The sequence below is a fragment of the Pristis pectinata genome, chromosome 12 (assembly GCF_009764475.1).
Source record: "Pristis pectinata isolate sPriPec2 chromosome 12, sPriPec2.1.pri, whole genome shotgun sequence".
NCBI classification, from domain to species: Eukaryota; Metazoa; Chordata; class Chondrichthyes; order Rhinopristiformes; family Pristidae; genus Pristis; species Pristis pectinata.
In genome coordinates, this window is record NC_067416.1 from 44,041,061 (window position 1) to 44,113,149 (window position 72,089).

At 44.2% G+C, this 72,089-nt stretch overlaps 2 protein-coding genes across 4 annotated transcripts; one reads left to right on the plus strand and one right to left on the minus strand.

Moving 5' to 3' along the window:
• Nucleotides 1-19,430: 19,430 nt before the first annotated feature.
• Nucleotides 19,431-25,818, minus strand: LOC127576530 (zinc finger protein 229-like). Its single transcript, XM_052027030.1, has 2 exons — nucleotides 25,682-25,818; nucleotides 19,431-20,416 (listed from the first exon to the last, which is right to left on the minus strand). Exon 2 carries the CDS (start codon nucleotides 20,324-20,326, stop codon nucleotides 19,541-19,543), a length of 786 nt encoding a protein of 261 aa, XP_051882990.1. The 5' UTR covers nucleotides 20,327-20,416; nucleotides 25,682-25,818; the 3' UTR covers nucleotides 19,431-19,540.
• Nucleotides 25,802-50,981, plus strand: LOC127576531 (gastrula zinc finger protein XlCGF71.1-like). Of its 3 annotated transcripts, none has more exons than XR_007957246.1 (3): nucleotides 25,802-25,875; nucleotides 27,165-27,353; nucleotides 48,490-50,981. XR_007957246.1 is itself a non-coding variant. In XM_052027031.1 (2 exons), exon 2 carries the CDS (start codon nucleotides 48,825-48,827, stop codon nucleotides 49,497-49,499), a length of 675 nt encoding a protein of 224 aa, XP_051882991.1. In that variant the 5' UTR covers nucleotides 25,804-25,875; nucleotides 48,490-48,824; the 3' UTR covers nucleotides 49,500-50,981. The 3 variants fall into 3 exon arrangements, 1 of the variants encoding a protein (XP_051882991.1); XR_007957247.1 differs by having other exon boundaries at nucleotides 27,165-27,251; XM_052027031.1 differs by lacking the exon at nucleotides 27,165-27,353 and having other exon boundaries at nucleotides 25,804-25,875.
• Nucleotides 50,982-72,089: the final 21,108 nt, after the last annotated feature.

Here is a 72,089-nt window from a genome sequence, read left to right on the forward strand (position 1 = left end):
GAAAATCTCTTTGGATTTTAGAACACAGAACATAGAACAGTACAGCACAGGAACAGACCCTTCAGCCCACGATGTTGTGCTGAACTAATTAAATTACTAATGAGATGCCTAAACTGAACTCTGAAGCCTTCCTCCTATTCAATGTCCATATCGCTCCATTTCCTGCACATTCATGTGAATCTGAGAGCGTCTTGAATGCCTCTATTGTATTTGCCTCCACCACCACAGCGCATTCCAGTGTAAAAAACCTGCACAACACCACTGGTCACAGAGCTCCAGCCAGAATCAGTCCAATAGACCACTACTCTCTGCCTTCTATGGGCAATGCAATTCTGAATCCAACTGGCCCATGGATCCCATTCATCTTAATCTTCTGGATGAGCTTCCTATGAGGGACCTTGTTAAATGCCTTAATAAAATCAATGTAGACAACATCTACAGCTCTACCTTCACTAATTACCTTCATCTCCTCCTCAAAAAATTCAATCACGTTAGTGAGACACAAGTTTCCCCACACATAGCCATGCTGACTGTCCCTAATTAGGGCATAGCTTTCAAAATGCTCATAAATCCTATCTCTAATAATCGTATCCAATAGCTTCCCTTCCACTGACATGAGACTTGCCAGTTTATAGTTTCCAGGATTATCCCTATTTCCCTTTTTGAATAATGGAATGACATTATCTACTCACCAGTCCTCTGGGACCTTGCCTATAGCTAGAGAAGATATGGAGATCTTGGTCGAGGCCCCAGCAATCTCATCTCTTGCCTCTCTCAATAACCTCAATAACCTCCAAGTACATGTTCCGTCCTTTATCCTTATGGTCCTACCCGTTTCCTAGTTCTCTTCTTGCTCTCGATGTATGTATAGAATGCCTTGGGATTCTCTTTAATCCTAATTGCCAAGGACTTTTCATGGCCCCTCCTGGTTCTCCTAATTCCCTTCATGGGTTCTGTTCTGGCTTCTTTATATTCCTCAAGGGCTCTGTTTGATTTTGGCTTACTCAAACTTACATTTGCTGCCTTTTTCTTCTTGACTAAATTTACCACTTCTCTCATCATCCAAGGTTCCCTTACCTTGCCATCCTTGTCCTTCCTTATCACTGGAACATACCTGTCCTGAACTCCGTGCATTTGTTCTTCAACACTCTCCACTTGTCAGTTGTCAACTTGCCCAGAAACAGCTCATCGCAATTAACTCAATAGTCTCATAATTTGCCCTGCTCCAATTTAATACTCTCCCGCAAGGTCCATACTTATCCTTATCTATAGCTATCTTAAAACTTAAGGAGTTGTGGTCACTGTCCCCTAAGTGTTCTCCCACTGAAAGTTCAGTCACCTGGCCAGGCTCGTTACCCAACACCAGATCCAGTAAGGCCCCTCCTCTAATTGGACAATCTACGTATTGATTTAAGAAACCCTCCTGGAAGCACCTAACAAATTCTACCCTGTCTAAACCTCTTGCACAAAGAGGTTCCAGTCTATGCACCCACTACAACAACACTATTGTTTTTACGCCTTTCCCTAATCTGCCCGCATATCTGTTTCTCAATGTCCCGGTGCCTACTGGGGGGTCTGTCATATAATCCCATCAGAGTGATTGCACCCTCCTTATTTTTGAGTTCTACCCATATGGATTTAGTGGATGAGCCCTCCATTATATCCCCTCTGAGTGCAGATGTGATATTGTCCCTGATTAACTGCGCAACTCCCCACCCGCCCCCCCCCCAGCTCCACCCGTTTACCTCCTTATCTATTTTTTCTGAAACATCAAAACCCTGGAACATTAAGCCGTCCCTGTCCTCCTCTCAACCAAGTCTTCGTTGTAGCCACAACATCACAGTTCCATTTTCCTTAATCTTCTCTGTCAAAGTTCTCCATGCCACCTTTTTGCCCTCCTAATTTCCTTCTTGAGTACACTTCTGCATCCCTTATACTCATCCAGGGACTCAATTGATCCCATCTTCCTTTACCTGAGCTATACCTCCTTTCTCTGGCCAGGCCCTCAATGTCCCTCATCATCCAGCCAGCCTACCACCCTTGCTCTTCACTCTGAAAGGAACATGCAGTCCTTGAGCTCTCATTGTCTCACCAGTAAAAGTGTCCCACTTGTCTGTGGTCCCTTTGCCCACAGACAACCTACTCCAATCAACCTTTGCAAGCTCCTGTCTCATACCATCAAAGTTCATCTTGTGCCAATTTAGAACTTGAACCTGTGGACAAGTTTTGTCCCTCTCCATAACTAGTTTAAAAATCATAGAAATATGGTTACTGATCCCGAAGTGTTCCCCACTGTCACCTCAGTCTTAATGCTTAACGCTGATTAATTAATTAAAGCCAACGGTACCACAAAGAATCTTCAATGCGTCAAACAGGCTAAGAGGATGTTTACAATGTTTACTGGATGCGTTTCATTCCACTGCCATTATCTAAAATAAATCTACGCAGTTACTGGTTCAAAGAACTTCACTTTATGTATTTAATGGTTCTGAATGTTCGTAACCTGCATTTGATTGTTCAACTTCCTCAATGCTTCCAAAATGCTAAATTGGCATTTGCAATGTAAGCTGAATATGTTTCATTCCACTGCCATTGTCTGAAATAAAATAATGAAGTAACTAGTTGCAAAGTAACTTACTTGATGCATGTAATGGTTCTGAATAATTTGATTGTACATCTTATTCCTAATTAGTTAGAACCAATGGTATTACAAAGAAGCATCAATGCTTCAAACAGGCCAAATGATAAATTGGTAAATTGTCACATGTACTGAGGTCGAGTGACAAACTTGCCATCTGTACAGATCAATTCATTACAACAGTGCATAGGGGTTGTACAAGGTAAAACAATAACTGTGCAGAATGAAGTATTATAGTACAGAGAAACTGCAGTGCAGGTGAACAATAAGGTGCAAGGTCATAATGAGGTATATTATGAGGTCAAGAGTCCATTTTATCATACCAGCGAACCATTCAATAGTCTTATAACAGCGGGATAGAAGCTGCTCTTGAGCCTGGAGAAGAGAGAATGACCAGGGTGGGTGGGATCTTTGATTATGCTGGCTGCTTTACCAAGGCAGTGAGAACTGTGGACAGTCCATGGAGGGGAGGCTCTTTTCCATGATGTGCTGAGCTGTGTCCACGACTCTCTGCAGTTTCTTGCAGTCATGGGCAGAGCAGCTGCCAGACCAATCTGTGATGCATCCATATAGGATGCTTTCTATGGTGGGTCTATAAAAGTTGGTGAGTGTCAAATGGGTCATGCCAATTTTTTTTTAGTTCCTGAGGAAGCTTTCTTGGTGCTTTCTTGGCCATGGAGTCAATCTGGTTGGATCTGGACAGGCTATTGGTGATGTTCGATTTCGAGTAGGAGTCTACTCGAAACTCTCAACTCTCTCCACCTCTGCACAGTTGTTGTGAACAGGGGCATGTGCACCACCCCCTTTCTGAAGTCCAGCTCTTCTGTTTTGCTGACATTGAGGGAAAGATTATTGTCATGACACCATATCTCTGGGCTCTTTGTCTCCGTCCTGTACTCTGACATCATAGAACAATGTTGTGCCGAACTTTAAACCTCGTCTAAGACTATCTAATCCCTTCCTCCCACATATCCCCCTATTTTAAATTCCTCCATATGCTTATCTAGTAATCTCTTGAATTTGACCAAAGTACCTGCCTCCACCACTGCCCCAGGCAGCACATTCCGTGCCCCAACCACTTTCTGAGTAAAAAACCTTCCTCTGATATCTCCCTTGAACTTCCCACCCATTACTTTAAAGCCATGCCCTCTTGTACTGAGCATTGGTGCTCTGGGAAAGAGGTGCTGGCTGTCCATCATTATTTGACATATGACCCACTGTGAACCTGTAGATGGAGTTAGAGCAGAATCTGGCCATCCAGTCGTTAGTGTATGGGAAGTAGAGTAGGGGGTTGAGGACGCAGCCTTGTGGGCCACCAATGTTGAGAATAATCATGGTGGAGGTGTTGCTGCCTATCCTCACTGATTGTGGTCTGCTGGTCAGGAAGCCAAGGATTCTGTTGCAAAGGGAGGAGTTGAGTCCCAGGTTTAGGCATTTGGTCCCAGGTTTAGGAGTTTGCTTGGAATTATAGTATTGAAGGTGGAGCTGTGGTCAGTAAACAATAGTCAAACATAAGGGGTCTTTACTGTCCATATGCTCCAGAGATGAGTGTAGGGCCAGGGAGATGGTGTCTGCTGTCTGCTGTAGATCTGTTTCAGTGGTAGGCAAATTGCAGTGGGTCGAGACTGTCTGGGAGCCTGGAGTTAATACGTGCTATATGTCTAGCCTCTTGCTAGACATCAGAGCCACCGGGCAGTAGAGATTAAGGCACGTTACTTTGTTTTTTCTTAGGTACCAAGATGATAATCGTCATCTCAAAGCAGGTGGGAACCTCAGATTGAAGCAGGGAGAGGTTACAAATGTCTGCAAATGGGTGTTTGCAATGTAGACTGGGCATGTTTCTTTATATGGTTATTGGCATTATCTAGTATAAAGCTTGTGAATCATTTGCAGACCTGGATTTGATTGGAATTGGTTTATTATTGTCACTTGTACCGAAGTACAGGGAAAAATATTGCCTTCCATACCATTCATACAGATCAATTGATTACAGAGTGCATTGAGGTAGTACAAGGTAAAACAATAGAGAATGCAGAGTAAAGTGTCACAGCTACAGAGATATGCAGTGCAGGTAGACAATAAGGTGCAAGATCATAACGAGGTAAATTATGAGGTCAAGAGTCCATTTTATTGTACTAGGGAATCATCCAATAGTCTTATAACAGTGGGATAGATGCTGTCCTTGAGTCTGGTTGTATGTGCTTTCAAGCTTCTGTAACTTCTGCCAGATGGGAGAGGGGGGAAGAGAGAATGTCGGGAGTGGGAGGGGTCTTTGATTATCTGGCTGCTTTACGAAGCAGCAAAAATGGACAGAGTCAATGGAAGGGAGTCTGGTTTCCATGATGTGCTGATCTGTGTCCACAACTCTCTGCAGTTTCTTGCGGTCCTGGGCAGAGTAGTTGCCATACCAAGTCATGATGCATCCAGATATGATGTTTTCTATGGTGCATCGATAAAAGTTGGTAACTATCAAAGGGAACATGCCAGATTGTACATCTTAATCCTGATTAGTTAGAGCCAATGGTATCACAAAGAATCCTCAGTGCTTCAAGCAGGCTAAATGGGAGTTTGCATCGTAGACTAGACATGCTTCATTCTACTGCAATTATCTAAAATAAAACAATGAAGTAACTGGTTATGAAGTACTTTATTTTAGGAATTTAATGGATCTGGATCATTTGGTAACCCCCACTTGATTGCTGAACTTAATGCTGATTAGTTGGGCCAACAGTATCACAAAGGATCCTCAATGCTTCAAACAGGCTAAACGGGTGTTTGTAACATAGACTGGATATCTTTCATTCCACTGGTATTGTCTCAAATAAAACAATGAAGTAACTGGGTGTCAAATACTTCATTTTACATCATGAATCATTTGCTAACACTCGTTTGATTTTGCAACTTAATCCTGATTAGTTTGAGCCAACGGTATCATAAATTAGAGGCAAACATGTCACAATTACTTAGAGCCAATAGTATCTTAGCCAATGGCAGGATACAGATGCTGCAGGTGTGACAGAAGTGAAGGTAAGAGAGGAGGGGGAGTTGCCTTCTTTATGAAAGGGGACATAATGGTACTTAAATTAAATTCTTAAATTTTAAATTTTATTTACAGCATGGTAACAGGCCCTTCCGGCCCAACGAGTCCGCGCCGCCCATTTTAAACCCAAATTAACCTACCCATACATCTTTGCAATGTGGGAGGAAACCAGAGCACCCGGAGGAACCCACGCAGACACGGGAGAACGTACAGACTCCTTACAGACAGCGACAGGAATCGAACCCTGATCGCTGGCGCTGTAATAGCGTCGCGCTAACTGCTACGCTACCATGCCCGGGAATCATCCAATGAGGCCATATGGGAAGAACTTAAAAATAGATGGCAGATGTTCACTCTCATAGGATTGTATTACATTCCTCCCAATAGACAGTGGAAATTGTAAGAGCAGATATGTAGAGTTTGCAGCTTGTTGTAAGTATGATAGGATAGTATTAGTGGGAAATTTTAACTCCCTGATAGTGACTGAGCCAACCAGAGTGTGAAAAGCTTGGACAGAATGGAATTTGTGAAATATGTCCAAGAAAGCTTCCTTAATCAATAATATAGAGGGACCTCCTTGAGAGGCTGCAAAGCTGAACCTCCTCCAAGGGAATGAGGTAGGGTAAGTGGCAGAAGTATCTGTTGGCAAGCACTTTGGGGAGGTGACCACAATTCTACTGGTTTTAAAATAGTTATGGAGAAGGCTAAGTCTGCTTCACAGGTTCAGGTCTCGAACTGAAGCAGAGCAAATTTTGGAGCCATTAGGTGGGATCTTGCAGTGGTTGATTGGGCGAGATTGTGTACAGGGAAAAGAGGTCTTTAAAAGTGTTACCTCAAGGGTTCAGGGCCTGCATGCTCCTGTTAAGGTGAAGGACAAGGCTGGCAGGTTTCAGGAACCCTGGATACCAGAAGATACTGAGGCTTTGCTTAAGGAAAAGAGGGAGGCATACACTGTACATAAGCAATTGGGAACTAGTGAATCTCTTGACGACTGCAAGAAATGTAGGAGTGCACTTAAGAGAGAAGTTAGGTGGGCAAAAAGAGGATATAGGAAGAATATGGCAGGCAAGGTGAGGCGAAATCCCAAGAGCTTCTATAGGTATATTAAGAGTAAAAGGGTTGGTAGGGAGAGAAAAGGTCCACCTAAACATTGACATGGCTGCCTGTGTCTGGAACCAAAGGAAAAAGATTTTTAATGAATATTTCTTGTCAGCTTTCAGAAGTTAAGGAAATGGCAGAAATAGTGGTGTTATCTTGCACCACATATGAATTAGGAGGGAGGAGGTATTGGAGGCCTTGAGGTGCAATAAGATGGATAAATCCCCAGGGCCTCAGCTGTTGCATTTTCAGACCTTGTGGGAAGCTAGAGAGGGAATTGCAGAGGTCCCGGCAGAGCTTTTTGCTTCATCTCTGGCCACAGGTGAAGTTCCAGAGGACTGGAGAGTAGCTAATGTGATACCATTTTTAAGAAAAGGATAGCAAAAACAAGCCAGGAAACTACAGGCCAGTGAGTCTGACATCAGTGTGGGGGGTGGGGGTAAATTGCTGGAGGATCTACCAACATTTGGAGAGACAAGGTCTGATTTGGGACAGTCAGCATGGCTTTGTGTGTGGGAAGTCATGTCTGAGAAATTTCTTGGAGTTTTTGAGGAGGTAACCAACAAGTAGATGAGGGTAGGGCAATGGATGTTGTCTGTATGGTCTTTACCAAGGCCTTTGACAAAGTACCTCATAGCAGGCTAATCTAGAAGGTTAGATCGCATGGGATCCGGGAAAGATAGCAGATTGGATTCATAATTGGCTCAGTGGTAGGAAGCAGAGGGTGATGGTCGAGGGTTGTTTCTCAGACTGGAAGCCTGTGTCTAATGATGTGTCACAGAGGTCAGTGCTGGAACTTTTGTTGTTTGTAATTTATATAAATGATTTGCATGTGAATGTACAAGGCATGGTTAGTGAGTTTGCAGATGATACTAAAATAGGTGGTGTTGTAGATAGTGAAGCAGGCTGTGAAAAATTACAGGGGGATCCTGATCATCTAGGTATGTGGGCTGAGGATTGGCAAATGGCTTTCAGTGCAAATAAATGTGAGGTACTGAATTTTGGGAAATCAAACTCAGAGTAGGACTTGTCATTGAGTCATACAGTATGGAAACAGGCCCTTTGGCCCAACTCACCCATGCCAACTGTTGCCCAGCGAGCTTGTCCTATCTGCCCGTGTTTGGCTCTTAGCCCCCCCAAACCCCTCCTGTCTGTGTACTTATGCAGATGGCTTTTAAATGTTGCTAATGTGCGCACTTCAACAATTATTTCTGGCAGCTCTTTCCAAATACACACAATCCTTTGCATGAAGAAGCTGCCCCTGATGTCCCTTTCAAATCTCTCACTTCTGAACTTAACCTATGCTCTCTTGTCTTTAGCACCCCCCCTCCCTAGGTAAAAGCCTATGTGCTTTCACCCTGTCTATGCCCCTCAAGATTTTATGTACCTTTATCAAGCCACCCCTCAATCTCCTACATCCCAGGGAATAAAGTCCTTATATAGTGAATAGAAGGGCCTTGGGGAGTGTAATGGAACAGAGAGACCTATGGAACAACAAGTCCATAGTTCACTGAAAAAAGCATCACAGGTAGATAGGTGGTGAAGAAGGAGTTGGTAATTATGATGCAGTTATACAAAATGTTGGTGAAGCTGCACATGTATTGTGTACAGTTTTGGTCACCCTGTTATGGGAAAGATGTTATTAAACTAGAAAGAGTACGGAAAAGACTTAATAGGATGTTGCCTGGACTTAGGGGCCTGAGTTATGAGGAGAGGTTGCATAGACTATATTCGCTGGAACATAGGCAATTGAAGGGAGACCTAATAGAGGTATACAAGATCATGAGGGGCATAGGCAGGGTGAAAGCACATTGTCTTTTTCCCCAGAGAGAGGCTGCTCAAAGCAAGTGGGCATAGATTTAAGATCAGAGGCAAAAGATTTAAATGGTACATCAGGGACAGCTTCTTCATGCAAAACTTGGTGCATATTTGGATGAGCAGGGACAGGAGGGGTTCAGAGGGCTATCGGCCAAATGTGGGCAGACAGGACTAGCTCGCTGGACAACACAGTCAGCATGGATGAGTTGGGCCAAAGGCCTGTTTCCGCACTGGATGACTTCAAAGAATCTTCAATGCTTCAAACATGTGAAGTGAATGTTTGCAATGTAGACTGCATATGTTTCATTCCACTGCCATTATCTAAAATTAAATAATGAAGTAACTGCTTGTTAAAAACTTTATTGTATGTACGTAATGGTTCTGAACCATTTGGTAACCTTCATTTGATTGTAGAATTTAATCCTGATTAGGTAGAGCCAACAGTATCACAAAGAATCCTCAATGCTTCAAACAGGCTAAATGGGTGGTTGAAAGGTAGACTATATGTTTCATTCCACTGCCATTGTCTAAAATTAAACAATAAAGTAACTGCTTGTAAAAAGACGTTATGTATTTAACAGTGCTGAATCATTTGGTATCCTTCATTTGATTGCACAACTTAATCCTGATTAGTTCAAGTCAACAGTCTCGCAAAGAATGCTTGGATAGTTCGAAAACGGAGGTTACACTAAGTTAAAGGCCATTGAATCTAACATTTCTTCTTCATACAGCAAATGCTAAATTGTGTGTTCTGAAAATGGTAGGCAACTTTGTGAAATGTTTGAACTCATCTAAACAGGATTATGTGTTAAAAAGAAATAAATGTTTCCAAGTCATTCAGAATCATGTTTTACCCAACATAGAATAGTTGAGAAAATTGTATCTAGAAGTTGCATTATGTTAAAGATCTTTGAATGAACCAAATGTTCTTAATATTGCATGTGCCCATTTCGGTGCTTTGAAGAACATAGGCAAATTTGTGATGCAGTTGAGTTCAACAAAACAGGGTTAAGGATTACAAAGAAATAAACATTTCCATTTCATTCAGAATCATGTTTTACATAAAACAGAATAGTTTAGTAAGGATATCTAAAAAAATGAAGTAACAGGTTGTAAGTTATTTTATTTTATGTAATGAATGGTTCTGAATCATTTGGTAAACTTCATTTAATTTTACAACTTTATCTTGATTAGTTAAAACCAATGCCCTCACAAAGAATAGTCAATGCTTCAAACAAGCTAAATGGGTGTTTGTAATGTAGACTGCTTATGTTTCATTCCACTGCCATTATTTGAAATAAAACAATGATGTAACTGCTTGCAAAGTTCTTTATTTTTTGTAATAAACAATTTTGAATAATTCAGTAAACTCCATTTGCATATACAGCTTAATTCTGATTAGCTGAAGTCAATAGCATCACAAGAATTCCTCAATGCTTCACAGAGGCTAAATGGGTGTTTTAACAAAGTTGCCATTCTTCTTCAAAACACCCACTTTGTCATTTGCAACATGAAGAACAATTTTTTTTCACTCAATAGCCTTTAAATTACTATAACCTGTAGATACATGTTTCTCAACCATTCTATCTTATGTAAAACACTATACCGAATCACCTGGACACATTTCTTTGTAACACTTAACTCCGTTTAGTTAAGTTCAACTGTATCACAAATTACAAACAATCTGCTGGAAGAACTCCAGATTCCAGCATCTACAGTCTCTTGTGTCTCAAAGTTGTATCACAAAGTTGCCCACCCAATTGGTCAATTGCTATATGAAGAACAATTGTTTTATTCAATGGCATTTAACTTATTATAACTTGTACATACACATTTCTGAATATTTCTATATTATATGAAATAGAATTCTGAATCACGATTCTGAATCTCTTGGAAACACTCATTTCTTTGCAACACTTAACTATGTTTCATTAAGCTCAATCATGTTACAAAATTGCTTATCTTCTTCAAATCATGCAATTTGGCATTTGTGACATGAAGAAGAATTGTTTCACTCAACAGCCTTTAATGTAATTTGTAGATACATGTTTCTAAACCATATTATATCATGTAAAACATGATTCTGCATCACTTGGAAACTTTTATTTCTTCCTAATACTTAACCCTGTTTAGTTCAGCTACACAGTATCACAAAAATGCCTGCCTTCTTCAAAATACCTAATTGTTCATTTGCAATACGAACAACTGTTACATTCAAAGATCTTTAATTTAATTTAACTTGTACATACTTGTTTCCAAACATTTCTATGTTATGTAAAACATGATGCAGAATCATTTGGAAACGTTCATTTCTTTTTAACACTTAAACCTGTTAAGCTCAACTGTATCACAAAGTTGCTCACTTCCTTCAAAATACCCACTTTGGCATTTGCAACATGAAGAAGTATTTTTTGTATTCAATGACCTTTAACACAATGAAATTTATAGATGCATGTTTCTGACCTAGTCTATATTATGTAATACAAGATGATGAATCACTTGGAAATGTTTATTTCATTTTAACAATTAACCTTGTTTAGATAAGCTCAACTGTATCACAAAGTTCCTTGGCTTCTTCAAAACACCCAAACTGTCACTTGCAATAGGAAGCATTGTTTGATTCAATGGCCTTTAACTTAATGTAACTTGAATGGCTGTAAGCCATTTGTTTTATGTAAAAAAGTTTTTTTTTGAAGTCGCCAAGAAGGACAATGAGGGGAGGATGATTGATGTAGTCTCCATATACATCAGTAAGACCTATGAGAAGGTTCTGCATGATAGGCTGCTGTGAAAAGTTTAATCACATGGGATCAAGGAAGAGTGAAATAATTGGATACACAATTGTCTAGATAGTAGAAGCAGAGTGTGATGGTGGAAGGTTGTTTTCTGGACTGGAGGCCCATGACTACTGATGTTCTCCAGAGGCCGGTATAGACCCCCTAATAGTCAATGGTAATTAGAGGAACAAATATGCAGGGAGATTGCAAAGAGTTGTCATAGCAGGGGATTTAAACTTTCTGAACAATAGACTGGGACTGCCATAGTTCTAAAGGCTTAGATGGGGTGGAATTTGTCAAGTGTATTCAGGAAAGTTTCCTCAGACACTAGGGAGAGGGTAAAGTTTGAACTAGTCTTGGGTAATAGGGCAGGACAAATGACTGAGGTGTAAGTGAGGGAGCACTTTGGGAGTAGTGATCACTGTTATATTAGTTTTAAATTGGTTGTGGACCAGATCTGTCCCTTTCCATAAGTTCTAAAATGGGGCATTGAAAATTTTGACAGTATTAGACAAGAACTTACAAAAATTGATTGAATTAAGTTGTTTGCAGGAAAAGGGATGTCTGGAAGAGGGAGGCTTTTAAAAGTGAGATAACGGGAGTTCAAGGTCTGCATGTTCCTGCGAGAATGAAGGGCAAGCTGACAGGAGTAGGGAGCCCTGGATGAGGAAAGGGCATGCAGGAGTATACTCAAGAAGAAAATCAGAAGGGCAAAAAGAGGGCATGAGAGCTCTGGCAGAGAAGATTGCGAATCCAAAAGAGATTGTATAATTATTTTGAGGGAAAAATTAGGGAGAAAATAGGGATCCTCAAAGACCAAAGTGGACATCTTTGTGTGGAGCTGCAGAATGAATATGTCTCCTGTTTTTACCGTGAAGGACATGAAGACTTTGGAACTCAAGACGTCTTGACGATAGTCCACATTACAGATGAGGAGGCCCTGAATGTCTTAAAATGGATGTAGGTAGATAAATCACTGGGGCCTGATCAGGTATATCCAAGAACACAGTGGGAAGCTAGAGCAGAAATTGCGGCAGCTCTGCCTAAGATATGTGCATCAACGTTAATGTCGGGTGAAGTTCCAGAAGATTGGATGGTAGCTAATTCAAATTGGTAAAAAAAAATTAGTAAATTGGTTTATTATTAGTTTATTGGAGAAAAGGTGGACGTCTTGAAGGGATTATCTACAAAGTCTTTGTGGGTGGAGGTTAGGAACAGGAAGGGGTCAATAACTCTACTGGGTGTTTTTTTATAGGCCACCCAATAGTAACAGGGATATCGAGGAGCACATAGGGAAACAGATCCTGGGAGGGTGTGAAAATAAGATTTTAATTTCCCAAATATCAATTGGCATCTCCCTAGAGCAAGGGGTTCAGATGGGGTGGAGTTTGTTAGGTGTGTTCAGGAAGGTTTTTTGACACAATATGTAGATAAGCCTACAAGAGGAGAGACTGTACTGGATTTGGTATTGGGAAATGAACCTGGTCAGGTGTCAGGTCTCTCAGTGGGAGAGCATTTTGGTGATAGAATTATGATCACTATGTCCTTTACAATAGCATTGGAAAGAGATAGGAACAGACAGATTAGAAAAGCCTTTAATTGGAGAAAGGGGAATTATGAGGCCCTCAGGCAAGAAATTGGAAGCTTAAATTGCGAAAAGATGTTCTCACGGAAGAGTACGGAAGAAATGTGGCAAATGTTCAGGGATATTTGTGTGGAGTTCTGCATAGGAATGTTCCAATGAGACAGGGAAGTTATGATAGGATACAAGAACTATGGTGTAAAAAGAAAAGAAAAGCTTACAATAGGTACAGAGAGCTCAGTAATGTTAGAGATCTGGAAGATTATAAGGCTAACATGAAGGAGTTTAAGGAGGAAATTAGGAGAGCCAGAAGGGGACATGAGAAGGCCTTGGCGGGCAGGATTAAGGAAAACCCCAAGGCATTCTACAAGTATGTGAAGAACAAGAGGATAAGATGCAAAAGAATAGGACCTATCAAGTGTAACAGTGGGAAAGTGTATATGGATCCAGAAGAAATAGCAGAGGTACTTAATGAATACTTTACTTCAGTATTCACTTTGGAAAAAGATCTTGGTGATTGTAGTGATGACTTGCAGCAGACTGAAAAGCTTGAGCACGTAGATATTAAGAAAGAGGATGTGCTGGAGCTATTGGAAAGCATCAAGTTGGATAAGTCACCGGGACCAGATGAGATATACCCCAGGCTACCGTGGGAAGCGAAGGAGAAGATTGCTGAGCCTCTGGCGATGATCTTTGCATCATCAATGGAGAAGGGAGAGGTTCTGGAAGATTGGAGGGTTGTGGATGTTGTTCCTTTATTCAAGAAAGTGAGTAGAGATAGCCCAGGAAATTATAGACCAGTGAGTCTTACTTCAGTGGTTGGTAAGCTGATGGAAAAGATCCTGAGAGGCAGGATTTATGAACATTTGGAGAGGTATAATATGATTAGGAATAGTCAGAATGGCTTTGTCAAGGGCAAGTCCTGCCTTACGGGCCTGATCGAATTTTTTGAGGATGTGATTCAACACATTGATGAAGGAAGAGCAGTAGATGTAGTGTATATGGATTTCAGCAAGGCATTTGATAAGGTACCCCATGCAAGGCTTATTGAGAAAGTAAGGAGGCATGGGATCCAAGGGGACATTGCTTTGTGGATCAGGAACTGGCTGGCCCACAGAAGGCAAAGAGTGGTTGTTGATGGGTCATATTCTGCATGGAGGTCAGGGACCAGTGGTGTGCCTCAGGGATCTGTTCTGGGACCCTTACTCTTTGTGATTTTTATAAATGACCTGGATGAGGAAGTGGAGGGATGGGTTAGCAAGTTTGCTGATGACACAATGGTTGGAGGTGTTGTGGATACTATGGAGGGCTGTCAGAGGTTACAGTGGGACATAGATAGGATGCAAAACTGGGCTGAGAAATGGCAAATGGAGTTCAACCCAGATAAGTGTGAAGTAGTTCACTTTGGTAGGTCAAATATGATGGCAAAATATAGTAGTAATGGTAAGACTCTTGGCAGCGTGGAGGATCAGAGGGATCTTGGGGTCTGAGTCCATAGGATGCTCAAAGCAGCTGCACAGGTTGACTCTGTGGTTAAGAAGGCATATGATGTATTGTCCTTCATCAACCGTGGAATAGAATTTAGGAGCCAAGAGGTAATGTTGCAGCTATATAGGACCCTGGTCAGACCCCACTTGGAGTACTGTACTCAGTTCTGGTCACCTCACAACAGGAAGGATATGGAAGCCATAGAAAGGGTTCAGAGGAGATTTACAAGGATGTTGCCTGGTTTGGGGAGCATGCCTTATGAAAACAGGTTGAGTGAACTCGGCCTTTTCTCCTTGGAGCGGAGTAGGATGAGAGGTGACCTGATGGAGGTGTATAACTTGGTAAGAGGCATTGATTGTGTGGATAGTCAGAGGCTTTTTCCCAGGGCTAAAATGGTTGCCACAAGAGGACACAGGTTTAAGGTGCTGGGGAGTAGATATAGAGGAGATGTCAGGGGTAAGTTTTTTTTACTCAGAGAGTGGTGAGTGCGTGGAATGGGCTGCCAGCGGCAGTGGTGGAGGCGGATACAATAGGGTCTTTTAAGAGACTTTTGGGCGGGTACATGGAGCTTAGAAAAATAGAGGGTTATGGGTAGGCCTGGTAGTTTCTAAGGTAGGAACAGCACAGGAAGGTCCTGAATTGTGCTGTAGGATTTCTATGTTTCTATTATTGTCACGTGTGCTGAGGTACAGTGAAAAAATTTGTTTTGCATACTATCCATCCTGATCATCTCATTACAACAATGCATTGAGGTAGTACAAGGGAAAAAAATTAACAGAATGTAAAATAAAATGTTACAGTCATAGAGAAAGAAGGGCTGCAAAGAAAAACCTGCAAACTATGGACCAGTAATCCTAACATCTGAGGTGGGTAAGTAATTGGAGGGGATTCTGAGGGATAAGACATACACGCATTTGGAAAGACAGGGTTTGATTTGGGACAGTCAGCATGGCTTTGTGTATGGGAGTTCATGTCCCACAAACTTGATTGAATTTTTTGAAGAAGTAACCAAGAAGGTGGATGAGGGCAGGGTGGTAGATATAGTCTACATGGATTTCAGTCAGGTCTTTTATAAGGTTCTTGCTATGGAAAGTTTGATCTCATGATATCCTGGCTAATTGGATAAACAATTGGCTTGATGATAGGAAGCAGAGGACGATGATGTAAGGTTATTTTTCAGACTGGAGGCCATGAGTGGTGTGCCCTGGGGTCGGTGCTAGGCCCATTGCTATTTGTCATCTGTATCAATGATTTGGATGAGAATTACAAGGCATGGTTAGTAATTTTGCAAATGACACTAAAATTTATAGGGATTCTTAGAGAGTGAAGATGATTATCAGGAATTACTGAGGGATCTTGATCAGCTGGGAAAGTGGGCTGGGATTGACAAATTCAGATAAGCGTGAGGTGTTGCATTTTGAGAAGACAGATCAGGGTAGAACTTTCACAATGAACGGTAGGACCCTGGGGAGTGTTGTCTTCATAGGTCCATTTGTTCTACAAGTGGTGTCGCAGCATGGTGAAGGTGGCTTTTGACATGCTGGCCTTCATCAGTCAGGGCCTCGAGTATGGAAATTGGGATATTACATTGCAGTTGCACAAGACATTGACGAGGCCGCATTTGGGATATTGTGTTCAGTTTTGGTCACCCAGCTATAGCAAGGGTGCCATTACCCCAAAAAAGAGTGCAGAGGAGATTTACAAGAATATTGCCAGGACTCAAGGGACTGAGTTATATAAAGAAGTTGAGCCGGTTGGAACTTTTTCATTGAAGCATAGGAAAATGAGTGATGTTCTTAAAGAGGTGTATAAAATTATGAAGGACATAGATTAGGTGAATGCATACAGTCTTTTTCCAAAGATTTGGGGAAATCAAGAACTGGAGGGCATAGGTTTAGGGTGGGGGGGGGGGGGTGGTAAAGAGAAATTTAATGGTAACTTGAAGGGCAACCTTTTCCACCCAGATCCTTGTATAGGATGAGCTGCCAGTGGAAGTGGTTGAGACAGGTACATTAACATTTAAGGGACACTTGAACAGGTACATGGATAGGAAAGGTTTAGAGGGATATGGGACAAACACAGGCAAATGGGACCGGCTCAGATGGGTGACTTGATCTGCATGGACCAGTTTTGAAGAAGGGTCTGTTTCAATGCTGTATAACTCTATGATTCTACCTAACACTTAATCCTGTTTAGTTAAGCTCAATGGCATCACAAAGTTGCCTACCTTCTTCAAATCACCCAATTTGCAATATCAAGTTGCATTGCTTGAGTTAATGGCCTTTAACTTAATTTAACTTGGAGACAAATGATTCCAAACTGTTTTATTTTATGTAAAAGACAATTCTGAATGGCTTGGAAACATTTATTTTATTGTAATGCTTATCTATGTTTTGTAAAGCTCAACATTATCACCCATTTGCCTAGCTTCTTCAAAACACCCAATTTGTAATATGAAGTTGCATTGTTAAGTTCAATACCCATTCACTAAATTTAACTTGAAGACAAAAGTGGTTTACAACCATTTATGTAAAAGACAATTCTGAATCACTTGGAAACATTAATTTCATTGTTAATCTTAACCCTGTTTAGTTAAGCTCAACTGTATCACAAAGTTGCTTAAGAGCAGATGGAGTTTCATCTGGCCAAGTGTGAGATGTTGCACTTTGGGAGGTCAAATGGCAGGACCTTAACTGCATTGATGTACGGAAGGATCTTGGCATCCAAGTCCATACCTCCCAAAAGTGGCAACACAAGTAGGTGGAGTGGTAAAGAAGGAATGCTTACCTTCATAGCTGAGGCATAGAGTATAAGAATCAGGAAGTCACGTGGCAGACGCGTGCAGTTCTGGTCACCCCATTACAGGAAAGTGGAGGCTTTGAAGAGGGTGCAGAAGAAGTTTACCAGGATGCTGCCTGGATCAGAGGATATTTGCTATAAGGAGTGCTTGGCCAAACTTGGATTGTTTTCTCTGGCGCCATGGCTGAGGAAAGTTTATAAAATTATGAGAGGCGTAGATGGGGTAGACAGTCGGAATCTTCTTCCCAGGATAGAAATGTCGAATAATAGAGTGGGAAAGTTTAAAGGGGATGTACAGGGAAAGATTTTTAAAAAATAGAGTGGTGGGTGCCCAGACCACACTGTCAGGGGTGATAGTGGAAACGGATACAACAGTGGAATTCAAGAGGTTTGCAGCTTTTAGAGAGGCACAGGAATACACCGGGAATGGAGGGATTATGGACCATGTGCCGACAAAAGGGATTAGTTTAATCTAGCAACATGCTCACTGCAGACATCATGGGCCAAAAGGCCTGTTCCTGTGCTGTTCTGATCATGTTATCAACTTGTGTTGCCACCTTCAGGGATCCTTGAACAAATTATAAAATGATAAAGTAAATAGGAAAGGTCTACCTGCCTTCACAGAGGAACCAAGAACCAAAGAGCAAGAGATTTGAAGTGATTGACAGATTTAGAGGGGAGATAAGGGATCTGGAATGCACAATCTGAAAGGATGTTGGAGGCATCATTTAAAAATACTGCAGGGCTACAAGCTCAATGCTAGAAGACTGAAGAGATTATTTTTCCAATTGGCAGAGACATAATGGACCGGATGAGAATTTATTTTTGCTTCTAAGAATTGCCAATGTCCCAAAAACCCGTTCCATTTCAACCTAATTACTTGACCTGCACTTGTGTGTCCAGGGCACAGCCTTGTCTTCTATCTGCACTCCAGACTCCCACAGTCTCTGGGTAAAACAATGCATCAGGAAACTCCAATTTATCTAAGGAGAAGTGATTTTATTCCTAATAGGGAAAACTGAAGACTTACACAGGACTATTAAGAACAGACCGTGCACATTTTACACTGTACGGAAAATAAAGGAGAATTTTAAAGAGAAGGCTTTGTGCACTTTTACTGGATGCAGCAAAAGCACATTTGCCTTAGCCTTTCATAGCTCAGATGTTCAGATGTCCAAAACTCAGCCTCTCGGGCACTGGCAATAATGTCCCCAGATCAATGGGTAACTATCAGCTATGCCATTCATTCTGGGATAAGAGCACTGAATCAGATAGTTGACTGATATTAGAAATATAATAACAGGACATCTGTTCAGCCCCTCAAGCTTGTTCCACCATTTAACTAAATGAAAAGGTTGGTCTCTATCTTAATTCCATCTACAAACCTTGTTACTTTAGCTCCCAGTATAATTGCCATACAAAAATCTACCATCTTCAGTTTCACATTTTCAATTAACCCCATTACTTCAACACCTCTTGAGCGACAGTGTTCTGGATTTCCACTAACTTCTGCTTGGAGAAGTACTTTCTCGCAAGTGGCGAGGAAGAGGGCTTTTTAGTGAGTCAACAATCAAAATCAGTTTAGCAAATATGTCTCTTTCAATGGGCCTCCTTAAAAAAAATAAGAAAACCAAAGGGAATCTATTGAAGTACAAAATAATGTTCTGTGTCCAATGCACTGCCCAATAGTCATAGAGGAAATGCAGTTTTATATCAGCAAATGAATTAAATTGATTCAAAATGCCATGAAATAATAATTTCAACATTGTCACATAGAATATTATCACAGAGATGTTTACACTGGAAATAAAAGCTGCCATTTCACTTTCAATCAAGAATCGATTACAATGTTCCCAATCTCTGATCCACCAACACATTTCCAGAATCCCTCATTGTCTTTCCCAACTTTAAATGCATTGTAAGGGAGAATTCTTTTCCATGGCAAGGAGCTCTGTATCACAGAGAAGAACATATTTCTCAAGTCTCTCAGAATCAACCCTTAACTTTGTTATCAGGGAAGAGAGATGAGAAAGGCCAAAGTGCCATTTGCCACTCTCTTGTGCTCCTGCATACAGGCTGAATGTGCTCCCAAGATACAATTCTCCTGATTACTATTTCTGAATTCCAGTCAGGTAAGGGACCTCTCAGGTGGAAAAGACAAAAACACACAATTGTTACCAGCTGATTTATTTAATATTTAATTAAAACCTTAAACTTCAGTCCAGCAAAATGCGAAGACAAAAACCCAATGAATAGCAGTCACTTCTTATGTGGTTAATAGCAGAGTCCAACCCCAGCAATTACTTGTGAACTCGCTGGTGTCTCAGTAGTGTGGATGACTGAGCAAATCCTTTCCCACACACAGAGCAGAAGAATGGTCTCTCCCCAGTGTGAACTCGTTGGTGCTTCTGGAGGTGTGATGAACGAGCAAATCCTTTCCCACACACAGAGCAGATGAAAGGCCACTCCCCAGTGTGAACTTGTTGGTGTGTTAGCAGAACCTTTTTGCTTTTAAAGCTCTTCTCACAGTCAGAACATTTAAAGGGCCTCTGGTCAGTGTGAACTAATTGATGAGCTGTGAGCTGGGATGACTGAGGGAATCCCTTTCCACACTCAGAGCAGGTGAATGGCCGCTCCCCAGTGTGAGTGCGCTGATGCACAGTGAGGTCAGATGATCGCCTGAATCCAGTCCCACAGTGAGAACACCTGAATGGTCTCTCATCAGTGTGAATACGCTGATGGCATGTAAGTTCTCCTGAACTCTTATAGCATTTCCCACAGTCTGGGCAGTTGAAAGGTCTCTCATCAGTGTGAACACGCCGATGCTTCAACAGGGCAGAAAAATGAGTGAATCCTTTGCTACACACAGAGCAGGTGAATGGCCTCTCCCCAGTGTGACTGCGTCGATGAATTTCCAGTTCAAAGGGGTAACTGAATCCCTTCCCACAATCTCCACACTTGCATGGTTTCTCCCCAATGTGACTGTGCCTGTGCCTTGACAGACCAGATGCTCGGCTGAAGCCTCGCCCACACACAGAACACGTGTACGGTTTCTCCCCATTCTGAATGGTGCTTTTTGCTTCCATGTTCAAAGGCTGACAATATTCAAGTCTCAATGGATCAAGTGACAATGCCACTTCTTGATGTTTGTCTGCAAATCTTTGCCTTCTGAAACCCTATAAAGTGAATTTAAAGCAGGAGAAAGAGAACGAGAGTTTGCACAAAAGAACAAAGACTGAAACAAGCAAAAAGAATATGATAATGTTGTGATTATGAAAGACGCCAAATTCTCACAAAAATCATGAAAAAGTTTGTCAATGTTCTTCAGGAGTAGGGAGCAAGCTGGAAGAGGATGAAGGAGAGGAAATGTATACCTCAATAACATGATGTGACTTTTAGCTATGCTTCCCAAACTGGCAACCTTCAGATCTAAAATAAAAGGAAGTGCAAGCAAGATAACACAATTGTCTTCGTGTGCTGCAAACTAATTATTTTGCAGACAGTACATTTAATGAAGTGATCAACTTGCAGCTCAAGAGAGTGCAAGGGGGGACTGGATGACCACCAGGCAAAAAGAAAAGGCCAGACAAATAATTTTATAGTCCACTGAGCGCACTTAACCTTCTAATCAGTATTCAGCCTGAATACGAATGGGGGAAAGAGGGTTCCCCCGAGGGTGTAGCCAGAACAAATATCATTCCATCAAGGGAGGCACAGGGAGAAAGATAAAGACAGTGATAGCTACAGGAGATACTACAGTAAGCGCAGCAGACTGACGTTTTGCAGTCATAAACACAAACTGTAGGATGCAAAAAAATAAACAGCTGGAAGAACTCATCGAGTCAAGCAGCATCTGTAGAAGCAAAGGGATTGATGACCTTTCAGATCAAGACCCTGCATCAGAACTGAGCGCATCGAGGGAAGATAGCCTGTCCATAGAAGTGAGAGGGAGGAGTGGGCAGATGGAGCCAAATGGAGGGGGGGGGGGGATGGTGGGAAGCCCACAGACATAGGTGGTAGGTAATAAGTAGAACCAGAAAAGGGAGGGATCATGGGCGGTTGAAACCAGGTGGGAGAGGATGATGTCCAGGTAATGGGGGGAGAGATGGAAAAGGTGACAGAGAACCTTGGTAGACTGGTGGGAGTGGGTTAGCTGCAAGTGGAAAATGTAATGTTGATACCATTAGGCTGTAGGCTCCCCAAGGTACTGTTCTTCTAGCTTGTAAATTAAAAGGGTAAATTAAAATGACATGTAACTGGAAGTTCAAGATGGCCACTGCAGACAGAGCACAGGTGCTCTGGAAAGCAGTTACCTGGTCTGCATTCGGTCTTGCTAATGCAGAGGAGGCCACATAGTGAGTAATAAATGCAATAGACCAGGTTGGAGAAGGTTCAAGTGAACCTTTGCCTCACCTGAAAGGGCTGTTTAAGTCCCTGGATGGTGGTGGGGAAGGAGGGAAAGGGCCAAGTGTTGCCCCTCCCTGGCTTGCAGGGCAAAGTGCCAAGGGACAGGGAGGGGTGGTGGGAATGAAGTCACAGACAGAGTGGTCCCTGCAGAAAGAAGAATGTGGGGGAAAGAGGGGAAGATGTGGCTGGTGGTGGGATCCCACTGGTGATGGCAGAAGTGGCAAAGGATGATATGTGGGATGCGGAGACTGGTGGAGTGAATAGTCCTCACCATCCTATCCTCTTCCCCACCTGGTTCCAGCTGCTCATCATCCCTCCCTTAACTGTTTCCACCCATCATCTACCAACTTGTCTCTACCCTGCTTCACCCAGCTCCATCTGCCTGAAAATTTTTGTTTTCTCTTTGCTTTAGTTTGCAACGATCACCAACCAGCCTGACTCAGCACTGCCCTCTCCCCCTCCCCCACCTGCCCATCATTCCCCTTCCCTCCCCCCCCCCCCAAATCTGGTCCATGAATAACCTACCAGCTTCTGTCTCATCACTGCCCCATCCCAAGCTGGCTCTAACCACCTATCACCACCCCCACATCTTTTTCCACCTATCACCTGTCAATCTCCATCTCACCCCTCCCTCTCACTTCCCTGTACTGGTTATCTTACTTCTGCACTCTCAATCTGATGCAGAAATGAATCCCAAAAAGTCAATCATCCCTTTCCCTCCACAGATGTTACTTGACCCACTGAGTTCTTCCAGCAGTTTATTTTTTGTTCCAGATCCGACATCTGCAGTCACCATGAATTGTAGAATGGTCTTTTACTCTTGCTGCAATTTCCACTCTGCTCTCAACTTCACATGGCCTATCTTTGACTCTTCTCTTCCCTTCCCCCTTTCTGGATTTCCTTCTCCATCTCAGAAGACAGACCAGCACAAACATCCATTATAAATATACAGACTCCTACAGCTAAGTTAACACTTCCTCCCCCACCCCACCTCGTGCAAGGAGTCCATTCCATTCTTCTAGTTCATCCGTATCTGGTATATTTGCTCAGATGATGAGACTTTCTGCACAAGTGCATCTGAGACATCTTTCTTCTTCCTGATTGTGGCTTCCCCTTTACCATAGTAGACAGAGTGTTTGACCAAATGTCATCTGTTTCCTGCACATCTGCTCTCAAGCCCTCTCCTGGGCAAAGCAAGGACAGAGTTCCGGTGGGCATCACCTCTAACCCCACCAGCTTCTGCGTTCAACTGATTATCCTTCACAATTTCCACTAGCTCCAACAAGATTTCACCACCAGACACCTATTCCCTTCCTCTCGACTTCCTGCATTTTGAGGGGATCATTCCCTTTATGACTTCCTGGTCCTCTCTACTGCCGCACCAACTACTTCACATCTTACAGATCTTTGTGTGAAAGCACAGAAGGTGCAACACCTGTCCTTTTATCTCTTCCCTTTCCACCATCCAGGGACCCAAACTGTCTTTTCAGCTGAAGCAGCAATTCATTTCCACTACTACCAATCTAGTGTACTGCATTCGATGTTCATAGTCTGACCTCCTCACATTGAAGACTGAGTGATTGTTTTGTATAGCACTCACAATCAGTCTGCAGGAGTGGCCCCGAGCTTTTGATTGCCCACCACTTTAATTCACCAACCCACTTCTACTTGACTGATCTGTTTGTGGTCTCAGACAAAGTTTGAAGAAGAACACCTCATATGTCTAGGCACACTGAAGGCTTCCAGGCAAAATAAATTGTCTAACTTTAGGTGAAAGTCTATCTGTCAATATCAGATCTGGATATTTTTACTGTAAGTCATCCATCTATGAAATTGGCTCAGTTTATCTCTGTAACTTACTGGCATGTCCCACAGCCCTACTATTAGCAACACATAACATAGACAAAGAAGCATCATCAATGTCAAACTGACCTCATGAATCCAATGGGCCTGGCCTCAGCCTTTTCACAAATATTCCCTTTGACCTATCCATTCCTCTCCAACTCTGCAAGTTGAATTTACCTTTTCCTAGTTCTGACAAAGGGTGTTCGACCTGAAATGTTAACTGTTTCTCTTTCCACAGCTGCTGCCTGACCTGCTGAGGGTTTCCTGCACTTTCCATGTTTCAGACCTCCATCATCTGCAATTTTTTTTATTAATATGGGACAAATGGATATGCCAAGTGATTGCAGGTCAGTTTGTTTAACTTTTATGGTGAACAAATTTATTGGAATATATTTTAATGGATTATGTAAACCTTCCTTTAAGGATTAACTAAGGGCAGAGAGCATGTTAAGAGAAGTTGAGAGAAGATGCTTTGTGATGAACTTGATAGAACATTTTTTTTTTACAAAATGTTATTAGGAGAATCTCCAAGGGCAATATATTTCACATCATCCACATGGATTTTAGCAAGGCTCATCTTGAAGTCACTAGTAAAAATCAGCGGTCTGTGAAACACGAGAATGTGGAAAATTGGCTCCTAATTTAGCTCAATCATAGGAAACAAAGGGTAATGATTGATGTGTATTTTTGCAATTGGAAGTTAGATAGGAGTGCAATAGGCCCCAATCCCTTACTTTTTCCAGTGTATATTAATCATTTAGACAAATCTAGAGAGCATTAAGTTTACAGAGAATATAAATAGTTTCCATTTGTTGAATTTTAATGGGGATCTGAAAGGGTATTTTTTTTTAATATACATAGAGCAGTTGATATCTGGGACTGCTGCCAGAAGAGGTGGTGCAAGTTGATACACATTATGTATAAGAGGCATTTAGGCAGGTACTTAAATAAGCAAAGCATTGCCAGATATGGTCCTAATGTGAGTAAATGGGATTTGTGTAGATGGACAGAAAGGTCAGCACAGATGTGAGCCGAGCAGTCTGTTTCCGTGCTATATGACTCTGCAGCTTTAAACTCCAGACGGATATAGATGATCTGGGCAAGTGGACAGGAAGGTGACAAATGTTATTCAATTCAGCAAAAAGCTAGATTTTTGGGGACATACAATAAAGCCCAATAGATAGGGAGATAATGAAAGTGGAAAGTAACAGCAGAACCTTGGAGTACATGTCCACAAATCTTTAAAGATAGCAGAATAAGGAAGTTAAAAAAGAATATGGGGTGCTTTGCTTTATTAGCCAAGGCACTCAATAAAACACCAGGTAGATTTTCGTAGGACTGTTAGAACACAGCCTAAGCACAACATATATTTCTGGTTACCTCATTACATGAAAAATGATGAAGATTTTGCAAGGACTGAACAAGATTCGTGGTGGGAAAATATTCATTTGGATCATGTTATTTTTATTGGTTCACAGGACGTTGAGGAAACAAAATACTTAGATGTGTACTTGAAGAGCCATTACATGCATGACTACAGACCAAGTGCTGGAAGGTGGAATTAGACCAAGTGCTCTTTTTCCAAGAAACCTCCTAACTTTCCATGATTTCTTCCAGTCCCAAACACCATCCTCACATGAATTCATTGCCACTTGTTAACAATCCTGTAATTCCTTAATACGCCGGTATTTCCATTAGATGAATTGCAGCAGTGGAAGGCAGCTTTCTACCATCATTTACAGGTTGGAAATAAATATTGCTCTTGTTAGTCATGAAAACAGCAGAAGAATCAGTTTTAAAAAAATATTGGACCATAAGCCTTCAAAGAAATACTTATCCTCAAACAATACATGTCCTTTTAAACACCGTCTGGACTAATCATGTAGCCCTACCTTCAGCCTGTTCTTACCCTACCGAACTTACTTCTCCCTATCATGACTCGATCCTGTACCCCACCCCCCGGTCCAGTCCTACTCACTTACGTCCACGACACTTCTTTCCAGCATCTGCAGTTTTATTGGTTTTCCATTACTACATTTTGTAGATTCGGTTCTAGGCACGCCATAGGACATAAAACACCAGAGAGAAAAAAAAATTCCGGCATAGGAAAATGAAACACAGGCAGAATATAATGGTAATTGCAGCTGATGCGATCGGAAATCGGGAACAACGTACAATGAAACGCATACCAATGCTGTCGACTAATGACTGCCGCAGAATCCACAATTCCTTGCGCGTAGCAACCGCTCAAACCAGTGTATTGATTCTCCCGGCGGAGAGTGCGCATGCTTCTCTGGGTCGCGGTGCATGCTGGAAGCGCCTTGGTTCCTGTCCTTTGTCGTGAGTCGGACTCAGTGGAAACAGGAGAAACAACTAGGAATTGGTGCGTAGGGTGGGAGAGGCGCTGTAGCGTAGGTTGAAGGATGCCGGGGACTCTCTGACACTCGAACAGGCCCTGCCGCCCTGATTAGAGGCCTGAGTCATGTTCTCGACATTACCGAGGGCCACACTCGCCCTCCTTAGTTTCCTGCAGTCGCACCGCGCATGCTCCGCGCGGGGAGGCGGGTCTCCGGCGACCGGTTTTCCCGCGCCTGCGCGTTTCCATGTTTCAGCTCCGGCTGGATCCCATTTGGGATCGGGGGTGGGAGTTTTCTGGGTGGTTTCCAAAGGAAGAGTTAGCAGGGAGAGGCTATTTGGTTCGTCTGCTGACTCTGCTGTTCAATGGAATCATAGATGATTTTTAAAAAAATCTCAACAAGACTTGAGGTATACAAAACTATGAGAGGCATAGGTAGGAGATATAGTAAGAGATATGTAAGACCAGAGTGTATAGGTTTAAGGTGAGGACCAAGAAGTTTAGAGGGAATCTGAGGAATACTTTTTGCACCTAGAGGGTAGCTGAAATCTGCCAAGTACTGACTGAGAAGGTGGTGGAGCCAGGTATTGTGAATGTCTAAGGAGTATGTGGTAAGCACTTGAATTGCTAAGGCATGGTTGGCTACGGACCAAGTGAAGGGTGTTGTATGAGTCTATGACCTCATAATTCTATGCGATTAATTCTCATTTACTGACCCTGGTCCCATATAAAAATTTCCAATTGCTTCTTCTTGTGCTATTTATCTCTTCCAATCCCTTTTTTTTTACTTTTTTTCTTTCTCTGTTTCAGTGCTACCTACCCAACCCTCTGGCAAATTAGTTTAAACCTCCACCCACAGCACCAGTGAACCTTCCTATAAGAACACTGACCACCCAGCTCAGTTGAGCTGCAACCCTTCCAGCCTCTTTAGATCTCACCTGTCCCAGAACTGATGCTAATTTCCCTCCCTCCTGCACCATCTCTTCACCCACTCATTTATCTGTGCCATCTTTTTTTTCTGTACTCACTAGATATTTCCACCTTCGAATTTCTGATTCTTAGTTCTTTTCCAACTCCTTAAAGTCTGCTTGATGGATATGTTGTTGATGTGGACATCGACCATGACATCTGGGTGTTCACTCTTTCCTTCCAGAATGTTCTGCAGATGCTCAATGCTATCCTTAACCCTGGCACCAGGGAGCAATATTTCATCTTTGAATCAATTCTGCAACCACAGAAATACCTGTCTTTTCCCCCACCTGTAGAGACTTCTCTAATTATTGCTCTGCTGACCGTTCTCTTCCCTCCCATTACAGTCCAGCCATCCATGATGCTACAGTCTTAACTCTGGCTGCACTCCATTGAAGAAAAAACTCCCCTACTGGGCCTTGGAATTGAATACAGTAAGACACCTTAAGTAAATGAAAATCAAAATAAAAAGTTGCAGATGCTGGAAATCTGAAATAAAAGCAGAAACAGATGCGACAGGTGTCATAGAGGTGGAGGTAAGAGAGGAAGGGGAGTTGCATTTTTGATTAACGAGAAGATCACAGCAGTACTAGGGAGGATATTCCTGGGGGATCCTTCAGTGAGGCTATGTGGGTGGAACTTAGAAATAAGGTGATCACTTTGGTGGATTTTACTATAGGCCCCACCAATAGTTAGCATAATTAGAGGAGTAAATATGGAGGGAGATTACAGATAGCTGTAAGAATAATAGGCTTGTAATAGCAGGAGATTTTAACTACTTAATTGACTGGAACTGCCATAGTGTTAAGGCCATGGATGGGGCAGAGTTTGTTAAATGTGTCCTGGAAAATTTTCTCATGCAATATGGAGATGGCCCAAATAGAGAGGGACAACACTCAAATTCCCACTGGGAAATTAGATAGGGAGAGTGACTGAATTGTTAGTGGGAGAGCACTTTGTGACCAGCGACTATAATTGTATTAGTTGTAAAATAGTTATGGAAAATATTAGGACTGGCCCTGCTGCAATTTAAAGTCCTAGATTGAGGCAAGACACATTTTAAAGGCAATATACAGGGACTGGCAAAGATTGATTGGGAGAGGCTGTTTAGAGGAAGTTCATCTGATTCCAGTCATAAGTTAAGGTCCAAAATATACCCTTTCCAGCTTAATGACATCCTACCCATAGCTAGGCAACCAGAACTGCATGCAGTACTCCAAGTGTGTCTCACCAACATCTTGGATAGTTGGAACATGGCGTCCCAACTCTTCTACTCAATGCCCTGACCAATGAAGGCAAGCATGCCAAATGCCGCCTTCACTATCCTGTCTACCTCTGTCACCAACTTCAGGGAACTATGTACTTGTACCCTTTAGCTTTTCTGTTCTACAACGCTCTCCAGGGCAATGCCACTTACTGTGTAAGACGTGCCCTGGTTTAACTTACCAAAGTGCTCCACTTCGTACTTGTCGGACTTTCCCAGTTGATCTTGATCCTGTTGTAATCATGGACAGCCTTCTTCACTGTCCACTATACCAGCAATTTTGGTGGCATCCTCAAACTAACTAACTATGCAACTACATTCTCACCCAAATTGTTTATATAAATGACAAACAACAGTGGACCCAGCACCGATCCTTGCAGCACATCACATGGACTTCAATAAGGCTTTTGATAAGGTTCTGCATGGTAGGCTGCTCTGGAAGGTTAGATTGCGTGGCATCCAAGGAGAAATAACAAACTGGATACAAAATTAGCTGGATGGTAGGAAACAGAGGGTGATGGGTGAAGGATGTTTCTCAAACTGGAGGTCTGTCCCAGGAGTCAGTGCTGGGCCCATTGTTATTTGTCATCAATATTAACGATTTGGATGAGAATATATGAGGAATAGTTGGTAAGTTTGCAGATGACACTGAAATAAGTGGTGTCAGAGACAGTGAAGAGGAGTATCAAGAATTGCAGCGGGATCTTGATATGCTGGGTAGGTGGGCTGAGGAAAGGCAAATGAAATTTAATTCAGATAAGTGCAATGTTATATCTTAGAAGGACAAATCAAGGTAGGACTTTTACAATGAACGGACTCTGGGTACTGTTGTAGAAGTATAGGTGCAAAACAAAGCATAGTTCCCTTAAAGTGGAGTCACAGGTAGACAGGACAATGAAGAAGGCGTTTGGCATGCTGGCCTTCATCAGTCAGGGCATTGAATATAGAAGTTGAGGTTTTGTTGTGATTATACAAGAGGTTGGTGAGGCCACATTTGGGGGATAGTGTTCAGGTTTGGTCACCCTTTTATCGGAAGGATGTGATTAAACTGGAAAGAGTTCAAAAAAGATTTACAAGGATGTTGCCAGGACATCCTTGGCAAAACGAGCTGAGAAACGGTATTCGAAAAGCACATCAATATAGAGAGGTCAAGTGCAGCAAAATACATGGAGGAGTGAAGCCTATTAAGGTCAAAAATAGGAACTTGCACATGAATGCTGAGATGTTAAATGAGAAGTTTGCATCTATCTTCAGCAGGGAAGAGAGTGTTTCCAAATAAACAGTGAAGGTTGAATAAATGTTTCAGAAAGGACAGGGAGGGAGGCAAAAGAGGTGGGGGAGTGGCACTGTTGATCAGAGATAGTGTCACGGCTGCGGAAAAGGTGGACATTGTGGAGGGACTGTCTACGGAGTCTCTGTGGGTGGAGGTTAGGAACAGGAAGGGGTCAGTAACTTTACTGGGTGTTTTTTATAGGCCGCCCAATAGTAACAGGGATATTGAGGAGTGGATAGGGAAGCAGATCCTAGAAAGGTGTGAGAATAACAGAGTTGTTGTGATGGGGGATTTTAATTTCCCAAACATCGATTGGCATCTCCAGACAGTGAGGGGTTTAGGAGTTTGTTAAGTGTGTTCAGGAAGGATTCTTAACACAATATGTGGATAGGCCTACAAGAGGAGAGGCTGTGCTTGATTTGGTATTGGAAAATGAACCTGGTCAGGTGTCAGATCTCTCAGTGGGTTAACATTTTGGTGATAGTGATCATAATTCTATCTCCTTTACGTTAGCACTGGAGAGAGATAGGAACAGACAGACTAGAAAGGCGTTTACTTGGAGTAAAGGGAATTATGAGGCTCTCAGGTAGGAAATTGGAAGATTAAATTGGGAACAGATGTTCTCTGGGAAAAGTACGGAAGAAATGTGCCAAATATTCAGGGGATATTTGTGTGGAGTTCTGCATAGGCATGTTCCAATGAGACAGGGGAGTCACGAGGGGATACAGGAACCATGGTGTACAAAGGCTATAATAAATCTAGTCAAAAGGAAGAGAAAAGCTTACAATAGGTACAGAGAGCTAGGTAATGTTAGAGATCTGGAAGAGTATAAGGCTAATAGGAAGGAGCTTAAGAAGGAGATTAGGAGAGCCAGGAGGGGGCATGAGAAGGCCTTGGCGGGCAGGATTAAGGAAAACCCCAAGGCATTCTACAAGTATGTGAAGAGCAAGAGGATAAGATGCAAAAGAATAGGGCCTATCAAGTGCAGCAGTGGGAAAGTGTGTATGGATCTGGAAGAAATGGCGAAGTTACTTAATGAATATTTTACGTCAGTATTCACTACGGAAAAAAATCTGCGGGATTGTAGTGGGGACTTGCAGCGAGCTGAAAAGTTTGAGCATGTAGATATTAGGAAAGAGGAGGTGCTGAAACTTTTGGAAAGCATCAAGTTAGATAAGTTGCTGGGACCGGATGAGATGTACCCCAGGCTGCTGTGGGAGGCGAGGGAAGAGATTGCGGAGCCTCTGACGATGATCTTTGCATCGTCGATGGAGGCGGGAGAGGTTCCGGAAGATTGGAGGGTTGTGGATGTTGTTCCCTTATTCAAGAAAGGGAGTAGGGATAGCCCAGGGAATTATAGACCAGTGAGTCTTACCTCAGTGGTTGGTAAGCTAATGGAGAAGATCCTGAGAGGCAGGATTTATGAACATTTGGAGAGGTATAATATGATTAGGAATAGTCAGCATGGCTTTGTCAAGGGCAGGTCCTGCCTTACAAGCCTGATTGAATTTTTTGAGGATGTGACTAAACACATCGATGAAGGAAGAGCAGTAGATGTACTGTATGTGGATTTCAGCAAGGCGTTTGATAGGGTACCCCATGCAAGGCTTATTGAGAAAGTAAGGAGGCATGGGATCCAAGGGGACATTGCAGTGTGGATCCAGAACTGGCTGGCCCACAGAAGGCAAAGAGTGGTTGTTGAAGGGTTGTATTCTGCATGGAGGTCGGTGACCAGAGGTGTACCTCAGGGATCTGTACTGGGACCCTTGCTCTTTGTGATTTTTATAAACACCCTGGATGAGGAAGTGGAGGGGTGGGTTAGTAAGTTTGCAGAATACACAAAGGTTGGGGGTGTTGTGGATCGTTTGGAGGGCTGTCAGAGGTTACAGAGGGACATAGATAGGATGCAAAGTTGGGCTGAGAAGTGGCAGATGCAGTTCAACCCAGATAAGTGTGAAGTGGTTCATTTTGGTAGGTCAAATATGATGCAGAATATAGTCTTAATGGTAGGACTCTTGGCAGTGTGGAGGATCAGAGGGATCTTGGGGTCCGAGTCCATAGGACGCTCAAAGTGGCTGCACAGGTTGACTCTGTGGTTAAGGCATATGGTGTATTGTCCTTCATCAATCGGGGAATTGAATTTAGGAGCCGAGAGGTATTGTTGCAGCTATATAGGACCCCGTTCAGACCCCACTTGGAGTACTGTGCTCAGTTCTGGTCACCTCACTACAGGAAGGATGTGGAAGCCATAGAAAGGGTGCAGAGGAGATTTACAAGGATGCTGCCTGGAATGCGGAGCATGCCTTATGAAAGCAGGTTGAGGGAACTCGGCCTTTTCTCCTTGGAGTGACGGAGGATGAGGGGGGGACCTGATAGAAGTATATAAGATGATGAAAGGTATTGATCGGGTAGATAGTCAGAGGCTTTTCCCCAGGGCTGAAATGGTAGCCACAAGAGGACATAGGTTTAAGGTGCTGGGAAGTAGGTATAGATGAGATGTCAGGGGTAAGTTTTTTATTCAGAGAGTGGTGAGTGCGTGGAATGGGCTGCCGGCAACGGTGGTGGAGGCAGATACGATAGGGTCTTTTAAGAGACTGTTGGATAGGTACATGGAGCTGAGAAAAATAGAGGGCTGTGGGTAAGCCTAGTAATTTCTAGGGTAGGGACATGTTCAACACAGCTTTGTGGGCTGAAGGGCCTGAATTGTGCTGTAGTTTTTCTATGCTCCTATGAAAGAGGGGCTGGTTGAGGCAGTAAATATATTTAAAATTGATTGCATGGAGATACTGGAAAAGTTGACTGAACTTAAAGTAGCTAAGTCACAAAGATCAGATGGGGTAGATCCTAAGATTTTGAGGGAAGTATGGGAGGAAATCGAGGGATCACTTGCCATCATTTTTCGATGCTCATTGAACACTAGTGTGGTCCCAGAGGACTGAAGAGTGGCAAATGTTACTCACTTGTTCATTGCAGCAGACTGGTAGAATGGGCAGGCACGTGACAGATAAAGTTTAATACAGAGAAATCTGAGGTGATATATTTTGGTAGCAGAATGAGGAGAGGCAGTGTGGAGTAAAGAATACTGTTATAAACAGTGTGCAGGAACATAATGACCTGGGGGTGCAGGTGTACAAGTTATTGGAAGTGGTAAGGCAGTTTGAGAAAAGGCATCTTTGTTCTGGGCTATTATCAATAGAGGTACAGAGTACAAAAATAGAGAAATCATGCTGAATGTTTTTAAAACACTGGCCTGCCCTCGGAGTATTGTGTTCAATTCTGGTCACATCATTCTGGACGGGTTCAGAAAAAGAATTATGGGAATGGTTCCTGGGATGAGGGGCTACAATTATAAGGATAGATTAGAGGCTGGGACAGTTTTCTCTCCAATACTAGTAAAATAAAGTGGACAGAGTGGGTAGTGTGAGGCTATTCCCCTTGGTGGAGGAGTCAAGGACTCAAGGTCACAGGTATAAAATAAAAGGGAATTAAAAGTGACGTGAAGAAGGACTTCTTCTACACAGCGTGTGGTTGGAATCTGGAATGCACTGTATGCAGATGTGGTGGAGGCTGGTTCCATTGTGGCCTTCAAGAAAGAAATGAAAAATATGTGGCGAGAAAAGTTTGCAAGTGTATGGAGAAGGGTCAGAGGTAGAGCTTGTGGGTTGCTCTGAGGAGAGTGGGCAGGGGTACGATGAGCTCAGTGGCCTAAAGATTCTGTGATTCAGTACAGGGGAGATGGTGGAGGTGTGGCTTTTGGACTTCCAAAAAGGTGCAAACTTTTAAAAATTATGGATATTAGAGTACATGGGAGTTGGGGTTATATACTGATGATAGATTAACAGACAGAAAAGATAAATGTGTCATTTTTGAGTTAGGATGCTATGAGCAGTGTTGTTGGGAACAAGCTGTTCACAGACAGTGTCAATGGTTTGGATGAGAGGATACAGTGTAATAAGTCAAAGCTTGCTGATGATGTAAAGCTGGGAGAAGCTTCAAGGAGTTATAACTTGGCTAGAGTGAATGGGCAAGGATGTGGCAAATGGAAAAATATGAAGTAGAGAAAATAGAAAAGTAGACTACTTTTCAAGTAGCGTGAAATTGAAAGACGTTTGGTGTTCTGAGGGGCCTGGATGTCTTTGTACACAAATCACTTGAACTTAACATGTAGTTTCAACAAATAATTAGAAAAGCAAAAGTTACTTATTGCAAGGGGATTTGCATCCAAGTGTAAAACTGTGTTACCAGAAGTACATAGACCCTGTTTGGACTACATATGGAATATTATATCCGGTCTCTGGTCCTCTGATCTTCTAACCCAACAAAGGATTTTTAAAAAAATTTATTTAGTTATTTTTCAGGATCTGGGCATCAGTGTCAAGACCAGATTTTATTACACTTCACCCTTGGGAAGGTTGGATGAGCTGTCTTCTTGAACCATTGCATTTCTTCTGGTAAAGATAGTGCTATTGGGAGGGAATTCCAAGGCTGGGTACAGTTACAATATTTAAAAGTCATTTGGACAGCTGCATGAATAGGAAAAATTTAGAGGGATATGGGCCAAACACAGGCAAATGGGACTAGCTCAGGTAGGCAAATTAGTTGGCATGGACGAGTTGGGCCGAAGGACCTGTTTCCATGCTGTATAACTCTGTGAGTCTCTGTTTAGACGCAGTGGTGAAAGAAGTTAGGATGGTGTGAGACTTGGGGTGAAACCTGCAGGCGGTAGTGTTTTTACACACCAGCTGTCTTTGTCCTTGGTGGGAGAAGCCACAAGTTTGGAAGCTGCTGTAGAAGTCACCAAGGTGAATAATAGTAGTGCATCTTGTAGATGGTACACACAGCAGCCACTGTGCACAGGTCGGGAAGGAGTGAATTTATGGTGATGGGTGGGGTACCAATCAAGTGGGCTGCTTTGTCCCAGATGGTGTCAAGCATCTTGAGAGTTTTGGAGCTGCACTCATCCAGATAATGAAGAGTATTTGTTACTCTCCTGACTTTAGCCTTGTAGGTGCTGGCAAAGGGTTTTGGGTGTCAGAAGGTTAGGCACTCTCCACAGCATACCTAGCCTCTTTGATGCTCTCAAAGCTATTCTTGCAAAATAGGTGGTGCAACAAAATTTCACCAGATTGATGCAAGAGATTCTGCAGATGCTGGAACCTGGAGCAACACACCAGAGACAGGGCCTGTAGGTTGCAGAGACAGAGACGGGGCCCGCCGGTTGCAGAGGCACAGACGAGCCCCGCAGATGACTCACCAGATTGATTCCTGGGATGGGCTTCATCCGGCACTGTCATATTCACGCTAATTAATACTGTTACTCCACCTGACAAAAATAGAGACTTGGCTACAAGAAAGGGCATAAATGTGTCTTAAGTATTCCTGGAGATGAGATGGTCATTATACATAGGGAATAGTAGAAAGGAGGGGAGAAACAGTATTGCTTAAGGTGAATAATAGTGCCAGAACAATCAAGGACAGAATCTACCTGTATGGCAATAAGCAACAATAGAGGTGCAATCACGCAACTGGGATTATTCCCTAGGCTGCTAAATAGTGGGAAGCATGCTGAGGAGCAGATTTGCAAAGATATGCAAATAATATACCGTAGGGAATTTCACCCATCCAAATATAGGCTGAATAGCAATAGCATAAGAGGCAAAGAGAGAAAGGAATTTCTGAAGTATGTTCTGAAGAGTTTTCTTGATTAGTACATTTTGGGTCATAGAGTCAGAGCAAGGAAACAAGCCATCTGGCCCAGCTCATCCATGCTGACCAGTAGGCACCTTTCCCGTATTAATCCCATCTCCCAGCACTTGTTCCATTAGTCTTCTCTGCCTAGGTAATTCAAATGGTCATCTGGACACAAACACTGTCAGCAACCCTGTTTCAACCACTCTCTCAGGCAGTGCACTCCAGACACTTATCACTGTCTGGGTGAAGAAGGTCTGCATCATATCCATTCTAAATCTCTTCCTTCTTACCCTAAATCTGTGTCCTCTAGTTTTATGTACCTCTGCTATTTTGGGAAAGGTTTCCTGCAATGTACCCTACCTATGTCCCTTACATTTTGATATGCCTCAATCAATTCACCTCTTCAGTTCCAGGGAGAACAGACCTAGCTTCACCTGAATGTTGCCTGAATTAGAGAGTATTAGCGATAAAGAGACTGGATAAACTTGGATTGTTTTCTCTGAAACACCAGAGGCTGAGGGGTGAACTGACAGAAAAATATAAAAATTATGAGAGGCATAAATAGGGTAGAATGTCAGTCTTTTTCCCCAGGGTGGAAATGTCAAATACCAGAATGCATAGATTTAAAGTGAGAGAGGAAAGTTTAAAGGAGATTTACGAGGCAAGTTTTTTTTACACAGAGAGTGATGGGTGGCTGAAATGTGTTGCCAGGGGAAGCGGTGGATGCAGACACAATGTTTAAGAGGCATTTAGACAGGCTTGTGAACATGCAGGGAATGGAGGGATATAGACTACATGCAGGCAGATGAGATTAGTTTAATTTGGCATCATCGTTAGCATAGACATCCTTGTCGAAGGGCCATTTCCTGTGCTGTACAGTCTTTTATATGTTCTCCAGTCTGTCCTTATCACTGAACTGCTGCATCCTGGACAGCATCGTAGTGAATTTTCTTTGCACCCTCTCCAGTGCAACCACATCCTTCCTATATCATGGTGACCAGAGCTGCATGCAGTACTCCAGCTGAGATCTGATCAAGGTTTTATAAAGTTGGAGCATTACCTCAACTAATGAAACCAGTATCCCATATGCCTTCCTAACCACATTATCTACCTGTGTTGCCGCCTTCAGAGATCTATGGGCCAATAATGCCTTCCACATCCACATCCATAGAACACTATCACACAGAAAACAGGCCATTCAGCCCTTCTAGTTTGTGCTAAAACTTTATTCCGCTAGTCCCATTGACCTGCACCCGGTCCATAACCCTCCAGACCTCTCCCGTCCATGTATCTATCCAATTTATTCTTAAAACTTAAGAGTGAGTCTGCATTTACCATGTCAGATGGCAGCCTGTTCCACACTCCCACCACTCTCTGAGTGAAGAAGTTCCCCCAATGTTCCCCCAAACCTTTCCTCTTTCACCCTAAAGCCATGTCCTCTTGTATTTATCAATCCTAATCTAGGTGGAAAGAGCCTACTCGCATTTACTGTCCATACCCCTCATCATTTTGTAAACCTCTATCAAATCTTTCTTCTACGCTCCAAGGAATAAAGTCCTAACCTGTTCAACCTTTCCAAGGTCCCTCATGATGGACTCATTCAAAATAGCAAAACACATGGGATCCATGGTGATCTCATAGATTGGATTCAAAATTGGCTTGGCCTTAAAAGACAGAAGGTAGTGCTGGGTGGGGTGTTATTCTGACTGGTAATCTACAACGAGTGATGTTCCACAGGGATCAGTGCTGGGACCTCTTGTTTGTGTGTGTGTGTGTGTATATCTGGACGAAAATGTAGGTGGGCTGATTAATAAGTTTGCAGACCACACAAAAATTAGTGGAGTGTGGGTCGTGAGGAAGGTTGTCAAAGGATTGAGTGGGATAGAGATCAGTTGAAAATGTGGGCAGAGAAATGGCAGGTGGAGTTTAATCCAGACAATTGTGAGGTGTTGCACTTTGAGGAGTCAAATGTAAGAGGAAAGTATGCAGTAAATGGCAGGACCCTCAAGAGCATTGATGTACAGGAGGATCTTTGGGTGGAAGCCCACAGCTCCCTGAAGGTGACAATATAAGTAGATAGGGTAGTAATTAAGATGTACGGCATACCTACCTTCATCGGTCAGGGTGTTGAGTATAAAAGTCGGGAAGTCATATTGCAGCTGTATAAAACTTTAGTCAGGCCATGTTTCGAGTATTGTCTGCAGTTCTGGTCACCGCGCTACAGGGAGGATCTGGAGGCTTTGGAGAGGGTGCACAAGAGGTTCACCAGGATGTTGTCTGGATTAGAGAGTATAGCCTTGAGGAGAGGTCGGACAAACTTGGATTGTTTACTCTGGAGTGTCAGAGGCTGAGGGGCAACCTGATAGAAATATATAAAATTATGAGAGGCATAGGCAGTCTTTTCCCAAGATGGAAATGTCAAATACTAGAGGCCATTGCTTTAAGATGAGAGGGGGAGAGTTTAAAGGATATTTACATGGCAATTTTACACAGAGAGTGGTAGGTGCCTGGAATGCACTGCCATGGGGTGGTAGTAGAAGCAGATACAATAACAATGTTTAAAAAGCATCCAGACAGGCAAATCAACAGAAAAGGAATTGAGGAATACAGACCACATGCAGACAGATATGCAGTTTTAAATTGGCATCATGGTCGGCACAGACATTGTGGGCTGAAGGGTTTGTTCCTACGCTGTGCTGCACTGTTCTATGTTCTGTGTTCTGTCCCTTGCACTCAATCGATTTGCTTGATCCCAGCTGCCTATACTTGACACGTGCCTCCTTTTTCTTAACTAGCGCCTCAATATTCCTTGTCAATCCGGGTTCCCCAATCCTGCCAGCCTTGCCCTTCAGTCTAACAGGAAAATGCTGGAATCTTCTAACAGAAATATTTGTTCCTCTATCTCCTGTTGATTGTTGAGAGATATATAATGCACACCCAGCAAAGAAGAAGGCATTTGGCACACTGGCCTTCATCATTTACAGCATTGAGTCTAGGAGTTGGGATGTTATGTTGCAGTTGTACAAGATGTTGGTGAGTCTGCACCTGGAGTATTGTATTCAGTTTTGGTTACCCTGTTTTAGGAAAGATGCATTAAGCTGGAAAGAGTGCAAAGAAGATTTACGAGAGTGATGCCAGGACTCAAGAGCACGACTTAAAGGGAAAGGTTGGGTAGGCTGGGACTCTATTCACTGGAGCACAGGGGACAGAGGACTGACCTAATAAAGGTGTTTAAAATCATGAGGAGCATAGATTGGGTGAATGCACACAGTTTTTTTCCCTGGGAAGGGGAACTAAAAACCAGAGGGCATAGGTTTCAGGTGAAAGGGACTTGAGGGGTAACTTCTTCACACAGAGGGCGGTGCGTATATGGAATGAGCTGCATGAGGAAGTGGTTGAGACAGGAACAATAACAGCATTTAAAAGACACATGGACAAGTACATGGATAGGAAAGGTTGACAACACAGTCAACAGTTTCCAAAACAGTATACTTGTTAGAGAGGGGACTCCTGCACTACCTGCCTGCTTTGAATGCCCTTCCTGATGGTCACCCATCTCCACTCTCTGTACCTGGGGAGTAATCAGCTCACTAAATGTACTGTATTCCATGCATCCTGGATGCTCCACAGCAAGTCCATCCACAACTCCCAACTGCTCAAAATGGTCTGCCATGAGCTGGACCATACTTCTTACAAGTATAGTCATTAGGGACATTAGAAACATCCTCAGTCTCCCACATCCTACATGAGGACCATGCGCCAGCCATAGCATCCATAACCTTTAAGACTACTCCCTTCGACCAAGTCCGTAAGATTGAGAGAAAAAACAATCCTAAACTGGTCACCACTCACCTTTCTCACCGAAGCCCTGCACTTTGACCTGAATAACAGCACTTCAGCCTCAACACAGCCCCTCTCAAAATGGCCACTCCTGCTAGAACCTTCCTCATTTTTATATGCTGCAGGTAGGTTAGGAAAAACTCACTCTCTCACCTGAACCCTGGCTTCTTAAACTATCACTGCTGCTGCTACACCTCCTCCTTGCTGCTAGCCTACTGATAGGAAAAACTCGCTGTCTTTCCTGATGGGAATGGCAGCATTGCTGGACTTAAATGAGCCAAGTCATGTGGAGCATATATCATGAGGGAAACATCTAGGAAGCCAGGATAGAAATGTCAAATACTAGTGAGCGTAACTTTGCATGAGGAGGGGAAAGTTTAAAGGAGATTTATGAGGCAAGTTAGTTTGCACAGAAGGTGCCTGGAATGTGCTGCCAGGGGAAGTAGTGGAAGCAGATATAATAACAACACTTAAAAGGCATTAGATAGGCACATGCGAGTTTAATTTAGCATTATGATCGGTATAGACATTGTGGGCCGAGGGGCCTATTCCTATGCTGTACTGCTCCATGCTTCAATGATTAGAGAAATCCAGCATTGACATTTTAAAGGCAAATTATGGCTAACTGGAGTGTTTGGATGAAGTTACAGAGAGGACCAAGAGGGAAGTTCAGTTGTTGCATTTTATTTGGAGGTCCAATAGAGATTTGAAAAGGTGCCACATTGTAAGCTTGCCATCAAGATTAAAGCCCATAGAATTAAAGGGTCCATAGCAGCATGGGCGGAAGGTTGACTAGGTCACAAAAAATAGTTTTAGTCCAAGGTTGCTATTTGACTGGAGGGACAACTGTTGGTAGTAGGCCATTGCATTTTTTAATATATGTCAATGATTTGGACTTGGGTGTGCAGAGGATAATTTCCAAATTTGCAGGTGACAAAATTTGGAGATACAGTGAACTGTGAGGAGGTCAGTTATACATTTTTTAAAGGGGAAATAGACAGGCTGGTAGAATGGGTGGATAAGTGGGAGGTTGAATTTAATACTGAGAAATGTGAAGTGTTACATTTTGGTAGGAAGAATAAGAAGAGGCAATATAAACTAGAAGGCATAATTGCAAAAGAAATACAAGAACTGGTAGATCTGGAGGAATATGCATAGTTCTTTGAAAGTGGTTAAAAAAGCAATCAGATCCTGGGCTTTACAAATGGATGAATAGGGTACAAAAGCAAAGAAGTTATGGTGCGCTTTTATAAGACACTTTTTCAACTACACGGGTTATTGTGTCCATTTCTGGGCCCACCAACTATATTATTCTGACAAAGAGCTAGTGCGGACTTGACAAGCCAAATGCTTCCTTCCATACTGTGGCCATTCTGTGATATTTCAAAAATTAAAGGAATTACTTTAGCTTCTGTTGTCTGCTAGTTAGCTGGTCTGACCATAATGAGGTATGGCAGCAGAGCACCTCAAAGCTGTGAATAGCAGGTAGCAGCAAGATGCAGCCGTTAGTGCTACTGTCTGACAGCTCTAGGGATCTGGTTTTGATCTTGATTTTGGGTGCCATCTGTGTGAAATTTGCACGGTTCTCCGTGCGACTGCATGGATTTCTGCTGGGTTCTGCATTTCCTCCCACATCCCAAAGACCCATTGCCATATTAATTGGCTATTATAAATTATCCGCAGTTTGGATGAGTGTCAAGTTATGACGGGATAAAAAGTGAGGTAGTGGTGTTAACTTTGGTTAAAAAATTAACACAGCTGGGTGAAAGCATGAACTGTTAGAAGGAACATTAAATGAAGCTCCATGAGTTGAAGAACAAATTTTTGAATAGCAAATTTCTGACGTGTAAAAGCTCAAGCTAGAATGAAAAATAGGGCATTGAAGTTCTAAATTGCATTCAGGTGAACATTTTTTAACCAGTATGTAGCAAGTGCAACAAAGTGCTTCAATTCTGGAATCATTTTTTGGGAATGAAGCTGGGCAGGTAGAAGACGCATGAGTAGAATTATGGTAATCAAAATTCAGTAATTCAGTGGAAAAAGTAGAAGTATAGAGTGTAATTGAGGTTTGGCAAATTTTACTGAACTGGGGATTGATTTGAGGTGGATTGGAAACAGCTGCCTGAAGGTCTTGGAGCAATGGGAGGCATTTGAGAAGGAGAGGCACATGGTGTAAGTGTTTCACTGGAGTAAAAGGGTAAGACTGCCAAATTTATAACATAGAACAGTACAGCACAGGAACAGGCCCGTCAGCCCATATTGCCTGTGCCAAACACAATGCCAAATTAAACTAAATCTCTCCTGCCTGCACATGATCCATATCCCTCCAGTCCCTGCATATTCTTGTGTCTATCTAAAAGCTTCTTAAACACAATCGTATCTGCTTCCACCATGGCTCTAGCAGCCTGTTCCATGCATCTCTGTGTAAAATAAAAACTTGCCCCAAACACATTCTTTAAATTTTGCCCTTCTAACCTTAAAGACATGACCTCTAGTATTTGACATTTCTACCCTGGGAAAAAGATTCTGGCCATCTACTCGAGCTATGTCTCTCTCAATTTTATTTCTATCAGGCTCCCCTCAGGTCTTGCTGCTCCAGAAAAAATAACCCAACTTTGCCCAACCTCTCCTTATAGCTCGTACCCTCAAGTCCAGGTAGCATCCTGGTAAACCACTTCCATACTTTTTCCAAAGCCTCCACATCCTTCCTGTAATGGGACAACCAGAATTGCATGCAATACTCATAGAACCATAGAACAGTACAGGACAATACAGGCTCTTTGGCCCACCATGTTGTGCCGACCTTTAAACCACGCCTAAGACTATCTAACCCCTTCCTCCCACATATCCCCCTATTTTAAATTCCTCCATATGCTTATCTAACAATCTCTTGAACTTGACCAACGTACCTGCCTCCACCACTATCCCAGGTAGCGCATTCCATGCACCAGCCACTCTCTGGGTGAAAAACCTCCCCCTGATATCTCCCTTGAACTTCCCACCCATGACTTTAAAGCCATGCCCTCTTGTATTGAGCATTGGTGCCCTGGGAAAGAAGCGCTGGCTGTCTACACTATCCCTCTTAATATTTTGTATACCTCTATCATGTCTCCCCTCATCCTCCTCTCCAAAGAGTAAAGCCCTAGCTGCCTTAGTCTCTCCTCATAATGCATACTCTCCGAACCAGGCAGCATCCTGGTAAATCTCCTCTGCACCCTTTCCAACGCTTCCACATCCTTCCTATAATGAGGCGACCAGAACTGGACGCAGTACTCCAAGTGTGGTCCAACCAGAGTTTTTAGAGCTGCATCATTACCTTGCTGCTCTTAAACTCGATCCCACGGCTTATGAAAGTGAACGTCCCATAAGCTTTCGTAACTACCCTATCCACCTGTGAGGCAACTTTCAGTGATCTGTGGATATGAACCCCCAGGTCCCTTTGCTCCTCCACACTACCCAGAATTCTGCCATTAACCTTGTACTCTGCCTTGGAGTTTGTCCTTCCAAAGTGTACCACCTTACACTTCTCCGGATTGAACTCCATCTGCCACTTGTCAGCCCAGCTCTGCATCCTATCAATATCCCTCTGCAATCTTCGACAGTCCTCCACACTATCCACAACACCACCTACCTTTGTGTCATCTGCAAACTTGCTAACTCACCCTTCTACCCCCTCATCCAAGTCATTAATAAATATTATGAGAAGCAGAGGTCCCAGAACAGCGATGCGACACCGCTAGTCACGGCCCTCCAATCTGAATGCACTCCCTCCACCACAACCCTCTGCTTTCTACAGGCAAGCCAATTCTGAATCCACAAGGCCAAGCCTCCCTGCATCCCATGCCCTCTGATCTTCTGAAGAAGCCTACCATGTGGAACCTTGTCAAACGCCTTACTAAAATCCATGTAGACCACATCTACTGCACTACCCTCGTCAATCTGCCTTTACTCCTTACTACATGACTTCCTTACTCTTATACTCAATGCTCCAACCATTGAAGGAAAGCCTGCTCTATGCCTTCTTTACTACCCTATCTAGTGACCACTTTCAGGGATCTGTGGGCTGGGATCCCAAGATCATCTAAGAAGGAAGCATACTTCAGGTTCAGGAAGCAAAAATCAGGCTGGGCTCTTGAGAATTATAAGTAGCCAGGAATGAGCTTACAAAGGGACCTAGGAGAGTTAGAAGGAGCCTTGGCGAGTAGGATTAAGGAAAACCCCAAGATGTTCTACATGTACATGAAGAACAGGAAGATGACTAGAGTGAGTGTAGAACTGCTCAGGGATAAGGGGGGAAATGTGCCTGGAGGTGGAGGAGATAGGGGAGGTCCTTCATGAATGCTTGGCTTCAGTGTTCACCAGGGAGTGGGACTTTGACAGATGTGAGATCAGCATCAAACAGGCTAATGTTCTAGAGGATGTTGAAGTTAAGAAAGAGGTACTGTTGGAAGTCCTGAAAAACATTAGGATAGATAAGTTGCCTGGGCTGGACAGGATATACCCCAGGTTACTACGGGAAGCGAGGAAAGAGATTGCTGGGGTGTTGATGGTGATCTTTACATCCTCCCTGGCCACAGGAGTGGTACCACAGAATTGGAGGATGGCAAATGTTGTTGCGTTGTTCAAGAAAGGTAATAGGGATATTCCTGGGAATTATAGACCAATGAGTCTTACATCAGTGGTGGGCAAATTATTGGAGAGGGCTCTTAGGGACAGGATTTATGAGCATTTGGAGATGCATGGTCTTATTAGGGATAGTCAGCATGGGTTTGTGAGGGACAGGTTGTGTCTCACAAGCCTAATTGAGTTTTTCAAGGAGGTGATAAATAAATTGATGAAGATGGAACAGTGGCTGTGGTGTATATGGCGTATGACAAGGTTCCCCATAGTAGGCTCATCCAGAAAGTCATGAGGCATGGGATCCATGGAAACTTGGCTGCCTGGATTCAGAATAGCCTTGCCCACAGAAGGCAGAGGGTGGTAGTAGATGGAGCATATTCTGCCTGCAGGTTGGTGAGTAGTGTTCCACAGGGATCTGTTCTGGGACCCCTGCTCTTTGTGATTTTTTTTTATAAATGACTTGGATGAGGAAGTGGAGGGGTGGGTTAGTAAGTTTGCAGATGACACAAAGGTTGGAGGTGTGGTTGTGTCGTCAGTGGCAGATGAGTAAAAGATTCTGACTGTCTATTGCTATCAATGCCTCTCATAGTCTTATAAACTTCCAACAAATCTGTCCTCAGCTTCTGACGCTGCATAGAAATTCTGAATCCAAAGTACAAAGTCACCGTGGATTTCACACATCTTAATCTTCTGGATCAGCCTACCATGAGGAATCTTGTCAAATGCCTTACTAAAGTCTATGCAGACAACATCCACTGCCCTACCCTCATCAATCATCTTCCTCACCTCTTCAAAAAAGCTCAAATTTGTAAGACAAAAAGCTCAAATTTGAAAGACCTGACCTGCCCTGCAGAAAGCCATGCTGAGTCCCTAATCAGGCCATGTTTTTCCAAATGCATGTAAATCCTATTCCTAAGAATCCTCTCCAGTAGCTTCCCTCCCACTGATGTGAGGTTAACCAGCCTGTAATTTCCTCTCTTGCCTCTTTCAATAAATATCCCATCAGGCCCTGGGGACTTACCCACCTTAATGCTCTTCAAAAGACCCAGCACCACCTCCTTCTTGATCACAAAGTGCCCCAGCATATTAGCATGCCCGGCACTGCTCTCCCTATCCTCAGTGTCACTCCATGAGTATATTTGAGGGAAAAAAAGGTAACTAGGGCCCCTCAAAGACCAAAATATCTTTATGTGGAGCCACAGGCAATGGGCGAGGTTCTTACCATGGAGAAAGGCATGAAGGCTTCGGAACTTGAGATAGTCCATATTACAGCAGAGGAAGCATGGGATGTCTTAAGATGTATGTAGGTAGATAAATCTCTGGGCCAGATCGAGCATATGCAAGAACACTGTGGGAAACTAGAGAAGAAATTGTGATTTTCTGCATTTACATGCATATGTGAGATGCATTTTTATCACATATGCATATCACATATGCATCTTCTATGCATATGCCGGAAGACTGGGTGGCTGATGTGCCTCTATTTAAGATTGTTTTTCAGACTGGAGGCCCATGACGCATGGTCTTCCACAGATCATAGAACAGTACAGCACCGGACAGGCCATTCGGACCACAATGCGGTGACAATCTTGATGCCGATGTACACTAAAGGTTCTCCTCCTGTTTATCAGGCATATTCCTCCATTCCTTTCATGTTCATAAAAACCTCTTAAACTCCACTAATTCCCTTGGCAACCCATTCCAGGCACCTGCCACTCTCTGCATATAAAAACTTATGCCTTTAAACTCCTCCCCCTGCCCCCTCCCCCCAGCTAACCTTAAAAGCATGTCCTCTGGTGTTTGACATTTCTATCCTGGGGAACAGATTCTGACTGTCTACCCTTTCTATGCCTCTCATAATTTTATAAACCTCTATCAGGTCTCCCCTCAACCTCAGATGCTCTAAGGAGAACAACCCTAGTCTGTCCAGCCTGTCCTTACAGCTCATACCCGCTAATCCAGGCAGCATCCTGGTAAACCTCTTCTGCACCCTTTCCACAGTCTCCACATCCTTCCTATAATGGGGCAACCAGAACTGCACACAATACTCCAAGTGTGGTCTGACTAAAGTTTTATACAGCTGCAGCGTGACTTCACTTCTCTTATACTCAAGACCCCGACCAATGAAGGCAAGAATTCGATACGCCGCCTTTACCACCTTATCCACTTGTGTAGTCACTTTCAGTGAACTATGGACTTGGACTCCAAGATCCCTCTGTATGTTAATGCTATTGAGAGGCCTACCATTAACTGTATACTTTATCCTTTCATTTGATCTCCCAAAGTGCAACATCTCACACTTGCCCTGATTAAACTCCATCTGCCACTTCTCTGCCCATATTTGTAACTGACCTATATCCCGCTGTATTCTTTGATAGTCCTCCCTGTCCACAACTCCACCAATCTTGGTGTCATCCACAAACTTGCTAATCCACCCATCGATATTTTCATCCAAATCATTGATATATATCACAAACAACCAAGGTCCCAGCACCAATCCCACTAGTCACAGACCTTCAGCCAGAATAACAGCCTTCCACCTCGACTCTGTCTTCTATGGGCAAGCCAGTTCCAAATACAAACTTGCAGTTTGCCCTGGATTCCTATATCAACCTATATCAACCTTTGTTGTCAATGTCAATGATTTGGATGAGAATGTGTAAGGTTAGTAAAATAGGTGGTGTCGTTGACAGTGAAGATGGTTACCAGGAATTACAGGGGGATCATGATTAGAAGAGCTGCAGAAGTCCTTGGCTCTGGCAAATGGAGTTTAATTTGGATAAATGCGAGGTGTGCATTTTGGGAAGACAAATGTGGATAGGACAGGGAACAGTGAGGCCCAGGGGGTGCAGAGGGGTGGGGGGAATGTTTTTGGACAGAGGGACCTCGGAGTAAAAGTACATGGTTCCCTAAAAGTTGTGTCACAGGTTGACGGGCTGGTGAAGAAGGCTTTTGGCACACTGGCCTTCATCAGTCAGAGCATTGAGTATAGTAGTTGGGATGTTATGTTGCAGTTGTGCAAGACATTTTTGAGGCCACATTTGGAATATTGTGTTCAGTTTTGGTCACTGTGCTATAGGAAAGATGCCACTAAGCTGGAAAGAGTGCAGAGGAGATTTACGAAGGAGTTGCCCCACTCAAAGCCATGCTAGCTGTGCCTAATCAGGCCACGTTTTACCAACTGTGCATAAATCCTATCCATAAGAATCCTCTCCAGTAGCTTCCCTACCATTGATGTGAGGCTCACGGGCCTGTAATTTCCTGGATTATCCCTGTTTCCCATCATGAGCAAGGAAACAACATCAGCTACTCTCCAGTCCTTTGGAACCTCGCCTGTTGCTAGTGAGGTTACAAAGATCTCTGTCAAATCCCCAGCAATCTCCTCTCTTGCCTCTTTCAATATATCCCATCAGGTCCTGGTGATTTATCCACCTCAATGATCTTCAAGGGACCCAGCACCACCTCCTTCTCAATGTCGAAATGCCCTGGGAGATTAGCATGCTCTCACTATGCTCCATGTCCTTCCCCCAGTGAATACCATGGCAAAGTGCTTGTTTAGTACCTCACCCACATCCTCTGACGCCAAGCATAAATTCCCTCCTTTATGTCCTACTCTTTCCGTAGTTTTCCTCTTGTTTTTAATCTAAGTATAAAATGCTTTGGCATTCTCCTTGATCCTGCTCACCAAGGACATTCCATGGCCCCTTTTGGCCCTCTTAATCCCCTCCTTGAGTTCTTTCCTGCTTTCTCAATATTCCTCAAGGGCCCTATCTGATTTTAGCATCCGAGACCTTACATATGCCTCCTTTTTCTTTTTGTCTAAATTCACAATGTCTCTAGTCGTCCAAGGTTCCTGAACTCTGATCAACTGGTCTTTAAGCAACTCTTGCATGTCAGATGTGGACTTGCCAATTAACACCCCCAACTCCTGTCATTATTTGCCCTCCTCCCAAGTTGGTACTCTCCCGCAAGGTCCAGACTTACTCATAACTATCTTAGAACTTAAGGAGTTGTGATCACTGTTCCCAAAATGCTATCCCACTGAAAGGCCAGTCACCTGGCCAGGTTCATTTCCCAAAACAAGGTCCAGCATGGTCCTCTAGCTGGACTATCCATGTACTGTTTCAAGGACATACCTAAGAAGTCCTGCCCCATCTAAGCGTCTTGCACTAGGGAAGTTCCAGTCAATATTGGGGAAGCTGAAGTCACCCCTACAACAACCCTGTTGCTTTTACATTTTTCCATAGTCTGTCTATATATCTATTCCTCTATCTCCCAGCGACTATTGCAAGGCCTGTAGTATAACTCCATCCAGAGTGATTGCACCTTTCTTATTTTTGATCTCTACGCAGATTGCTTCAGTGAATAAGCCCTCCAGTATGTCCTCTCTGAGTGTAGCTGTAACAGAGTCACTGGATGACAAGGTGCATTGAGAGCAAGATATGGAAGCTTGCAATCAATGAAGAAAAATGAAATTGAAACCATATTTCAAAAAGTTAAGAAACAACTGAATAGTGGAACAGGCTCGATGAGCTTAATAACCTGCTCCTTTTCCACTATTCCTCATTCCACAGGTAACTTTGTGGAAGGAGAGTATACACAGATAAGGGTATGGTTTGGAGATTTTAGTTTCTGCATAGGCAGGAGAATTTAAAGATTTAGGGAAACAAGAAGAAATGCAATGATGACATTGGGGTTGTTTGGTGAAAAGTCGGCAGCACAGTAGTGTAGCACCAGCGCCAGCACCAGCGATTGGGGTTCAATTCCCGCCGCTGTCTGTAAGGAGTTTGTGTATTTTCCCTTTGACTGCATGGGTTTCCTCTGGGTGATCCAGTTTCCTCCCACATTCTAAAGATGTACGGGTTAGTAGGTTAACCTGGGCGTAATTGGGCAGCGCAGGCTCGTTGTGCTCGTTATGCTGTATAAATAAAGTTTTAGAAAGTCCCCTGCTTATGGTAGTGACTTTTTAAAGCTCTTTTTACAGGGTATTGGACGTATATTTGCTGAAGAAACTCAACAAGGTATCACGTCAAGTTCTGACAGTCACCCAATTCATCAGACTTTTGAATGTGGGTGGAGAAATGTTTGTTTGTTCTGCAAGTGGATAAAGATTTCAATATCATTACGACTGGAAAACTACCAAGAAGCACGCACACACTTGAGAGAGAGTGCACCGGTGCCTTTGGAAAACACAGATAGTCACATAGCCTGCCAAAACATTGTACTGTTAACAACGTGGAGATACCATACCTCTGTTCTGTGTGAGGACAAGGCTTCAAGTGATTGTTCAGTCTGGAGAAAAACAGGGACACCTGCAACATGGAGAAACCATGGAAATGTGGGGACTGTGGGAAGGGATTTAATTACCCATCCCAGCTAGAAACACATCGGCGCAGCCACACAGGGGAAAGGCCATTTATCTGCTCCTTGTGTGGAAAGGGATTTACTAAATCATCTGGCCTTGTGACACACCAACGTATTCACACAGGGGAGAGGCCATTTACTTGTTCCTTGTGCGGGAAGAGATTCACAGAGTTGTCCAAGCTCCAGGCACACCAGCGAGTTCACACCGAGGAGAGACCTTTCCAATGTTCTGAGTGTGATAAGAAATACAAAAGTAAAAATGATCTCCTCACACACCAACGCACTCACACTGGGGAGAGACCATTCACCTGCTCTGTGTGTGGGAAGAGATTCTCTTGGTCATCCAACTTGCTGCGACATCAGCTTGTTCATGCTGATGACAGACCTTTTAAATGCTCCGTCTGTGAGAAGAGCTTTAAAACTGCAAAGGATCTGCTGACACACCAACTTGTTCACACTGACAACAGACCATTTAAATGCACCATGTGCGAGAAGAGCTTTAAAAGCACACAGGATCTGCTGACACACCAACGCACTCACACTGGGGAGAGGCCATTCACCTGCTCTGTGTGTGGGAAGAGATTTACCCGTTCATCTGACCAGCTTAAACACGAACGAGTTCACTTATGACTTGTAACAGGACTCTGATGTTAATCACATTGCAGACTGAATCATGTTCATTCCAATGTTTAACATTTATTTCTGTAGATTTTAAACTTTAGCTCAATTATAGGGGTAATTGTTATCATCATGGGTAAGCCATCTAGTGTTGTGCCTGTCAGCACAGATGCAGGAATGAATGATGCCTGAACCTGTGTACTGTCTTTCCTCGAACATAGTTTGGATCAAGAGGAATTCAGTTCACAGAGAACAGGACTGAAAATCACTTATGAGAGAAACAAAAGCAGTCATTGGAGGAGCAAACAGGAGGAAAAAGTTGGTGCAAAATTCTGGTAATAATCACAAAAACATTTCCAACTATGTAAGGAATCAGCAGCCCCATAAAGATGGTTTAGGGCAACCGACTCGAACAGATTCCCATGCTTTGACAGGGTGGCAAAATGACGATTTTGTCTTAGTCTTTAGCCGTATAAACGATGCTCAGATTCCAGGTATGGGGTAACAGATGCCATAGAATCATGGACTCTGACAACACAAAAGGAGGATTCTGCTAGGAATAATTGAGTGTGATCCACTTCTCTGCTCTTTCCCCAACTTAGGGTCTTGGTCTTGGTCCTGCTCCATCATTCAGCAAGTTAGTGGCTGCTCTCTGAGCTTGGCCTCAACTCTACTTCCCTGCTTGTGCCCCATAACCCCTGGATTCCCCCTCAGCCTTGATTCAGCCTTGATCCCCACTCACAAGAGTAGAAAAATATAAGGATTCATAATTGTCTGAGACAAGTTCCTTCTCATCTCAATCTGAAGTGACTGACACCAATTCTACAGATATGCCCCTACTTCTTGATCCTCTTCAGGCACAACATTCTCACATCTACCCGGTCCAGCCCCATCAGGATCATGTCTCTGGGCGATAACTTCATTCTTCTAAACAGAAGAGAGTATATGTCCAATCTTTTCTCATAAAACACTGTGTTCTTCCCAGGAATAAATCTAATACACAGCTTCAGAGGCAAGTATATTCTTTGTTAAATAAGTAAACTAAACCAGTACACAGAGCAGGCCAAAGCAAGACTTCTGTTCTTTGTACTCCTTCCCTCTTGAAATAAATGCCAACTTTCACTTGGTAGTTGCATGCTTAACCTGCATGTTAACTTTGCGTGTCTTCTACAAGGCCATCCAGGTACTTATGAATAGAATCAGAATCAGGTTTATTATCACTGACATATGTCGCGAAATTTGTTGTCTTGTGGCAGCAATTCAGTGCAAGACATAAAAATTACTATAAGTTACAAAAATAAATAAATAGTGCTGTCATCCTGAAATTAATTTTCCCCTTCTGTCTGCTGTAAGTAACACAGTGCCACGATGAGTTATAATCAAGCCATTCAAAGGCAGGTATCACCATTCATTATTTAGACCAAGCCTCCACCTCGATGTTAATTACACCCAGTATCGCCACAGTCTGACATATCGGAATGCTCCATTACCTGAAACAAAGGCAGTTGACATACTTAACATTCCAACTTAACTAGTGGGTCAGCAGCTTGCTAGTCCTTGCTAGAGAAATATAAATGCATATATATATTTTTTGTTTACCAGTTATAGGTATGGTTGCAATTCTTCACCCTTCACTTCCTCATTCCCTCCTTTTTATCATTTCATGATAAACTAGAGCGGCGCTGAGAACGGGGCCGATAACTTATTAATAAGGACCTTGCAACAAGTATTTAGACAGGCCAGCACCACACAGCATACTATTATAATCACGATTAGTCCCACAGCTCCATGCAGCAGGTATGATGCCCATGACCCTCCTAGTAGCCACCCCAACCAACTTGTCCCTCCTGTAAATCCCTACCTAAAGCTATCTACTTGCTTCTGAATGTCCTGAATGGCATGGGAGATGTTGTAGGACTCGTCTCTCACGTTGGTGATACATTTGTCCCCAACTGTGGCACATACTGAGCCAACTGGTAGTCCACAGCATACCGGGTCTGCTGGGCATAAAGTCGAAGCTCCGGTTCACTGCCTTCAGGCCCTCCATAGTACTGTTTCCCAGTGCAGCCAGTCCATAAATAAGGTAGTTCCGGTTTTTTGCGGCTATAGTTCCTGCCGAACCCCCCAGAGAGAGAGTACTCAGGAATCCATAGCCTAACGATGCTAAGGGAGATCCCAATGCCATAGGATCCCTCCAATCCTCACAGAACATCTCACTAACTGACCGCACCACAAGTCTTCATCGGACATGAGCCTTCTGGGGGCAGAGGACTGTGACCGGCCTGATCGTTCTCATTGCAAACCAGGCTGGCAGAGTGGGGGTGGCTGTGGTGTAAGTGCCATTAAAGAGGAACACATACCCTTCCTTAGCCCGGTAGCAGGTTACATTACCCGATTGCCGTAGACTGGGCATTTGAGAATACCAAGAGATCGCAGCAACATCTCTCCCATGCTTCCTCAGGTAATTCTCCCTGGCTAGCCATTCTAAAGAGACATTAGACAATCTCACATGGGTCCCATTCCCTTCCCCACAAGCCCATTGCTCTCCTGCAAGTAACGTAGGACACCTGGTGGCAGCGCACTCACGGCTAAACCATCCCCCCTTAAACCCGCAATTCCTCTCTGTGCAGGTAGTGGCGGCACATGCTATCGTATGCTGTACAATTGCTGGCCCACAACCCCACCCTGTGCCGGTGAAACAGTGGGAGAAGGACTGGTGGTGGGCTGTGCTACTAGGTCCTGTTACTGTTCCTTGCAAGCATTTACCTGGCAGCACCCTCCTGTAAGTTCCCGTCTGCCCAACACACTTTGTTTTTGAAAGTTCATACTTTAAGAGGGCCCTGGGGCTCCAGCTTGGTGTGGCTACAAAAAGGCCTTCCACTGACTTTGCCAAGGGGTAACAAACGGTGCAATTCCCATGTAGCTGCATATGTATTTTGTAAAACAAATTATCCTCTAACACCCACACAAGAGTACTGGTAATGGTAAGGAGTCCGAATTTAAAAAGTATTATCTTTCCTCCGGTGGCCATCATTTACAGTCACTCAGATGAATCCAGCGTTCCTGGCCTTTTACTTTCACGGCTGTCGGTGTTTGGAGCAGTATCTGGAAGGGCCCTTTCCACCGAGGTCCCAGTTTAGGGCGCTCCCAATCCCGTATCAGTACCGAGTCTCCGATTTCCAGGTCAGGCCAGGCAATTCCGTGTTCTGCCCTTCAGGTGGTTTAAAGGCACTCTCCACCTGTGAATGAAGAAACTTTAAAGAGGACGTAAGTTGTCTGAAATACCTTTGTAGTTCATCCCCCATGATATTAAGGTCAACCTGTGTGGGGGGTAGGGTGTCGACGTCCCATGGGGTTCTTCCCCGACGCCCATAGACGATTTTGGCAGCCGATACCCCGGTGGCCGAGTGGGGGGTGATTCTCGAATGGTATAATGCTAAGGGGAGAACCTTCAACCAGTTTAGGCCTGTCTCTGACACTAATTTGGTTAGTTTGTTCTTCAGGGTGCTGTTAGCTCTCTCTAATACACCCGCTGATTGAGGGTGGTAGGTGCAGTGGAACTGCTGTTCGGTATGCAGTGCCTCGCACAATTCCTTATTTATTTTCCCTATGAAGTGGGGGCCATTATCAGAACTTATCTGTCGGGGTACCCCAAACCTTGGCATAACCTCTGTAAGTAATAACTTTACCACCGTTGAGGCCTTATTGTTGGTGGTTGGAAAAGCTTCAATCCATCTACTAAATACATCAACAATAACAAGACAGTACTTGTAACAATGTACACGCGGTAATTCAATAAAATCGAGTTGTATACATTCAAAAGGACCACCTGGCAAGGGGGTTTTGTCTGGGGTGCATTTCACCCCTTTCCCAGTGTTGGTTTGTTGGCATATCAAACACGACCGTATTTTGCCTTGTGCTGCTTCCTCCAATCTGGGGTGCCACCAGGTATGTAATAAAATGTTACTCATTCCCTCCTTGCCAAGGTGGGTGTCAGAATGTAGGCAGTCAATAAGCATTGGTAACAAAGAATCAGGTATACATACTTGACCAACTGGAGCAACCCAGAGGCCATGTGGCGCAGAGTGCATACACCTGTGCGCCTTCCACATTTGTTTTTCTGAGTCAGGGGCGTCCCCCTGTAAGTGCTGCACAGTGACCATGTCTGGGGTGCCCGGCATTGCTATCTTTGGTTTGCAAACAACTGCTTGTTTTTCCACAGTGGAAACGATTTTAGACCCCTGGCATGCTGCCAATTTAGCTTCTGTATCTGCCCTGTTATTGCCCTGGGTTACTGGGGAAACATCTGAAAGGTGAGCGGAGCATTTAATGTTGGCCAATTTGTTTGGGAGGCGGATGGCTTGGAGGAGGTTCTTTACATAAGCTACATTCTGTATGGGGCTACCTGTAGAGGTCAGAAATCTCCTGTGTGCCCAGAGTTGGCCAAAATCATGGGCAACTCCAAAAGCATAGCGGGAGTCAGTGAAGACATTAGCTACTTTGTCCTTGGCTAAAATGCAAGCTCAGGTCAGGGCAAAGAGTTCTGCTTTTTGGGCAGAGACTGGAGGCTGCAGAGATGCAGATTCCACACTCTGGGAGTTGTTTACTACGGCATAGCCACAAAGGCGGGTGCCCTGTTCAGAAATGTAGGACCTACCGTCGACGTACAGGTTTAAGTCGGCTGACTGGACGGCCTTATCTGAAAGGTCCGGATGGGGTGCAGTTAAAAAGTGGTTATGCATTAGACAGTCATGAGGTGGGTCCGCAAGATCCTCAGGTGGGGCTTCTAGGAAGGTGGCGGGATTAATGGTCATACAGTAGGCAAAAGTGAGGAGTGGGTTATTCAGGAGTGCTACCTCGTATCTGTTTAAGCAGGCCTGGGTAAGGTGTTGCATCTGGTGAGAGGTTAAGAGTGCCGTTACGGTATGGGAGGAATAAACCTGTTGCAGGGTTATATTGGAGGCTGCAACTACTAGGGAATAAATGGCTGGAAGCATCTGTGAGCATGGTGGAAGTCCCCTTGCAACTGGGTCGAGCCAAGTGGAGTAGTATGCCACCGGTCTTTTCCTATCCCCATGGGTTTGAGTAAGGACGGCTGTAGCGCAGTCCTCTAGGACATTCAAGAAGAGCTGAAATGGCCGATCATACAAAAGGCGTCCCAGTGCTGGGGCACTGGCAAGGGCCTGTTTGAGGCTATCAAAGGCCTTGCTTTGTTCCTTCGTAAGTTCAAAGGGTCCCACAGACTGGCTTGAGGCCAGGGGTGTGAGGTGCTTAGTAAGGAGCGCCACGTTAGGTGGCCACTGCCTGCAGAAATTTACTAAACCTAAGAAGGTGCGCATACCCTTTGGGGTGGTGGGCGGTGGGGTGGCAATGATGGGTGCAATACGTTCGGGAGTGAGCCACCGCTCGGTAGCACTTAAGAGGGTGCCCAGAAATTTCACCTGGCGCTGGGTTCATTTTACTTTCTGTGGAGGTATTACGTATCCCCAAGAGTGTTAAGTAGTCTATTCGTGTCCGCAATGTTGGCGGGCTCTGAGGGACTTGCTAGTAAAAGGTCATCTACCTACTGGACAATGGTGGATTTATCAGAAAGGTGCAACCCTTGGAGTTGTTCATGTAAAACTTGGGAAAAAATAGTCGGGGAGTGTATAAAACCTTGTGGGAGGTGCGTCCAAGTGTATTGCTGACCTTGGAAGGTGAAAGCAAACAGGTACTGCGAGTCGGGAGAGAGGGGAATTGCGAAAAATGCATGCTGTAAGTCCACAATGGTAAAAATGCAAGAGTCGGCAGGGATACTGCTGAGAATGGTAGCTGGATTCGGGACCACAGGATGTAGTGGCTCTACTATCTCATTGACCTTACGTAGGTCTTGTACAAGGCGCCACTCTGTCCGTTCGGGTTTGGGGACGGGTAAAGTGGGGGTGTTACAAGGTGATTGGCAAGGAACCAGGATGCCCTGTTTGCAGAACGAATCTATTAACTGGGTTATTCCGTTGACTGCCTCTCTCCGAAGGGAATACAGTGGGATGGAAGGCAGTTGTGCTCCCGGTCTTACACGGATCTGGACTGGGGTCACTGGGGTGTACACTACCTCGGACTTCGATGCGGCCCATAAATCGGAGGTGGGCTCATCTGAAGGGAGTCGATGGGGCTGGTGATGGTGTAAACAACCTGTCACCGAGAAAGGGACGAAGGAATAAGTCAGGGTGCCCTCTGGCAGAGCCTGAGAAACCCCGAAAAGGCCTTTGTCTGCCTGTACCTCAAGCCGGTGGGCTAGGAATCCCAGTTCCTTCGGTTTATGTCCCTCGTTAACTGACAGGGAAATGTGAGGGGACATCAAGCCTGACTGATTCCAAAATTCATTAGGCACTTGGACTAGAAGTGCTGCCCCCTCCTTTCCCACTACTTCCCCTAAAATAGTGACAGTCACCATGCTACCCAGGAGAGGAGCATACAACCCTTCTAGCTCTCTTGAGGCCCTGGTGGGGTCATAAGCTAGCATCACATGCGGGTCAGTGGTTTTCAAGGGTAGGTCAAAATTGCTGCTGGTGAAGTTCACCGTCCACCACTGAGGAGGCTGGTGAATCCAGAGGATCCTATGGGTTTTAGGACCAGTAATGGTAATACCTTCATCCAGGCATTGTATTTTGAGTCAGAGGGAGCAGAGCAGGTCCCTCCTGGCTAGGTTAACCCCCAGGTTTATGGTTACCGAAAACTGGATCAGGCATTCCCGATCTTCAAATTTAACTTGTAAGGGTTCAGTTAAGGGGTAGGATCTTTCCTGTCCCTCCAGCCCGTTCAATGGAACTGAAGCAGTGGACAGTTTAAAATCATGCTGGGCAATACAAGGGGCTTCGAGGGTCGAAGTATTTGCTCCCGTGTCTATCATAAAGGGAATCGGCTTTCCTTCAACTAAGAAATTGACGATGGGTTCATCGTCCGGGTTATCGGTGAGGGCAGGGTACATGGAAAGGCTACTCTCTACTGCTAGTCAGGCAGAAAACGGATTGTTGGTTGAAAAAGGTTGTCATCTACCAGGGGGTCTCATCTGCCGATGACGGTAGTGGGGGCAGTCCCTCCGCCAATGGTCAGGTGCCCCACGAAGGTAGCATCCTGTCGGCCTGGTGCTCGCCGGTGCAGATTGTTGGGGTCCCCTGGGTCCTAGGGAATTATGAGAGGGTGGTGGTGGTGGCCCACAAGGGGGCCCGTACACTGGGACTCCTAAGTCATTGGGGTACAGTGGGTATCTTTTACCGGATCAGTCAACCCTTCTGGAACGCAAAATTGCCGCTCCATTTGATAGCCTGTATTGTCGAAGTAGGGAGGTTGGGGCCGAGGGGGTCTCTGCACCATTTCCTGTTTTACCTTTGTGGCTTTCAAATCGCGTCCGTTACTCCAGAAGTGGACTAGCGCCCTCCTCATGGCTTGTCGTGTGTGGTCAGGCCAGTTCATGTTATTAGTGCGGATAGCTGAGGCCACTCCCGTAGGAGGGCGTTAAACTGGGGGGAGGCATTGCCTCTGTTGTAGGCATTGTCCCCCACATAGCTACCGTAAAGTGAACAGAAACGTTCCCAAAAGTCTGGGCCATCCTCACCCTGTTTCGGTCGGCATTCTAAAACCTTAGTTATGTCAATAGGCTGTTGAAGGGTTTTGCGAAGGGCAGTTCTAATAGTGGCCATCTGGTCCTGAGGCCGGACAGCCGCCTGAAAGGCTGTCCAGTCAGCATAGTTCCCCAGGTGTTCTTTCCACTGTGCCACCTCATTAGTTGTAAGGGCCATGCAACAAAGACTGAAAAGGTCTTGGCGGGGGCGGCCTGGTACATCTGAATTGTTCGGATCACATAATCTAAGAAATCCTCCGGGTTGGTTTTATGGTTGGGCGCCTGACTCATGATTAAGCACATCTCCTGAGGCTTCCAAGGGGTGTAAATTTGGATTGTAGGATTAGCGCTGGCTTGGGCTGGATCGGGATTGGGAACACTCCTTCCGGGGAATTGTATCTTAACCTTGGCTCCCTTAACCCCGTTCAACATGGGTGGTGGGCTGGGATCTGTAGGGTTGCCATAATCAGTGGTAGAATCAGAGTTGGTGTCCGTCTGAGAATCTATTGAAGGACTGTCCCCTGCCAAAAAGTTTCATGGCTTGTCTGTGGCCTTAGAGCCACCTGTCTGTAGGCTTTCCCTTCGTCTAAGCTGCATCCTGGTTCGGGATGCAATCGGGCCATGGACTTGTCCCGGGGGCGGGACTTGGTTAGCAGTCGCTGGTGATAAGGGCGGGATGGCTTGCGGGCTAGCCACATAATATGGGGGCAGCAATGAAATGGGGGGTAGGTAGGGGCTGTGGGTCGGACCATCCAATCCTCCTCCTCTTCATCTGTATCATTACTTTGGAACAACAGGGGCACGCCAGACATGTCGGGAGGTACCTCCACTTTATCCTTACTTCTTTTATTTTTATTTCTGCGTTTCTCCTTATACACCTCATTTACCTCTTCTCTCTCCTTTCTGCTCCTTTCAGCATCGTGGTCTCCGCACTGAGACTTAAGGACTTCCCAACTCTTAGGATTTCCCTGTTCATCACGCACACTAATTCCCCTTCTGCGCGCATTATGTTCCCAGGTAGCCTTCTTAGATTTATTTGTTAGGTCTTCGGCCGTTTTTCTCCAAGTGGACAGTAATATTTTCCATTTTTCCCCTGTGTTCCGCTCCCTAATTGCCTTTTCTGCCTTTAGGCATTTATCTACGTCCCAAGCTCCCCCCAATGGCCATATTTTGTTTCCCAATTTCTTATTGAGGCACGCTGATAATTTATGGAAGTTACTCTCATTCTTCGGATCGTCTTTACATAACTTAGATAGTGGGGTATTGGACCCAGACTTATCGAGAGTTTGTCCCATTTTGTATTCTTCCCGATCGGACGGTACGAATCGCTGCAATTACCTATAAGATAGGTCTCTTTCTTTCACCCACTTCAGGTTCCTGACCTTTCCGTGGGGGATTTCCCCTCTTAAGAACCGGTCTAAGGCAGGGTGGTAGTACCGGAGAACCGATCTCAGAACTTAGAGCTCAAAACCTTGAAATTCACAAACCTAAAACCCCGAACCCGAAACTGGGGACTCGAACCCCGAACAGAACTTAACTTAACTGGGGACTCGAACCCCGAACAGAACTTAACTGGGGACTCGAACCCCTCCTTACCTGTGGCACTCGGACAGGTTCGCAAGGAGTCCGTCAGAGGATTTTCGATAAGCGAAGGGATCGATCAGGTGTCCGGCTCCCTGAGAGGGATCAAGGTGAATCGTACCTCGTGGGCCCTTCCGTCTCAGGTGGCCGTTATCCCCGTTGGTCACTCATGCCGCTTCCGAAACCTCGTCTCGGACTCCTGGCTGGCTCGCCAAATTGTCGTCCCGAAATTAATTTTCCCCTTCTGTCCACTGTAAGTAACACAGTGCCATGAGGTCAGTTCGAACAAATACCTTTATTAGCAGAGCACCGCTAGGAGAATTGTCTTCAGCACTCACTAAGAGTCACTTCCCGAGTTCTCCCCGCACAAAGGGCAGACAGACATTTATACAGGAATTGTCACGCACATCCCATGCATATGGTGCCGTGAGTTTCGGTCAAGCTATAGAGATCCCGAGACAGCTATCACACCTCTTGTCTTAGTATAATTGAATTATAATCAAGGCATTCAAAGGCAGGTATCACCCTTCATTGTTTAGACCAAGCCTCCACCTCGATGTTAATTACACCCAGTATCGCCACGTCTGACATATCGGAAATGGTCCATTACCCGAAACAAAGGCAGTTAACATACTTAACATTCCAACTTAACTAGTGGGTCAGCAGCTTGCTAGTCCTTGCTAGAGAAATATAAATGCATATATATATTTTTTGTTTACCAGTTATAGGTATGGTTGCAATTCTTAACCCTTCACTTCCTCGGTGCAAAAGGGGAATAATGAGGTAGTATTCATGGATCGTTCAGAAATCTGGTGACAGAGGGGAAGAAGCTGTTCATGAAACGTTGAGTGTACCTCCTCCCCAATGATAGTAATGTGAAGAGGGCACATCCAAGGTGGTGAGGTTCCTTAATGATGGATGCTGCCTTCTTGAGGCACTGCCTCTTGAAGATGTCCTCAATGATGGGGAGGTTGGTACCCGTAATGGAGCTGGCTGTGTCTACAACCCTCTGCAGCCTCTTTCAATCTTGTGCATTGGAGCCTCCATACCAGGCAGTGATACAACCAGTCAGAATGCTCTCCACCATACATCTATAGAAATTTGCAAGAGTCTTTGGTGACATACCAAATCTCCTCAAACTCCTCAAATCAACGTTTCATATGAACATATGAATATCAACATTTAATAGTCTTATACCATTTACAATTCATTTTTTCTCTTTTTCCTGCTGCTGTGAATAGCCTCACTTCACCAATTACCCACACTCACAGTCCCTTGTTCTAAGTCATTAATTTATATTGTTAATAGCTGAGGCCCCAGCACTGCTCTTTATGACACCCACTGTTTGTGATTCTGAAATTGATCCATTTATCTCTGCTGTTGTTTTCTGTCAGTTTACCAGTCTCCTGCCCCCTCAGTACTATGAACCCTTAGCATCTAGTGTGCTGTTGAATGTCTTTTGAAAATCCCAATATATAAATCAAGGGAGTCCCCTAGGTATGTCCTCAGAACTTTAAGAAATGTGAAAAATTCAAGTTTTCTTATAAAACTATTTTGATGCTGCTTAATCATACAGTAAACTTCTTGGTGTCTTATTACGACTTCTTTAATAATGTATTCACTTCGTACCAATCCATTTGTCCTCACTCAAGTTTAAGACTCCAGTTTCCACCTCATATTTGTTATTCTCAAACTGAATGTGAAATTCTATCATGTAATGAAGAAAAGGATCCCTTAGATTTGAATGACTAATTAATCATGACTAATTAATGACTAATTAATGACCACAGGCAGCTGATAGGCTAACTAGCATGTAATTTCTCTCTGTCCTCCCCTTCTCCTTTTATACTTGCTTTTTGTCCAAACTTTACACATCTCAGAGAAATGGATTTTTAAGCTTGATATGATTATTCCTTTCTTTGACACTAATTGCTGTTGTGCACTTAGTCTGTTCCTATCACATTGATATCATTAATCATATCCATATTTCACCTTGTACTTCCTATTTAACTTTATAAATTCCTCTTCAAAAAGCTTTTTTAAAAACTTTATTTAAAAGTTTATACAGCATTGTAAGAGGCCCTTCTGGCTCAACAAGTCCGCGCCGCCCGATTACACAGATGTTAACCTACTAACCCGTGCGTCTTTCAAATGTGGGAGGAAACCAGAGCACCCGGAGGAAACCCACGCAGTCACGGGGAGAACATACAAACTCCTTACAGACAGTGGCAGAATTGAACCCTGGTCGCTGGCGTTGTAATAGCATTACACTAACTGCTATGCTAGTGTGCCACTCCCAACCACTATGCTACCGTGAGATTAATACCTTCCTGTTATTTAGTTTTTTAAAAAGCCTAGTCTACAGCCCCACTTATAAAATTCCACCCTTCACAGTTTGGATCCACTCTGATCACATTCAAACTATCCAGCATTTCTTAAAATCACTGTTCTCGACGCATTGCGAGATCCACACTTAATGCCTTGCATACTCTTGACCTCTCTCTGTAACAGCACTAATTCATTTTATTTCAAAACTGTCTTGGACTACAGTTCCATTTCATCCTTCATCAAATTAAGTCTTTCAGGACTTTTTACCTTCCCTTTGGGTACTGCAGCCCAGTTATTTGATTAGCCTGTCAAATTTTAAGTGATGCCCAGACCAACACAATAGCTCTTCCTTGCCATACAGATGCCAGTGCCACATGAACTGAAACCCTTTTATCCCCACACAAACCACTGAGGCACATATTTTTGAATCTATTTCACCCTACGTCAAAAGGCTTAGGTAGTAATGCAGAAATTATTACCTTTCTGGTCCTACTTGCTAAATTACATCCTAGCTCCTTGTACTCCTTCACCAGAAACACATTCTTGATCCTACCTCTGTCATTCCTAGGTGAACCACAACATTTGCATTCTTGCCTTCCTATTCTGATCATCTTAAGCCCTTGGGTATCTTTATCCTGGCAAGATACAGACAATAAACCTTTCAGAACTCATGTGTAACCACTGCTGCAACTAAATTCCTTTTACTGCCTCTCAGTTGAATGGTTCCCTGTACCCTGTGGTCAATTTGCTTATCACTTTGCAGTACTTCCCTGCAGACTAAAAGACCATTGTATTTGTTGGAAAACTACTTACTTGTGGGTTTTAACACCTGACTGTCTTAGCTATGCTCTTCTAACCTTCAATAATGATGACATTGGTCAGACACATGGCCCCAGAAGATGATGTTAGAGAAGCCTCAACCCTTGCATTCTTCCAAGAAATACACTGCTTCCCATTATCCACAAAACGCTTTGAAGATATATCATGTGCTGTGGATAAAAGGGGAAAACAGTCTTCCAGAGGCATTTGATAAAGTGCCATGTCAAAGGTTATTGCGGAAAATTAAAGTTCATGGCGTAGGAAGCAACATACTGGAGTAAATAGGAGATTGGCAACACAGTGCAGCAGCCAGTAGAGCTGCTGCTTCACAGTGCCCGAGACCCGAGTTCAATCCTTATCTTGGGTGCAGTCTGTGTGGAGTTTGCACGTTCTCCCTGTGTCCGCATGGGTTTCATCCCGCATACTGTAGACGTGCATATTGGTAGGTTAATTGGCCACTGTAAATTTCCCCTAGTGTGTAGATGAGTGATAGAATCTGGGGGGAGTTGATTTGAATGTGAGATTAATGTAGAATTACTGTAAATGGGTGGTTGATGGTGCGTGGAGTCATTGGGCCAAAGAGGCTATTTCCATGGTATAACTTTCTATGACTCTATATCTGTAAACAGACAGTAAACATTAATGAAAAACATGATAATGCTGGAGGAACTCAGCAGGCCAGGCAGCATCCGTGGAGAAAAGCAGACGGAAAACGCTTCAGGTCAGGATGCTTCTTCAGGACTGAAGATAGGAAAAGGGAAAGCCCAGTATTCAAGAGGGAAAAGCAGAGCAGTGATAGGTGGACAAAAGAAGGGAGGCAGGGTGGGCACAAGGTGGTGATAGGCAGGTGCGGGGGAGGAGGGGAGAGCAGATCCCCCAGGGGTGCGTCAAAGGTAAGGAGAGAGAGGGAAAAAAAGGTAGAAAAAAAAGAAGCTAGGAAAGGGAACAAGAGAAGAAGCATGATGGGGCAGGGAAGGGGGTGGGGATTACCTAAAGTGGGAGAATTCACTGTTCATTCCATTCGGCTGCAAGGTTCCAAGACGGAGAATGAGGTGCTGTTCCTCCAGTTTGCGCTTGGAATACTCCTGGCAGTGGAGGAGGCTGAGGACTGACATATCAGTGATAGTGTGGGAGGGGGAGTTGAAGTGACTGGCAATGGGAAGATGCAGATCGCAGTTACGGACAGAGCGCAGGTGAAACGGTCACCTAGTCTGTGTTTGGTCACACTTGGAGCACCAAATGCAGCAGATTATATTAAGGGAGGTTCAGGTGAATCTCTGTCTCACCTGAAAGGACTGTTTGGGTCCCATGATGGAGGTGGCGTAGGGGCAGGTGTTTCACCTATGGTGGGAGCAGTGGAAAGTTCCCGGGGTGGGAGCAGGATGGGTGGAGGTGGGTGGGGGGGGGGGGGGGGGGGGGGTGAGGAGTGAATGAAGGAGTCGCAGTGAGAGCTGTCCCTGTGAAAAGCAGAAAGGGGTGGAGAGGGGAAGATATGCTTGGTGGTGGGGTCCTGTTGGAGATGGCAGAAGTGGTGGAGAATGATGTGTCAGATACGTAGGCTGGTGGGGTGAAATGTGAGGACAAGGGGGACCCTATCCCTGTTGGGTCTGGGAAGGGTGGGGGTGAGAGCAGAGGTGCAGGAAATGGCATGCATACGGGTGCGAGCTCTCTCGACTACAGTCGGTGGGGAGCCCTGGTTAGAAAAGAAGTTGGACATCTCCTGGAGTGGAAAGCCTCATCATGGGAGCAGATGTGGCGAAGGCGGAGAAATTGAGAAAAAGGGATATCATCCTTGCAAGAGACAGGGTGGGAGGGGCTGTAATCGAGGTAGCTGTGGGCATCAGTGGGTTTGTAGAAGATGTCAATGGATAAGGAATCCATTGGAGATGGAGATGGAAAGATCAAGGAAGGAGAGAGAGGTGTCAGAGATACTCTTTCCCGCCACCCCCCCACCCATCCCGATCCCACTCAAGGAACTTTCCACTGCCCTTGCCATAGGTGCACCACCTCCATCCAGGGACCCAAACAGTCCTTTCAGGCGAGGCAGAGATTCACCTCCACCTCCCCTAATATCATCTTCATTCAGTGCTCCAAGTGTGGTCTCCTCTACATTTGGTGAGACCAAATGCAGATGAGGTGACCATTTTGCAGAACACCTGTGCTCTGTCCGTAACTGCAATCTGCATCTCCCCATTGACTGTCATTTCAAATACCCCTCCCACACTATTACAGATATGTCAGTCCTCGGCCTCCTCCACTGCCAGGAGAATTCCAGCGCAAACTAGAGGAACAGCACCTCATTTTCCATCTTGGAACCTTGCAGCCTAACGGCATGAACATTAAATTCTCCCACTTTAGATAATCCCCACCCCCCTTCCCCACAATTCCCCCCCCCCACCATGCTTCTTCTCTTCTTCCCATTCCTAGCCTCTTTTTTCCTACCTTTTTTCTCCTGTCCTTACCTTTGACCCCGGGGAATCTGCTCCCCTCCTCCCCCACACCTGCCTATTACTATTTCTTACCTGCATCAACCTATCACTACCCTGTGCCCACCCCACCTCCCCTCTTTTGTCCACCTATCACTGCTCTGCTTTTCCCTCCTATATATTGGGCTTCCTCTTTTCCTATCTTGTCCTGAAGAAGGTTCCTGACCTGAAATGTTGACTGCCTGCTTTTCTCCACGGATGCTGCCCAGCCTGCTGAGTTCCTCCAGCATCATCGTGTTTTTCATCTAGATTCCAGCATCTGCAGTCCTTTGTTTCTCCAGTAAACATTAATGGGTCTTTTTCTGAAAGGCAACATTTAACAAGTGGTGTGTTACAGAGATTGTTGCTGGAGCCTCAACTTTATACAATTGATGATGAGATCTTTATTAGTCACATGTACATCGAAACACACAGTGAAATACATCTTTTTGTGTAGCGTTCTGGGGGCAGCCCGCAAGTGTTGCCACACTTCCAGTGCCAACGTAGCATGTCCACAACTTCCTAACCTGTACGTCTTTGGAATGTGGGAGGAAACTGGAGCACCCGGAGGAAACCCACGCAGACACAGAGAGAACATACAAGCTCCTTACAGACAGTGGCCGGATTTGAACCCAGATTTGAACTGGCGCTGTAAAGTGTTACGCTAACCGCTACACTACCGTGCCTGCCCCTACACTACCGGAAAAGGCACCAAAGGTGAGGTTGTTAAATTTGCAGATTACACAAAGAGAGGTCCTAAAGTATGAGGCTACAAAGGTCTACAGATAAATTAAGTGAGTGGGCAAAGACCTGATAAATTGAGCATAATGTGGAAAAATGTTAAAATGGAAAAGGAACATTTAAAAAAGAAAATGCTAATAAATGGTTGTGATTGCAGAGCTCTGAGATGCTGAAGTATCAAAGTGTCCTGGTGCATGCATTGCTGAAGGCTTGCTACGCAGGTACAGCAAGTATTTGGAAAAGCTAACATAATGCTGTCATTTATTGTTGGAAAAATTGAATGCAAAAGCAGGGAGTTTCAGCTTTAGTTATATAGGACGTTGGTGAAACAACATAAGGAGTACACTGTGCAGCATTGTCTGCTTACATAAGGAGGGATGTAAATCAATTTGTTCAGCTAAGGCTTATGAGATTGACACCAAGAATGGACAGATTGTCTTGGACAGGCTAGGCTTGTATTTTAAAAGAAAGAGTGGGAACTTGACTGAAATATGTTAAGTTCTGAGGAATCTTGACAGGGTGGATATGGAGAGGATATAGAAGAATCTAGCAGTAAGAGTCACTGTTTAAAAATAAGGGGTCACCAATCTAAGCCGAACACGATGCTGAATTAAACTAAATTCCTTCTGCCTACACAGTGTCCATGTCCTTCCATTCCCTACACATCCATGTGCCTATCTAAGAGCCTCTTAAACACCTCTATTGTATCTGCCTCCACCCCCACCCCTGGCAGCACATTCCAGGCACTCATCACTCTCTGTGTATAAAAACTTACCCTGCACATCTCCTTTGAACTTACCCCCTCTCAGCTTAAATGCATGCCCTTGGCATGCCCCCTGGGGAAAAAGATACCAATTGTCTACTCTATCTATGCCTCTTGTGATCTCATAATCATCTATCAGGTCTCCCCTCAGCCTCCGCTGCTCTAGAGAAAACAACCCAAGTATGTCCAACCTCACCATCTTTGGTGTTTACTAAGGAGAATATCATGGATGCCAAAGAAATGCAGGTAATAAGCATTGAGATTTTGGAACATATGCATATTACGAGGGAGGAGGTATTTGCAGCCTTGAAGAGCATTAAGGTGGGCAAATCCCCAGCACCTGACTAAGTGCACCCCCAGACCTTATGGGAGGCCAGGGAAGAAATCACAGAGATACTTGCTTCGTTGTTAGCCCCTGGTGAAGTTCCAGAAGACTGGAGGGTGGCTAATGTTGTTCCATTGTTCAAGAAGGGTAGCAAGGACAGGCCAGGGAACTACAGGCCGGTGACCCTGACTTCAGTTGTAGGGAAGTTACTGGAGGGAATTCTGAGGGACAAGATCTTCCACCACTTGGACAGTCAAGGCCTGATCAGGGATAGTCAGCATGGTTTTGTGAGTGGGAGGTCATGTCTGATGAATCTTCTGGAGTTTTTTTGAAGAGGTAGCTAAGAGGATAGATTGGTATTAAGATAGGGAAGCGGATAGTGAGGCAAATATTTTCTTCTGAGGGTCATAACTCTTTGGAATACTTCCTCAAAGGATTTTGAAAGCAGAGTTTGAGTAGTTTTCAGGGACAGTAATAAATTCTATAGCAAGGGAGTAAAAATAGGAAATATGGAATTGAAATTACATTCACATCAGTGAAGATATGGCAGAACAAGGTCAAGGAGCTGGGGACCGACATATGCTGTTAATTTGTAAGTTTTTGCTGAACGCAAGAATATGACCACTACCTGAACAAAGATAATTCTCTCCTGCTTGATGTATTGGAATGTCCAAGGCTCAGACTCCAGTCCAACAACTGTGAGCTGCAGATCTTTCTGCAGATGTGGTTGCTTGAGATCTCACTGGCTTCCATACCCCACATGCTGCAGTTACATCAGCTACATGCTTGTCTCTATCTCAATTAATTTCAATCATATTTTTAATTAATTGTTTTCTTAGTGTTACTTAATTATCTATTTATACTTTTTTTTTAAATCCATCCAATCTTGTTTCAGATGCTTGCAGCAATTTACTGTAATTTATCCCACATCTCTCATACCTAGTGATGTACGGACCAGCTTTACTTGATTCCTCTCACAGATTGGTACTTGTATACTGTTTAGTGGCTCACCATTACTATCTGTATGCTTACTAATTTCAGGCCTTTCTGATAGGGTATCTGTGTACTCATTGGTATTTCTCAGCTCCTCTTTCACAAATGTACAGAAAATGATTGGTGTCTCTGTGCACATCATGTTGTGAGAGTAACTGCCTACATCACCATCTCAGAAAGTGTGTTCCAGAATGCAACCGCCATCTGGATAAATGTTTTTACCTACCTCAGTTCCTCCCTAACCCTCTTAATTCTCACCTTAAACCTGTGCCCTCTTGTTTCAGACATCTCCATTGTGGAGAAAAGTTTTCCACTATTCATCCTACCTGTGCCTCTCGTAGTTATGTACACCTCCGTCAGCTCCCACCTCAGCTTCCTCTGCTCCAGTGTATTGTTGATATCAAGAAGGAGGAGTTATTGATGTATAAAGATGGAGAAGTCCCCAGAGCCCAGATTAAGAGAGGAGATTGAGGAGCCTTGACAAGAGATATTTGTATCCTCTTTAGCCACAGGTGAGGTCCCAGAGGACTGGAGAATAGCCAACATAGTTCCTCTGTTTAAGAAAGGCAATGGAGACAAACCAGGAAATTATGTCAGTGCACCTTACCTCAGTAGTAGGGAAATTACTGGAGAAGATTCTTCAGTACTTTGACTTATTTAGAATACTCAGCATGGCTTTGTGAAGGCGAGGTCATGTCTTAAAAACTTAATTGCATTTTTTTGAGGAGGTGACGAAGAACATTGATGAGGGTAGGGCGGTCATGTATGGACTTTAGTAAAGCTTTCGACAAGGTCCCTCGGCTGAATACCAAAGCACATGGGATCTATGGTGACCTGGTACATTGGATTCAAATTTGGCTTGGCCATTGAAGAGAGAGGGTAGAGGTGGAGAGGTGTTAATCTGTCTGGAGATCTGTGATCTATGGTGTTCCACAGGAATCAGTGCTAGGAGCTCTGTTGTTTGCAATAAAAATGGAGCTGGAATTGGATGTACTCAGGACCATCCGGAAAGCTGAAAACCTCATAGATGAGTCTTTTAGCAAGGTGTTTACACCCTGTGTACAGACTTCAGATAGATGGGTGACCACCAGGAGAAGTAAGGGGAGTAAGCAGTCAGTGTAGGGTTCCCCTGTTACTGTACCCCTCAGCAACAAGTATACCCCTTTGGATACTGCTGTGGTGATGACCTATCAGAGCGCAGCAGCCAGGTCAGTAGTACTGTGGCCGGCTCTGCAGCTCAGCAAGGAAGAGTAAAGTCAGGCAGAGCAATAGTGATAGGAGACTCGATAGTTTGGGGGAAAGACCGGAGATTCTGTGGCTGTGAAAGAGACACCAGGATGGTGTGTTGCCTCCCAGGTGCTAGGGTCGAGGATGTCACAGAGTAGCTGCAGAATATTCTGAAGGGTAAGAGTGAGCAGCCAGAGTTCATGGTGTATGTTGGCACCAATGACGTAGGTAGAAAGGGGGAAGAGCTCCTGTACAGTGACATAGGGAGTTAGGAATGAGGCTGAAAAGCAGGACCTCCAAGGTAGTAATTACTACCTGGTGTCATGTGCTAGTCAGAGCAGGAATAGGATGAGGGAACAGATGAATGAGTGGCTGAGGAACTGGTGCAGGGGGCAGGGTTTCAGGTTCTTGAATCATTGGAACCTCTTCTGAGGCAGGGATGACGCAGAACTCAGAAGGATGGGTTGCACCTCAACTGGAGGGGAACCAATATCGTAGCCGAGAGGTTCACTGATGCTACTCGGGAGGGTTTAAACTAGCTTGGCAGGGGGATAGGAACCAGAACACCGGGTCAGAAAATGGAGTGATTGAGAGGAAGGTAGATGTCAGGGCCAGTGAAAACAGGCAGGAGCAAAGTAATAGACACGATAGGATGGATAGTTTGCAGTGTGTGTATTTGAATGCTGGGAGTATTATGGGTTAAGGTTGATGAACTTAGAACATGGTGTTGTGGCCATAGCAGAGACCTGGTTGAGAGAGGGACAAGAATGGGTGCTTAATGTTTCAGGGTTTTGATGTTTTAAAAAAAGATAGAGAAGGAGGTAAAAGGGGTCAGTGGGTGGGGGGGGGTGTTCAGTACCAATCAGGGACAATATCACAGCTGCAGTCAGAGGGGACATATGGGTCAATATGGGTAGAACTCAAAACTAAGAAAGGTGAAATCACTCTGATGGGATTATACTACAGACCCCCCAGTAGCCACCAGGACATTGAGGAACAGATATGCAGGCAGATCAGGGAAAGGTGTAAAACTAATAGGGTTGTTGTTGTGGGGGAGTTCAACTTCCCTAATACAAACTGGGACCTCCTTAGTACAAGAGGTTTAGATGAGGCAGAATTTGTTTTGGTGCATCCAGAAGGATTTCTTAAATCAATATGTACTGGACCTGGTGTTGGGTAATGAGCCTGCCCAGTGGGAGAACAGTTAGGGAACAGTAACCTCAACTCCTTACGTCTTAGGATAGGTAAGAATAAGTATGGAACTTCCAGGAGAGTATTAAATTGGAGCAGGGTAAATTACGAGCGCATTGGGCAGGAACTAGGGAGAATTAATTGGGAACAGCTGTTTTTGGGCAAGTCCATATCTGACATGTGGAGTATGGTTAAAGACCAACTGCACAGACTACACAACTGGTATGTTCCAATCAGAAGGAAGGGCAAGGATGGCAAGGTAAGGAAACCTTGGATGTCAAGAGAGGTGGTGAATTTAATCAAGAAGAAAGAGGAAAAGTATGTAAAGCTTAGGAAGCTAGGGTCAAACAGAGCACCTGAGGATTATGAAGAAGCCAGAAAGGAACTCAAGAATGGAATTAGTAAAGCCAGGAGGGGCCATGAAAAGTCCATGAAGAGGACCTAAGAGAATCCCAAGGCATTCTATACATACATCAAGAGCAAGACAATGACTAGGGAGAGGGTAGAACCGCTCAAGGTTCTGCACAAAAATTCTGCAGATGCTGGAATCTGGAGCAATACACAAAAGGTGCTGGAGGAACTCAGCAGGTCAGGCAGCATCCATGAAGGGAAATAAACAGTTGACATTTGGCCCCAAGACCCTTCATCAGGACAGGAAAGGAAGAGGGCAGAAGCCAGAATAAGAAGGTGGGAGGAGGGGGAGCAGCACATGCAGGCAGGGGATAGATGAGTTCAGGTGATAGGCGAGTGCAGGTGAGAGGGGAAAGGTAGGTGGGTGGGACAGGGGGAGAAGCTGAGAGGTGATAGGTAGAAGAGGCAAAGGGCCGAAGAAGGAGGAACCCGGTAGGAGAGGGCAGTGGAACATGGAATAAAGGATGGAGGAGGGGAGGAGAGGAGATGGGCAGGTCATCAAGGTGGGGGAATGCAGCCATAGGAATAAGGGAAGACAAAGGAGTGGGGGGGGGCAGGGTGAAGAAGGGGTGGGGTTACCAGAAGCTAGAAAAATCGATGTTGAGGCCATCAGGTTGGAGAACCCCAAGGCGGAATATGAGGTGTTGTTCCTCCAACCTGCATCTGGCCTCAACGTGGCAGTAGAGGGGGTCATGGATAGACATGTCAGTATGGGAGTGGGATGTGGAATTGAAGTAGGTGGCCACCGGGAGGTCCTGGCTGTTGTGGCAGACGGAGCGAAGGTACTCGATGAAGGGGTCACCCAATCTGCGTCAGGTCTCACCGACGTACAGGAGGCCGCACTGGGAGCACCGGATGCAATAAATGACACCCTCAGACTCACAGGTGAAGCGCTGCCTCATCTGGAAGGATTGTCTGGGACCCTGAATGGTAGTGAGGGAGTAGGTGCAGGGACAGGTGTAACAGTTGGTGTGGTTGCGGGCATATGTGCCAGAGGGGTTACTGGTGGGGAGGGACATGTGGACAAGAGAGTTGTGGAGAGAGTGATCCCTTCAGAAAGCGGAGAGAAGGGGTTAGGGAAGATGTTTGTGGTGGTAGGATCCCGTTGGAGGTGGCAGAGGTTGCGGAGGATGATGTGTTGGATATTTGTGGGGTGATAGGTGAAGACAAGGGGAACCCTGTCCCTGTTATGTCGGCAGGGGGAGGGGGTGAGGGCAGACGTGGGGTAAGTGGAGGAGATACGGGTAAGGGCATACGTGCCTGGAGCAGAGGATGTGGGTGAGGTTCTTAATGAATACTTTGCATCAGTATTTACCAAGGAGAAGGACATGGAGGATAGGGAGATCAGTGTGGAGCATGCTAGTATGCTAGGACATTTCGAGATAAAGGAGGAGGTAGTGTTGGGTCTCTTGAAGAACATTAAGGTGGATAAGTCCCCAGGGTCTGATGAGATATACCCCAGATTATTGAAAGATGCAAAAGATGAGATTGCTGGGGCCTTGACCAAGATCTTTGTGTGCCCTCTAGCCACAGGCAAGGTCCCAGAGGAATGGCGAGTAGCTAATGTTGTTCCATTATTCAAGAAGGGAAACAGATAATCCTGGTAACTATAGACTGGTGAGTCTCACATCAGTGGCAGGGAAGTTACTGGAGAGGATTCTCAGGGATAGGATTTATGAGCATTTGGAAAACCATAGCCTAATTAGGGACAGTCAGCATTGCTTTGTGCAGGGCAAGTTGTGCCTTACTAACTTGACTGAGTTTTTTGACAAGGAAGATTAATAAAGATAGAGCTGTGGATGCTGTCCACATGGATTTTAGTAAGGTGTTTGACAAGGTCCCTCATGGGAGGCTCACCCAGAAGATTAAGATGCATGGGATCCACGGTGAATTGGCCATTTGGATTCAGAACTGGCTTGCCCATAGAAGACAGATGGTAGTGATCAATGGGACTTATTCTAGCTGGAGGTGTTCCTCAGGGATCTGTACTAGGACCTCTGCTGTTTGAGATGTATATAAATGACCTGGATGAAAATATACAAGGATGGGTTGGTAAGTTTGCAGATGACACAAAGATTGGTGGTGTTGTGGATAGCATAGAATACTGGCAAAGGATACAACAGGATATAGATCAGTTGCAGATATGGGTGAAGAAATG

Excerpts from the sequence above, each read along its gene's own strand:
- LOC127576530 (XM_052027030.1), bottom strand. The coding sequence starts at position 20,326 with ATGGAAGCAAAAAGCACCATTCAGAATGGGGAGAAACCGTACACGTGT.
- LOC127576531 (XM_052027031.1), top strand. The coding sequence starts at position 48,825 with ATGGAGAAACCATGGAAATGTGGGGACTGTGGGAAGGGATTTAATTAC.